The sequence below is a fragment of the Cervus elaphus genome, chromosome 5, assembly GCF_910594005.1.
Source record: "Cervus elaphus chromosome 5, mCerEla1.1, whole genome shotgun sequence".
In the NCBI taxonomy this organism is placed as follows: domain Eukaryota; kingdom Metazoa; phylum Chordata; class Mammalia; order Artiodactyla; family Cervidae; genus Cervus; species Cervus elaphus.
The window spans coordinates 108,649,590-108,718,278 of NC_057819.1; the positions used below are offsets into that span (position 1 = coordinate 108,649,590).

The window sequence follows — 68,689 nt, forward strand, 5'->3', positions numbered from 1 at the left end:
AGAGAATAGAGTGAAAATCAAAACGAAACACTTCCTAACTTTTTGGATGAGGGCAGCATAATCCTGATATTAAGACCAAACTAGGATAGGATACAGAAAGGATAATTACAGAACAATTTCTGTAAATATATATATATATATATAAGTCCTAAACAATATAATAGTGATCAAATAGTAATAATGCATCATGACAAGTTTGAATTTATTCCAGGAATGCAAGGTTGGCTTCACATTTGAAAACCAATTATGTAATTTATCACATTAAAAGTATAAAAGAATAAAGTCATATTTCAATAGATGTAGAAAAAGCATTCAATAAAAATTTAACATTTATCTGTGATAAAAAATTTTACCAACTAGTAATAAAGGAGAATTTTCTTAATATAATGATATCAAACAGAATAATCTACAGCAGATTTCACACTGAATAGTCAAGTATTGAAAACGATCTCCTTGGAACTGAAGCAAATTGAGGATATCTACCATCATCATTTCTATTTAATGTTGTATTTAATGTTGTCCTAGCCAGGACAGTAAGGCAAGAAAAAATAAAAGATATAAGGCAGTATATAACAAAGATATAACAAAACCTGTAACTATTTACTGATAGCCTGATTATGCATGGTTTAAATTAGGAAACTAAAAAGTAATCTACAGATATGGTATTAAGAATAAATTTAGCAAGGTCACTGGAAACAAAGTCAATATACAAAAATCAATTGTATTTTAATAAGCTGACAATAAGCAATTAAAAATGAAAAAAATCAACAATACAATTTTAAATAAAGAATAGAAATAAATCTGACAAAGTGTAGTCATTATTCTACACATTAAACTGTAGAATATTACTGAGAGGAAAAGAAGACTTAAAAATTGACATATATTGTATTGATAGATCAGTAGTAACAGTATTGTAAGTGAAGTCACTCAGTCACTCCGACTCTTTGCGACCCCATGGACCGTAGCCTACCAGGCTCCTCCGTCCATGAGATTTTCCAGGCAAGAGAGCTGGAGTGGGTTGCCATTTCCTTCTCCAAACAGTATTGTAAAGTGATCAGTTTTCCCCCAATTGATCTATAGGTTCAATTCAACTGCAATAAAATTTCATACACTGTTGGTAGGAATGTAAAATGGTACAGTCTCTTTGGAAAATAGTTTGGTAGCTCCTCCAAAGTATAACAATAGTGTTACCATGTGACCCACCAATTCTAATACTAGGTATATACACAAGGGAAATGAAACCACGTCCACACAAAAATTTGCACATGAATGTTCACAATGGCACTAATCATGATAGCCTAAATATTGAAATAACAACCTAACAACCATTAGCTCATAAATGGATAAATAAAATGTATTTTCATCCATACAAAGAAATAGCATTCATCTGTAAAACAAAATGAAGTACCGATACATGCTATGATATGGATGAACTTTGCAAACATTATGCTAAATGGAAGAAGCAAGTCACAAAAGACAATCTATTTCACATTTATGTGAACTAGCAGAATAGGCAAGTCCATATATAAAAACAGAAAATGGAATTAATGGTTTCCTAAGGTTGGGAGTGGGGAGTTGGGAGAAGAATTACTGCTAATGGACATAGGGTTTTACTTAGAGGGTGATGAAATGTTCTAAAATTGACGGTGGTGAGTGTTACACAACTCTCTGAATATACTAAGGTCCATTGAATTATCCACTTATTTGTGAGTGATTTGTATGGTATGTGACTCAGTTAAAAATTCCTGAACTTTTCTGTTTTTGGTGGAAATTGACACGACTCTAAAAATTATATGGAAATGCAAAAGGCCAAAAATAATAGTGTTAATCACTCAGTTGTGTCCAACTCTTTGCGACCCCCATGGACTGTAGCCTGCCAGGCTCCTCTGTCCATGGCATTCTCCAGGCAAGAATACTGGAGTGGGTTGCCATTTCCTTCTCCAGGGAATCTTCCTGACCCAGAGATCAAACCAAGGTCTCCGGCATTGCAGGTAGATTCCAGAGCCACCAGGAAATCTAGGAATAACAAAGTTGATCTTAAAGAAGTACAAAAGTTGAAAGACTTAAACTAATATTAGTAAGACATTAAAGTTACAATAATTAAATCAGTTAGTATTGGCAAACTTGTAGACAAATAGACCAGTGGAACACAATGAAGAGTTTAGAAACAGATCCACATCTATATAGTCCAATGGTATAATGTGGTAACCAATAAATTTAATACCCCTGTGGGGAAAAAATGAACTTTGACTCCTACCTCACTAATATAAAAATTAGTCCTAGATAGATCATTAATTCAAATGTAAAGGACAATAGAAATATGCCTTCAAATTTCTAAAGGAAAATCATTCGTCACCTAGCATTCTATACCCTGCAAAATTATCAGTCAAGCATGAGGATAAATTAAACATATTTTCAATATTCAAAGTTTCAGAAATTATATCCATTTTGCACATCTTTTCAAGAACTTATTGGAGGATATGCTCCAAGAAACAAGAGAATAAAACAAGAAAGAGAAAGACAAGGGCTTTAGGAAATGAGGGAATTAGATGTAGGAAAGAAGCAAAGTGTTCTGACAAAATGTGGTCCCTGGAGAAGGGAATGGCAAATCACTTCAGCATGCTTGCCTTGAGAACCCCATGAACAGGAAGAAAAAGCAAAAAGACATGACACTGAAAGATGAACCCCCCAGGTCAGTAGGTGGCCAATACACAACTGAAGAAGAGTGGAGAAATAGCTCCAGAAGGATTGAAGAGGCTGAGCCAAAGCAGAAACAATGCCCAGTTGTGGATGTATCTGGTGGTGAAAGTAAAGTGTGATACCGTAAAAAACAATATTGCATAGGAACCTGTGTTAGGTCCCTGAAATTGTAAAAGTAATTGTACAAAGTACAATTGAAAAATTGTACAAAGTGCAAAAAATTGTACAAAGTAAATTGAAAGTAGTCAAACAGGAGATGACAAGAGTAAGCATCAACATTTTAGGAGTCAGTGAACTAAAATGGACAGGAATGGGCAAATTTAATTCAGATGACCATTATATCTACTACTTTGGGCAAAAATCCCTTAGAAGAAATGGAGTAGCTCTCATAGTCAACAAAGTCTGAAATGCAGTACTTGGGTGCAATCTCAAAAATTACAGAATGATCTCTGTTCGTTTTCAAGGCAAACCATTCAGTATCACAGTAATCCAAGTTCATGCCCCAACCACTAAGGCCAAAGAAGCTGAAGTTGAATAGCTCTATGAAGACCTACAAGAAACTTCTAGAACTAACACCCAAAAAAGATGTCCTTTTCATCACAGACAACTGGAACGCAAAAGTAAGAAGTCAAGAGCTTCCTGGAGTAACAGGCAAGTTTGGCCTTGGAGTACAAAATGAAGCAGAACAACAGCTAACAGAGTTTTGCAAGAGAATGTGCTGGTCATAGCAAACACCCTCTTCCAACAACACAAGAGGTGACTCTACACATGGACATCACCAGGTAATCAATACCAGAACCAGATTGATTGTATTCTTTGCAGCCGAAGATGGAGAAGCTCTATATAGAAAAAAAAAAAAAAGACTGGCAGCTGACTGTGGCTCAGATTATGAACTCCTTATTGCAAAATTCAGACTTAAATTGAAGTACTTAGGAAAAACAACTAGGTGATTCAGATATGACCTAAATAAAATCCCTTATGATTGTACAGTAGAAGTAACAAATAGATTCAAGGGATTAGACCTGATATAGTGCCTGAAGAACTATGGATGGAAGTTCTTAACATTGTACAGGAGGCAGTGATCAAAAGCATCCCCGAGAAAAAGAAATGCAAAAAGTAAAATGGTTGTTTGAGGAGGACTTACAAAGACCTGGGAAAAGAAGAGAAGCAAAAGGCAAAGGAGAAAAAGAAACATATATTCATCTGAACACAGAGTTCCAGAGAATAGCAAGGAGAGATAAGAAAACCTTCTTAAGTGAACAATGCAAAGAAATAGAGGAAAACAATAAAATGGGAAAGACTAGAGATCTCTTCAAGAAAACTGGAGATATCAAGGGAATATTTCATTCAATAGGGCACAATTAAAGGACAGAAATGGTAAGGATCTAATAGAAGCAGAAGAGATTAAGAAGAGGTGGCAAGAATACACTGAAGAATACACATAAGAAAGTTCTTAATGACTGGATAACCACGATGATGTGGTCACTCACACAGAGCCAGACATCCTGGAGTGCAAAGTCAAGTAGGTCTTAGGAAGCATCACTACAAACAAAGTTAGTGGAAGTGAGGGAATTCCAGCTGAGCTATTTCAAATCCTAAAAGATGATGTTGTTAAAGTGCTGCACTCAATATGCCAGCAATTTTGGAAAATTCATCAGTGGCCACAGGACTGGAAAAGGTCAGTTTTCACTCCAATCACAAAAAAGAGCAATGCTAAAGAATGTTCAGACTACCACACAACTGCACTTATTTCACATGCCAGCAAATTAATACTCAAAATGCTTCAAGCTATACTTCAACAGTATATGAACCGAGAACTTCTGGATGTACAAACTGGGTTTAGAAAAGGCAGAGGAATCAGCGATCAAATTGCCAACATCTGTTGGATCATAGAAAAAGCAAGAGAATTCCAGAAAAACACCTATTTGTGCTTCACTGACTATGCTAAAACCTTTCACTGTGTAGATCCCAACAAACTGTGAAAAATTCTGAAAGAGATAGGAATACCAGACCACCTTACCTGCCTCCTGAGAAATCTGTATGCAAGTCGAGAAGCAACAGTTAGAACCAGACATGGAACAATGGACTGATTAAAAATTGGGAAAGGGGTTCATCAAGGCTATATATCGTCACCCTGCTTATTTAACTTATATGCAGAGTACATCATGTGAAATGCCAGGATGGATGAAGCACAAGCTGGAATCTAGCTTGCTGGAAGAAATATCAATAACCTCAGATATACAGATGACACCACCCTTATGGCAGAAAGCGAAGAGGAACTAAAGAACCTCTTGATGAAGGTGAAAGAGGAGAGTGAAAAAGCTGGCTTAAAACTCAACATTTTTTGGTTGTGCTGGATCTTTATTGCTGTGCAGGCTTTCTCTACTTGTGGCAAGCAGGGGCTACTCTTCCTTCTGGTGCACAGGCTTCTCTTTAGAGTGGCTTCTCCTGTTGCAGAGCGCAGGCTCCAGGTGCATGGGCTCAGTAGTTGCAGCTCATGGGCTCCAGAGCATGGGCTCAGCGATTGTCACAGGCTTAGTTGCTCCACTGCACGTCAAATCTTCCTGTCCAGGGATCAAACCCGTGTCCTCTGCATTGGCAGGCGATTCCTATCCACAGTACCACCGGGGAAGTCCCTGGGCAAAGAATTCTTCAACAACACACTCACATAACTAGCCATAGGAAAAGATTAATAAATTGTACTTCAGTGAAATTAAAGACTTTACTTATCAAAAAATAGCACTGAGTGAGAAGGCAAGCCACAAAGGGGAAGAATATCTTCAATTCATGTACCTGACTGAGGTCTTATATCCAGAATATATTAAAATTATCCTACAAAATAAGAGAAAAAGACAATCCAATTTTTTAAATATGTATAAACACTTCACATGCTTTTCATAAAAGAAAATATGCAAATATAAAATAAATGCATGAAAAGGTATTCAACATAGAGAAATTTAAAAGAATACCACAATGTTATAACACTAGACATTCACCAGAATGACTAAAATTAAGAAGACTGACAATAGTATGTGTTGACAATGATGTGGCCACTGGAACTCTCATACTGTAAATTTGTATGATCACTATTAAAGCTAAACATATGCACTCCCTATAATCTATCTAACTTGAGTTCCACTCTTGAGTACACATTCAACAGAAGTATACATATATATGGATCGAAAGTGCATTGTAAGAGCTCCCATTGGCAGAATCTGGACTATTTGAGCACAAAAATAGATAATAATCTTAATATTGATTATAAATAAAGAAAGACAAAGTTTTTCCATTGAGAAGAATGACAAAAGGAATGATAGAATTAGTTCATCAACAGAGGGGCGGGCTTCCCTGGTGGCTCAGAGGTTAAAGCATCTGCCTGTAATGTGGGAGACCCTGGTTCGATCCCTGGGTTGGGAAGGTCCCCTGGAGAAGGAAATGGCAACCCACTCCAGTATTCTTGCCTGGAGAATCCCATGGACGGAGGAACCTGGTAGGCTACAGTCCACGGGATCGCAAAGAGTCAGACACGACTGAGCGACTTCACTTCACTTCACTTCATAATATGAGATATCTAAGCAATATCGATGGATGCTAAAATTAATAGGCTCAAGTTGGATGAGGGATGGGACTTTACACAGTACTTTACAAAGTACCTTCCATCAAGAACATTAATTACAATGGGAAAAGAAGTAACTTTACAGTAGATAAATGTGGTAGACACGATCTTAATTAAAAGATCAAAATTAACAAAATTGGTAATGGGACAAATTGAAATTGTTCATCACCTGGTAAGATACAGTGCGAACACAGCATCTCTTCTGTAATTTTCCTGCCCAAAATGTATTCCTTGAATTTTATTTTATTTTTGCATACCTTGAATTTAATCATGAGACAATATCAGACAAACCCAAATTGAGAGATGCTCTACAAAATCACTGGCCCATACGCTTCAAAATTTACAAAGTCAAGATCGCCAAGGAAGGACTATTTTTAACACGGTCTCCTTCCAAATTGAAAGGGATTAAAGAGGCATGGCATCCCTTGACACTAAACCGGGTCTTTTTTGCTACAACTAACTTTATTAGAACAAATGGTGAAAAAGGAATAAATTACAGTAATACATCTGCAATTCTTATGGTTCCTTTGTGATTATTTAGGAGAATGTCATTGCAGGATTTAAACTAAAGTTTTCATGAATGGTGGGGACATTGTGTCAGCAATTTAGTCTCAAATGCTTCAGGAAAAGAAAAGTTCTTTGCACTATTCTTGGAACTTTTCTGTAAATTTGAAATGATTTCCAAATAAGAAGAAAAAATGGTGGCAAAAAGCTTATCAATATTATGTGTATGGAAAGAGTACGTGTGTGTCTATATGTTACCAGCCAAGGGGTGGAATTTTTGGACATCCATTGTTTCTGCCTTCCCTAGCATTCATTCCTCCTCCCTCCAGAAACAGCATCCAGATTTTATTTTCGGGAACTGCCCCTTCCCAACTCTTGGTTTATGTGTCACTGGTGTGGGCATGTGCCCAGGTCAACAAGCACATTTCATCTTCTTGGCCACAGTCATTGCTTTAGGGAAAGACTCAAGTTAGCTTAATATGGGTCAACACTGTGATTTTTTTTTCCTGAAACTATTGTGAAAGAGGTTCTGTTTTTCTCTTGGGGTTGCTTAGCTTTTAGAAAATAAACCTGGAACTGCCCAAGACTCCACTACATGGAGCCAGACTGTCCAGAGGGGGGATAATCCATTTCAAAGAAAAGCAAAAGTAGGAGACAGAGAAACTGAGTCTTTTTAATAACATTTTAGCCCACAGATCCAGCTGTACTTTGGCTTTTTGGTTAAATAACCCACGTATATTTAATTTTCTGCATAAGCCACTTTGAGTTAGGTTGTTGGCACTTGCAACCGAAAGATTCATGACTAATGTTAGGAAATTCCTAATTCAGCTGGATGGAAGTTTGTGGGTGGGGGAGGGGAAGAGAGTTGTAGCTGACAGTTAGACATGGCAGGGCCTCTGGGTGTCAGGCTTCAGAAGGGATCTTGGGGCCCTCAGGGGAACTTGAAGGTACTTTTGGAAACGCGGTGAGAGCAGGCGGCATGGACAGAATGACCAAGCAGTAGCCACTAGGCTTATCCCTAGCCAACCCCACCTCATAAAAGCTTGCTCCCCACTCAGAGCCCAGTAGTCACACCCTTGGCACAGCCCTAACCAGAAACGCCTGCAGGCCCAGAAACGCCAATATCCCCACTTCCGACGCCATGGTCGGAAATGTGCTTGCATTTCTTCACACTACCTCTGTTTATAAAGCACCCTGCCTCCAGTTTGTGCAACTGAGCATCAGGACAACTCTATGAGGCAGGCAGGACTGAGATTATTCCCATTTCACAGATATGGAAAGTAAGGCTCAGAAAGGGAAAGCAACCCTCCCAAAGTCACACTGTTCAGTGGCAGAGCCACTAGGGGACAGGGTTCCTCTCTCCAAGTCCAGATCTCTCCGAGCTCTGAAATTTCTGAGAAGGGCCTGAGGGATTGGAGTGTGTGGTGGAAGACAGAATCTCTCCCTTTGGATTTTGGGACTGCCCTTGAGTGAATGAGGAGGTGGTCAGGCTTTCAGGGGCACATGAGCGCTCAGGAGAGAACAGTGGGATGGGAAGTCTGTCAGGGGTCAGGATGCTGTTTGGGACAGGGTAGCGGAGCTTCACAGAGGATATTCAATCCCCAGGGAAGATCCAAGGACAGCCTGATGTCATGCTTTGGATGGGGCTCTGGGGACTCAGGAATAGAGGGCTCCTCCCACACATAAGGAGTTTGCTGTTGAGTGGAAGAGCCTCACAAAGGAAACAGTAAACTAAACATGAATACAGTTAATAGTAATCACATGAATACCTAATACTCCTTATTCCAGGTACAGCTTTAAAGTCTCACGAAAAAATCTATCATTAGCCCCATTTTAGAACTGAGGAAACTGAAGCACATAGAAGGAAAGTAAGTTGCCCAGAGTCACACAGCTGGGAACAGGAGTGGTTAGGATTTGAACTCAAAGTCTGAGCCCAGAGCCCAAACTCGCAAGAGCTCCTCTTACTTTCAGCGTATTCACTGAGCACTCACTCTGGGCCAGGCCCTGTGCTGGGAGCCAAAACGAAGATGACAGGCCAGGGCGCCCTTGAAGGGTGGGATGGGAGAGGGCGGCCAGCCAAGCTGGGCTTGGGCTCTGGTAGAGGAAGTGTGGGTCCTCTGGGGGGACCCTGATGGGGGTACTCAAGGTTCCCAAGTTGAGTCTTGTCAGGATGAGGAATCCTGACACAAAAGGGAGAGCAGAGGTGAAACGGTGGAGAGGAGGCTGCTCCAGACAGAAGAGGGGCACTGGCGCCAAGGCCTCCAAGTGCCTCAGCGCCCCCAGAGCCCTGTAATGGCCGCAGGGTGAGGGAGGCTCCAGCAGGAGTCGGGGAGCGGGGCGACTTGGAGGGCGGTGGGCGGCGGTTTCAGAAAGGTACTCCAGAGAAAGGGGGCCTGGGGTCCGGCAGGGAAAGTCCTGGATTGTAGAGGTTCCGAGGAAAATGTCTGTGGAAGTGACAGAGGACAGTGACCGGCGGGGAAGGGCGCGAGTGGCAGAGGTGTGTGTGTGTGAGCAACCGGAGACGTCTACGCAGGACGGTCACACTCCGGAAGAGTTGGGGGGCAGGGTGGGAGCTGGGCGGGGCTGGCTGGGCCGGATTCGAGCGGAGCCCGACCCACCGGCCTGGGTCCCAGGAAGGCGGCTGGGGGCTCGGGTCCTGCCCAGGAGAGGGGGCGCTGCGGCGGGCGGGGGCAGAGCCGGGTGGAAGGAGCCGGCGCGGCGTGGAAGGCCACTCCGGCCTCTAGGGGAAGCAGTTGGACGTGGCAGGGAGAAGAGGAGAGAGGGAGGCTCTGCAGAGCTGGCGAGGCAGGCGAAGACAGAGCAGCTCCGAGGAGGGCTGTGGACAGAGATTTTAGAGCGGGGAGAACTCCGAGCCCAATGCGTTGGCCGTTTGCAATGGGGGGTTAAAAGCCCCGGGGCTGTCGGATTTTAGTTTGAAGCCGGTGTTGCCACTTCCTAGCAATGGATCAGAGGGCAAGTTACTGCAGTTCTCCCAAGCTCAGTTTTCTCATCTGTACAGTGGAGTTAATACATGGCATATGGTGTGTTTCACCTGCCCCCTGTGAAGGCTGAGGTGATGTGAGAGTAGGGGCCTGGTATTCACTAAGTTTCAAGTAAACTGTAGCCCTTATTATTATTCTGTAGTTGAGGTTATTTGGCAGACATTTAACTATTCAGGAAAGAGCCTTTCTGGCGACATAAAATGACTTGGGGGTTCTGGCCCCAGCCCTTCCCTCACAAGCTGGAGGCTTTGGAGAGAAATTCCCTGGGCTTCTAGGTCCTGTCCCTACACTGGGAACAGGAATACCTCCCACACCGGACTTAGGGTGGAGCAGAGGGAACAGAGGGTGAGCAGGAGCTTGTGACCCACTGGGAGAGGCTGCGCTGGAGGGTCAGTCCAGCTGGCACATGGGCCTGCACTGGACAGGCAGGGCTGCCAGATCTTAGCCTCCCGCCCCCCACCATGGATTCCCTCTAGGGATTTCTTTATCTGCTGTGGAATGCAGCCATGTTAGGCAGTAGGGGAAAATGTTTCTCACACTCTTAGTATCAGCAATCCCTTAATGGGTGTCGAACTCATACACCCACCATCAAGTTTAAGCAAATTTTAAAAGTACACTGTATTTCTAAAATAATAAAAAATGTAACTTTGCAAAAGTAATGTGAAGGATAGATGTTTCATATCAGTGAGACATGATACTGTCCAAAAACTTCCACCAGTGTATCTATGCTGTGTGACAATAAGGAGCCATGAGTTTTCACATCCTGTCAGTTTCTTTTCTTACTCCTTATTTGTACTAAATTAGAAAATCCTAAACCACAATTATAGGTCATTAGAAATGGCAGCAAATGTTTGGTGGATGTCAGATGGTTGTGGATTCAGACCAAACAAAAATCCAGAAATCACAGAGCTGTTCTTACTGAAGAAGAAAGCAGGTCAAGCTTCCAAACATTAGAAGACTGACTGTTTCACCTTGAAAAAGAAAGAGATTGACAAATGGAGCCATGATCCTCTCTTTGGTTGAATTTGACTCTGGAAAGAATTCTTTAAGTTCTGATGTAATATTTAGATATGGTTTTTAAATAATCTTAATAATATGTCACCAATTCTTTTCTCCTGCTCAGAAACAAGAATCACCGTGTTCAGAAAGAATTAAACTCTCATAATGAAGCAGTTACACTGCAGTTTGGCTTTTAAAAATTGTTAACTTGATAGTCATCAGTAAATATAATAATTTGGTGATGTCTGGGCAGTACAGAGGTTGAACATAGTGCTGTCTGAGCAGAATACTTAAGATTGTAGAAGTGGTCTTGAGTGGCATTATTAGTGATATAAAAAATGGTTTTATCTCATCATTCTTTTCAAAACTCCTCCTGGGAACTTTTTCCTTCCACAGCTAAACTATATCAGGGTGGTAGAAAAGTGGGCTCTTGAACTTGCCATCCTTCTGTTTGCATAGGATGCTGAGAAGTATTCTCAGTGAATGAGACTTGATCATAGCCACAATTTTCAGTATTTCCCTCAACTCTATATTGGGTAGAACATAGACCCAGAATAATAGTAATAATAGTAACTTCAACAAGACGGCAATTTATTTCTTTTCCATCTAAAAGTCCAGAGACAAGTGGTACAGTGCTAGGAAGGTGGTTCTTCTGTATTTGCTCGTCCAGAAACCCAGGCTCTTTCTGTCTTGCCATTCTGCCAAACTTAAGTCTTGCTCTCATTCATATGCTCGAAACTGGCTCACCATGACAGTAGTTGGAGGAAAGTGGGTGGAAAGGCAAGTCCCTGTAAGGACCTGAAAGTCATACTTCAGCTCATACCCTTTTGGCTAAAACATCGTGAAATGACCACATCTAGCTGAAAGGTAGGATGGGAAATATAGTTTTTATTCTGCATGGTCATGGATCCAGCTAAAATTTGGGAATACAATTACTATGAGAGAGAAGGGGAAAGAGATACTGGGGGGCACGAGCTGGTGTTGCCAAAATGCTGGCGAAAGTTCAGAAAATAGATGGGACTTGGCTTTCAGGCACAACTCCTATCAGCCTTGGAGGAGTGCCCTTCCCGGTGCTCCCTCAGCAGTAATTGCCAAGCAGTGCTGCCAGTGTTTCTTGTGATTCACAGGACAATCACTTAAGCAAGGAATCTTTTTTCCTGAAGTATGGGTTTTAAGTGATAAAATTAAAAGTTATCAAATGTTTTTCTCTGATACATCAATATGAACTACACATATGCTAAATGTGCTTGGACGCTGCACATCATTGATTTTTACTAACTTCACACACTAGTCACAGCTCTTTTGAAAAGAGAGATGAGATATAACAGTTTCTTCAAGTCATTGATTATGCCACTTGAGACCAGTTCTGAAATCTCAAACAGCTTGCTCAGATGCCAAAATGTTCACTACCTACGGTAGTCCAAACCTAAACTTAAAAGAGCAGAAATTCACAATTTTCATGAAAAGTATAACATAGCAGGATTTATTAAAACCAAACTATTTTCTCATAATGCATGCCATTGATACTGTGTGATGCCCAACACTGCTATTTGTTGGAGGAAGTTTGTCAAAAGCTGGTTCTGCAGTGCTGTCTGAGAAAAATGTGTCATTAATAGCACAGCTATTTTACAAGCTTCTTGATAGTGTTACTTGTATCTGTGTTTTACTAAGAGGAATGCAATTTTAAATGCTCCCTACATAGTTTTGTTTTTCTTCCTACCTTTAGTGGAGGGAAAAAAAGCTATCAATTTTGTCCTGGAAAGCTTATTTTACACTTGTTCTGGAAAAAAAATAAGAAGAAAATGGCTCTAATGGTTTACCAGAAAGGTCACTGTGCTTTGTTTGAAAATGATGTGAAAGCCTTGATGGCTTTATGCCACTATTTGACAAAGTTTCATAACACACAACACGCTGGGGATTAGGATGGGACAGATAGCCAATCCAGTGAAGTCCAGTGTCAGTATTCAATATCATACTCACTATTCACACTTTTCTTTCTTAGCTGCTTGTGTGAAATCATCATATATGTCCAAGTTCTTACAGATTTACATTTTTTTGGAACCAGAATCTGGTCCACTATTTACTTTTACAACACTGTTCTCAGCTGTAGTATTCGGGTTACTATTTCCATCACTGTTCTTCAGCTTGAATAAACCACTTTTGAACCATTGACTTCTCTTTTTTCCCCTTTCCTTTTTATTTTTTAAATTATGAAAGTATGATAACACATTTTTAGGTGACTTGGAAAATAGAAAACAAAGTTACCTGTAGTTCCACTGAATCATTGACTTCTTATTTGAGTTGAGGACACTATACATAACAAATTTATAACAAAAAACCCATAAAGGATCCTAAAAATATATCACCTGAGACAAACTGCCAAGATTGATCAACCAAATTCAAACCTTGTATCATGCACAATGCTAAAGCATGTGACAGTTAAGAACATAATGGGATTGCAGTAAAAAATCTTAATCAATTTTGCATTTCAAATTTATGAGTAAAATAATTCCATCCTTTCTTCCTTGGGAACCTCCAACACCTATGAACGACTGATAAAGAAAACTCAGGTTATATCCTCAAGGAACCCCGATCTTGAGGGAGAAACATAGTCCCTGTCCTCAGGGAGCCATAAGTCTGAACAAGGAGATATACATCAGATATACTCTGATGGGAAGGACAGCTTTCTCTACCAGGGTGAAGGGGGAGGCAGGTCGCCTCTCTGACACTCAGATATGATATCAAGACTGGTCTTTGGACAATGGACAGGAAGAGCCTGGGAGGAAGGCTTGAGGAGAAGACTACTGGGGTCTTTTTCAGAGAGAAGGCCAGTAGGAAGAATCCTGGGACAGAGCTGATGTGTCCCCCAGAAGTGGGCCCAGCTCAGACATGGATGTCCACTCTGATGGTGGGTGCCCAAGTCCCCCATCCATTGTCTCGACAGTGCCTGATAGCATCTGACAAGCAGTGAAGGGACAGGGAAAGACAGGAGACAGAGGGATACAGAGAGACAGATATGGAGAAAATCAGCCAGAGATGCCAGGAGAAGATCTGAGCTAGAGAGTCCAGAATAGATGGAAGCAGAAGACCAAAATGGAACAGAAACAGAGCAATGTCCCTACCCTCAGCCCTGTCCCCCCACTCACCCCAGCCTCTCCCCCCACACCCCTTCTGGCCTACTCCACTGACATCTCCCTACCTCTGAGCTGCCATCCAGGCTTTGGCACCACCTCAGTATTTTCCCTCACAAGATGTCAGATGCAAACCAGAACCAAGATCCACATGTCCTAGCTCGCTGGGGAGGATGCTCTCTGGGAAGAAAGGAGAGTGAGAGTGGACATAGCCCCCCATCTACCACAAAATACTGGGCAGGGGCAGGCAGGGGGTGATTTAAAAAAAAAAGCCTGATTTGGCTGTTGGAGCACGTGGGTTCCCTCTCAGCTCTAGGAGGGGGTTTGGGGCGATGCCTTGATCCTTCTGGGTCTCAGCTCTCCCATCTGTAAAGCAGAGACATTAAGACTGACCTCCCAGAGCTGCTGTGAGGATTAAATTGGATGACCCCTGCAGTGCGGTCCCCTCTCAACAGTTCCCCGGCAGAAGGAGGGAGATGGCACCGCTAGGCCAGCTGTGATGGTGCCGGCAGTCCACTTCCAGCCATGGGATGCTATGATCTTTAGCCTACATGTACACAGATGGAGTGTGTGTATTTGTGCAAAAAAACACTCTTCACACTGGGGAGAGCACCCCTTGGAATCCACTCTGGGTCTCTTGGACCTGTGGAGAATAGTGGTTAAGTCTATGAGCTTTGGAGCCAGGCTGCTTGAGTCTGAATCCCAGCTCAGCCACTTTCAAGCTTTGTGACTTCAGGCAACTGACTCAGCCTCTCTGTGCTTCTCTTTCTTCTTCTGAAATTGGAGGCAATAACGGCACCCACCTGGGAGGGCCTTGCGAGGAGAATGCTAGTTCAAACGTGTGCTGATGGCATGGCCTGGTACAGAGTAGGGCTGGGTCTGAGGGCTGTGCTCTGCGCACAATTCCCACGGCTTTTCTGGCCAAGAGATAGCTCATCCCCTGGAACAGTTCTTTCTGAGCTCTGACCAGTCTCCCTCAGGCCGGAGTTCCTAGAAGGGTGCAGCCTGGGGCAACCCGGCCAGTGCAAGCTGCAAAAATAATCACACTTCCAGGGAGGCTCCAGGATGGACAGACGCTTTTGAAAGTGAATGTTAATAAAGCTCAGCTGGGGCTGGGGTTGGGGGGGGAGGGGAAGGAGCCACTCTCTGCTTCGCTCCTCCTCTCCCCCACCATCCTCCTTCCCACAGAACCTCAGAACGCTCAGGACAACCGAGGGACCTGAGAGGTGGTGGGAGTGCTCTTTGGCGGGGTCAGAGGTCTGAGGTTCAACTCTCATCCCACTGCCCCTTCTTGCCCTCGCCCTGCCAGTGACCTCAGGAGCAAAGAATGAAAAGGGGTGGGAAGGCGGGGGCCATGTGATGGGGGTGAGGGAAGAAAGCGGCTGTCTGAGAAGATGCAGGGGTCTGCAGCACCTAAGTGAACAGGGGGTCAGGCGCATGCAAAAGGGAGAATGCCCGAGTTGTGAGTGGGTATGTGTGAGAGCAAGAACGTGAGTCAGGGGTACAGGTGAGTGCGTGTATCAGTGCCTGAGTGTCTGACGGGGAAGAGACAGAATCAGAGACCAACTTCACCAGCAGGGACTTGTTTGGTCCAGACTCCTATTTTACAAATTAGGAAACTGAGGCTCAGCAGTGGAAAGCCGGGACGGTGGGGGTGTCACTAGGCAAGTCAGGCCCTAGACCCTGGTCTCCTGACAAGGAATCCAGGGCTGAGAGCGGGATTAGGGAAGGTGGGGGTAACAGAGTGGTTGGAAAGGAGGGGACTGGAACTTATCTAACGCCAGCCCTTCCCCGCCACCCACCCCCACCAGCTCCTGTCCGTTCCCAGGCTGGAGAGGAAGAGGTGGCAGGACCGGGCTGCGCAGGAGGAGGAGGAGAAGAGGAGGGGCCAGGGGCAGCCTCTCAGGGTCCAGGCATCAGCCTCCTCCTCTCCTGCAGACGTGGACTCCCCAGCTCATTTGAGACGTGTCATCCTTGGAGCAGAGGCGGCGGCAGCGGTCTCTCTCTCCAGCTCTCTGGCCAGACCCAGCCTCGAATGTGGGCAGGGCCCTTCAGAAAGAGGCGTGGGCGGGCTCCCAGCTTGGCATAGCTGAGCCCAGAAACGGAGGAGGGGAGCAGCCAAAGCCCAACGCAGTGCAGGCCTTCCCCTACCTGCCCCTCCTCAGTTTCCCCACCTGGGAAATGAGAGAAAGGACAAAGACATTCTATCTGTCATGTGCGAGGTGGAGTCCGGGGGAGTCACTGAGGCCCCTCCTCACAGCTCTGGGGGTGCAGGGCCTCACTCACAGTCTTGCACGGGGCCTCCCTCCCCCTCCTCCAGAGCCCCTTGCCTGGGAGGGGCTCCCTCTGCCCTTCATTTGGGGGAGGAGGGGAAAGAGGGTCCCCAGCCGGGAGGAAACTGCAGCCAGAGCAGACATTCCCGATGGTGACTCACAGGCCCGGAACGCCTTGAGGAGAGGCGGCAGTCGTGGGACAGGCCCCCGTTCAGCTGGGGCAGCCAGAGAGGACCCCGGACCCGGGAGGGCAGGGAGGCCAGGGGAAGGCAAAAGGTCAAGAGGCAGAGCCCAGGGACTTTCCTGGTGGTCCAAGTGGTTAAGCCTCCGCACTTCCAATGCAAGGGTATGGGTTCGATCTCTGGTCAGGGAACTAAGATCCCACATGCTATGTGGCAAGGCCAAAGTATTAAAAAAAAAAAATCTTATTTAAAAAGGAGAAAGTTAAAAAAAAAAAAAAAAGGCAAGCCCAAGGGAGGCTGCAGCCTGGACCCAGGATCCAAGGAAAGGTCACTGAGAAGGGCCTGAGGGAGGGGAGACAGTGTGCCGTCCCACTGCCCACAAGCAGGAGCGAGGAAGGCTGCATAGAACAGAAGACACTGCCCATCACCCCCGGCCTTCAGGAAACTCCCCTTTCTTGAAAAGAGGGAGACGTCCTGCTCTGTGCCATCCTGGGATCTGAGGATGACACCTCCTGTCCTAAGGAAGCCTGGGGATGGCTTCAGTGACCTCCCTCGGTTCTTGCCCACTCCAACTTGCTTCCCTGTCATGCTCCCCTCCATTTCCCGGCCGCGTGTTTGGGGAGGGGAAACTGAGGCCCAGAGTGGTCTGGGGCACAGGGAACACATCAGCTCCCCCAACTCTGCCTGACCTGGCAGAGTTCCAGGCTTTTCCTCTCCCTTCGGCTGTGTCCTGTTTTTTCTCTCCCCAGAAGAAGATACAGCTAAAGCCTTCAGTCTACGTGGCAGGCAGAGGGGGGCCTGCAAGGGGGGAGAGCTGGGAATGAGGTCAGCGGGTTGGATGGGCCAGGCCGTAGCTGTGAAGGCATCTGGGCTGCAGCAGTCTGGAAGGTAGGGGCCTCTGGGTCGGGCCACTCCCAGCCCAACCCGCCATCTACCCGCCCACCATGGCTTCTTTCCAGTCTCCTGCTCCTCCCCTCTCTGCAGCCCACACTCCGCCCAGGCCAGATGGTTCACATCAACCGTCTTCCATGTGGCAGTTCCACCCTGCCCACCAGGCTCCCTTCCCCCTCTGGCCACACGACTCAGCGGAGAGTTGGCGAGCAACTCTCATACCCTGTACCCCCAGATCTGGGCAGGTATTATGCAGGATCCCTGTAACATGTTGAGCCTCCCTCAATCCCAATTGCTTCTCTGGCCCCTCCAGCTCCTTAATACCCCTCCACCCCCTCCAAGAATCTTGAAGTACAACAGAGATCCTTCCTCTAATCCCTGAATCTCAGCTGTGTGACTTTAAGCAGGTCACTTCCCTTCTCTAGACCTTGGTTTTCTCCTCTGTGCAAAAAAGGAGGACAGGGCAGAAGTTTTCTTCCAGCTGAACGTCTATTGTTCTGTGGTATTTCCACACTGAAACTGTAAGATTCTGAATCTAGTGGAAGTTGAACACCAACTTTGGAGGGGTCATCTGGTCTACCTCTTTGCCTGCCCCCAAGCCATACTTTCCTGTTGACACGAGATCCACAAATCCCATCAACTTACCTTGCACCTCTTTCTCCTTTCAAGGGCCTCAGTCTTCTAACCTGAGTTCTCCTACTGTCAAGGTATAGGTTCTCTGGACAAGTCTTTGGCAAAAGGCTCATGAACATACCTTACTCAAGAGCAGTCACTGGCTCTCTGTGGCCACCAAATTGACTGTGAATCTCTCTCCTTGAATTCCAAGGCTCTAGAAGTTGGCCCCAGCCTATCTTTCCAGCCTTTTCTTTCACGTTTCCTCTGCCCAAGGCACTCTCTCTCTCTCTCTCTGTATGTGTGTGTGTGTTTCAGCTTTCCCAGATTTAGCGATGCCTTTCCTCCCATTCCAACCCTGCATTTCCAACCCTCCCAGGCCCAGTTCTAAAACACACATTTCTCCATGAAACCTCCCTTGTCTCCCACTGGCATCCTTATAATCCCTTGCATCTCTCTGGAGGCTTCCATTTACCTTGCTGGATAAAGTGGTCTTCTTACAACCCCATTTCACACATTGGAGAAATGAGGTTTAGAGAGATGAGGCAACTTACTAAAAATCACACAGCCAATGCTGCCTTGGGTAAGAGACATTTTGGAGGTTTATTTTCTTCCCCTTCCTGATCCTGCACTCTCTGAAGGTAGAAGTCATTGCCCCCAGAACTCTCTCCAATGCAAGGCTGGCCCCAGGAGGTCTGCAGTAACCATCCACTGAATGGAATTGACTAGAGTGTCTGCACTAAGCACTGATCTCAGGGTCTTCATCCCTAAACTTGGCCCCTGCCCAGCTTCCTCTCTTCCAGGGTACCATACCATTTGGTCCCTCTGGTCATCCCTATTCTTCACCACCACACTCCCTCATCCAATCCAATCCCAATTTCTCTAAATTCTGCCTCCCAAATTCCTCTTGAATCCATTCCCTTCTCTGTCTCCATCTGCTTCCACCCGATCCAGACCCTCATCAGTTCTCACTTGGGTGCCTCCAGCAGCCACTTTCTACCACAATCATCTTTCAGTACCTGTTCCCTTGAGTGACCATGGTGATCTTTGACAAGTGTAGACCTAGTTGTGACCCTTCTTGTTTCAGACCCTCTACTGGGTCCAAAGCTGTAAGGACAAGACTGAAACTGCTGATGTGGCTTCTTTGGCCCGTCTTTGTTTCCTGTGCTCCAGACACACTGCCCTTCGCTGGATTCTGTTAGCATCTAGAACTTGCCACGCTCCCTCCTGCCTGGGATTGCTGCCGCTCAGAGCTGTGTTCATTTCCTTCCTAAGGTTTACAGTTGTAACTACAATCTGACTTATGTGACTTCATTCCTGTCTGTCTCTACCAGATGTAAGCTCCATGAGGACAGGCACTGAGTGCCCAGTGCCCGGCAAAGTGCCCAGCATATAAGGATGCTGAATGAATGATTCTGGATCCTTCCTGTGTCCAAGCCAGACTCTGACAAAGGGGTCCTCTGCCCAGTGATGACCCAATTGAGCAGACTACCCCTACTCCAGCAGTTCCCCTGCTGGAACTCCAGAATTCACCCCCTGCTCACTTTCCCACCCAGGGAACTCCAGAATTACAAGTGTACCAGGAAGAAGAACTGGTGGTTGATGTCACAAAAAAGGACACCAGCTATCTGTGCTGAGGATTTCTTGTGGGAAGATGAGAGTGGGGGTGACAGAAAGAAATCAGGATCTGGACAGGTGCCCTTGGCTCACACAGGCTGCCCCTTCACTCTTCCACTCCTCCCACAAATCCCGGCTTCAAAGAAAGCTTTGCATCCAGCCTCTGAACACTTCAACCAGATATCCGGTTGTGATGCAAGCCTTAACCTCCCTTGATCCCCTCTCTCCTAGACTGCTGAAGCTCTCTCCTTTGGTGGAGTCCATGCATGTGGGAGACAGGCACCACCCCTCAAGAAGGGGTGGAGCACCAGAGATGCTGGAAGAGAATATGAGAGAGAAAGAGAGAGAGAAGGAATGTGTGGATGGAGTGGTGGGCCAGTGGGATGGAGGCAGAGGAGAGAAAGAAAAGAACAAAGAAAAGGAAAAAAAAATACGTGAAAAGGGAAAAGGTTAAGGGTAGGGGAAGATAAAAGAATAGAAAATGGAAAAGAAGTGGGGGATGGATAAAACAAGGGCAGAATTGAACCAAGCCAGGAAGGGGGAACTAGCAATTCATTTGATTGACTCGCTCAATCTTCAACAGAATTTGCTCTGCCTTCAGATGCTGCGAATGGGGCCAGTGATCTGATGATGACCTTGACTGGCCCCTGCCTGGGGAACTTACGCTTCAGGAGGAAAGGTGGGCTTTGGCCCCTCACTTGTAGTCACCAGAGTGGACACTAGGACTGTGGCCCCTAATTCTGACAATATCCCCATCTAGGACATTATTCTCAGTTGGGACCTGGCTACAACCTGGTGGCGCTGGAGTGGGCCTGGGGAGTCCTAAAGTCATCTAAAGGACCATGCCCCAGCCCTTCTTTCCCAGCTTGTCCCAGCTCCTTCTCTGGTTCCTACCCCAAAGTCCCCCTCTTGGACTGGGGTGCGGGGTTCCCGGAGAATGTGACAGGATCTGCAGGACTAGAAATCAAGCCTTCTCTTTCAGAGTGTGGACCAAGGACTCGCTCTCGAAGAAAGTGAAATGAAGGCAAGAACTGGATGTGGATATCTGAGAAGATGAAGATTGAAAAAGTCACCCTGAAAAAGAGTTCCAGAGAAGGAAGGATAGAGAAAGATGCAGAGTTCCACAAGGAAGAAGGGGAAGGCTGGGGACGAAAAGATAGACAGGAGTTGTGTGGGGATATAAGAAAGAGAAAAAGAGAAGGAAGGAGGGTAGGTGGGAGGATGAAGCATCTACATGCTCTCCTCCCCTTAAGAGCTAAACTCCTCCTCTGAGTTGTCTGCACTCTGACCCCATTTCCTGGCCTCCCACTCCCTCCTCAGCCCACTCCAGTCTGGCTTCCTCACCCATCACTCCACCCAAACAGCTCACACTTTGGGCACCAGGCACTGCTATGCTGCTTAATCCAGTGACCCTTTTACTCCCTATCATACTAATTCTCTCTGCAACATAGAACTCTCCTAGAACAATCTTCCCTCTGCATACATGACACCCTTGATCTTCCTTCTTGCCTGCTTACTTCTCCCACTCCTGTTGTGTCTCCTGTGCAGGCCCCTCCTCCCCTTCCTGACCCTTCACCCTGAGGATCTTCAAGGTTCCATCTGAGCCCTTCATCTCTCCTCCTTCCATACTTTCTCTGGAAACAACTCCTTCCGTCATCACCCAGTGGAGGCAGGAGTCCCACATTTGTCTCTCCTCTGGATTCCAGACTCAGATACTGAAGGCTTCCCTCCATGCAGCTGACTGAATGTCTCATAGGTACCTAACACTCAACATGGACACAATCAATCATCTTCCCTCTAAACCTGGACAAGATGAAGAGATGAAAGGAAATCTCAGACCAAGGGACTTGGGTTGAGGCTGAGGCATGGAAAAAGCGGAGCTGTGCCGGGGTTGCTAAGGACCAAAGGACCCAGACAGTATGATGCTGAAGAAAGGGAAGAAGAGAGACTCCTCCACTCCTGGGATCTGTTCCCAGACTCTGACTGCAGGGATCCTCAACAGGAACCCTGATGGGAACATGATGGGAACCCATGACGGGAACACACGGAGACCAAGGTCTTCACTGCAGCCTCACTCTTAGACCTCTTCCCTTCCTCTGTCCTCAACCCCTTTGCCAGGGACCCTCTCTTCATCACCATTCTGGGGCAGAAGAGCATTCTGGAAGGTCAGATCAGGGAAGCAGGGCAACAAAACCTCAGCAGGGGACCAGGTAGTTGGAAAGGGCTGACGAACCAGCACCAGCACCTGGGCTGCCTTTTCGCTTTTACTCCACACCAGCAGACCAGACCAGGCCTTGAGGGGCTCCTCGGGAGGAGGGGGAGCTAGGGAGCACAAGCGCACTGAGGAAGGGCACTTGAGGAAATTTGGAAAGGGAGCGAACTCAGAGCTCAGCACTTTCTTCCTTCTGTTTTTCTTCTTGAGGAATTTTTTTTCCCTGACTGCTGATGACTTTACCATTTCTAAGAGGTCGGGGTGGGGGGGGGGAGATTTTGGCTTTTGCTCCCCCCACTCCAAATGCCAGACAAAGTCTTACATTCCACAAGAAGCCAGGGCTTCAGAGTTTCCTAAAGATGAGGTGGCGTCTCCTCCCCTCTCTGGCTTCAGCTCCCTCCCTCCTTCTCCCCCCCCCACCCCACACCAAGTCTCAAGCCCTCAGTTCTGGCCAAGGAGGCCCAGGCAGGCTGGGAGGAGACCCCAAGCACATTCTTCCTCTCATTGTCATGCTGCAGAAATTAGAGACACATCTTCGGGCTGGGCGCCCGCCAAGCGTTTCAAGTTGAAAAGTGGCAAAGGAGGCCCTGGGCCTCAGCTCTCTCTGCCACGTGTAAAGGGTGCTTGGGAAACGTCTGCCTGCAGCCCCTGGGATGGAGGTCTGAAACTGGACATTGGAGCAGGGGCTGTCACAGACCACACTCACAAAACCCACCCCCCAATCCCAAGGTTCCCTAAATATTCTTCAGAACCCCAGGCTCCTGATATAGCAACTCCCAACCTGCATCTCTGAGTCTTAATCTCTCCTGTAAGGTGGTCGAGGCCCAGCCTGAACAGGGACCAAGTCGGGAGGGAACTGTAGGTAGGAGTCTTCTGGCTGCAAAAACTCAGCGAGCAGGGAGGTGGAAGGTCACAGCAACCCTCACTTCTAGCCTGTAACTCTCCGCCCCAAACAACCACTCTGGGGGGTGACTACTCTGAGGGGCAGGACTCCTCGTTTCTCCTGTTAGGGAGGGGGTGCTCCTTGTCCCAGAGCCACGCTGGAGGGGGCAGGAACTGCCATCTCAGCACCTCAGCCCCCAGCCCTGCCCTGCAGTAGCTGGCATGATGGGGGCAGATCCTGGGCCACAAGTTGCTGCCACATGGTGGGGATAATTGATGAAGGCCCATCCCTCCATTGCTGTCTCCAGCCCTGCCTCTCTGGAAACTCTATATTTTCCCTTTAATTATAGCCCCTGCAGTCTCCCCGTGCTGCCCCACCCGCACCGCTCATCCTGGCTGCCCACGGCCAGCCGGCCAGCCGACGTGGCTCCCTCCCCTTCTGTTCCCTTGGTCTTTTTTTTTTCCTTTGCCTTCGTTGCACAAAACCAGCTGGGGGAGGGCGTGGAGAGGGGCGGGGAGGGGGGGAGGCAATGGAATCTTGGATGGTTTGGGGGAGGCGGGACTCCCCGCTTCCACGTTTGCAGCTCTGGAGTGATGGGGGTGGGGAGCAGCACAGGCGGGATCGGAGTTGACGGGGCACTGCAAAGGGACCCTCTTTGACTCTTTGAATTCTCTTGGGCCCACAGATTTTGGCAGGATCGGGAACCTGGATAGATTGGGCTTGAGGTAGAGTACTGGTGGGAGGTTGGGACATAGAGAAGGCAGGACGCTGGCTTCTAGAGTCATCTCCTATTATAGCCTGTTGTTCTTGGGGTCTCCATCGCTTTTCAGAGTGTAGATGATTCTCTCCTGGTTCCAGGGACAAAGAGTGATGCCCTGGGTTTCCAGGAAAGAGGTGAGGCAGAGAGAAACAGCCTCTAAAATACTGTCACTCACCTGTAATTCCACCTCAGACCTCCAAGGCAAGCCTTCCCCCAGACACCCCAGTTCTCCCATATGTCCCCAACCCTGAATCCAGGTACAGACAGAGACAGAGCTTTACACCGCCTCCAGAAGGAGCACCCTCTCTCTTGTCAAGTGCTCTCCAATACAGTTCTCTCCAGTTTGACGGTGCTGGGTAGAAGGGTGTCTAAACAGGCCATGGCCATGGCCGCAACAGACTCTAACACAAGACCCTTTTCTAAGTCACGAGTCACCACGGCCCTTCCATGCAAACTTACTGCTCCTGGGGTGAAAAAATCCTAGCAATTTCCCACCACCACCCTGCTGCCCCATCACTCAACACTAAAGCGTCCTTCTGGAGAGACCGCATACTCAAATTTTTCACTCAGTGCCTCAGCAGCCCCCCTCACCCCATCTCTTTCAATCCTGCTAGGGTTTAGGGGAGAGTATTTGAATCTATCCTGGAGCCTCAGGCATGGCAGAATTGACATCCTCAAAACAAAAACCCACCCTAAGGATCTGATTCTTAACGTCTATAAATGAATCTATGTTGTTCCCCAAATATTCCTACATTCCATACCCCAGCCACACCAGAAGACACCCCTAAACAGGCGCATCTTTTTAAATTCTCTGGTCCTCCCGCTTTAAAGTGGTCCCCAGCTGCCTCTCCATCCCCATCCCTGAGCTCTTGCTCTGGATATCAGGAGGGTGAACAAGGCATGGCGGGCAGGACCCTCTCCCAATCACCCAGAGTCCTTCCGTCTTTGAAAGCCTCCCTAACCAGCTCCACAATTCCAGTCCCCTCCCTGAGACTGGGGGGTCCTAGAAAGAAAGCCGAAGAGGCGCCCCTACCCACTATTTAGCCGACAGTATGTTGAGGACCTAGCCGCACCCCAGCGGCAGCATCTCTGGCCCAGACTGAACTGGGGGGCTGGGGAGGCAGAGCTGCGAAGGGGGGAGATGTGCGGTGGACTCCCTTTCCTTCCCTCTTCCTCCCCCTCTCGGTTCCGACTCCCAAATTGGGGGCCGGGCCAGGCAACTCTGATTGGCTGGGGGACGGGCAGCCGGCTCCCCCTCTCCCGGGGGCAGGGTTCCTCCCCGCTCTCCGTCAGGATGGTATAAAAGGGGCCCGGGCCGGTGGTCGGAGCAGACGGGAGTTTCTCCTCGGGGTCGGAGCAGGAGGCACGCGGAGTGAGGCCACGCATGAGCGGACGCTAACCCCCACCCCAGCCGCAAAGAGTCTACATGTCTAGGGTCTAGACATGTTCAGCTTTGTGGACCTCCGGCTCCTGCTCCTCTTAGCGGCCACCGCCCTCCTGACGCACGGCCAAGAGGAGGGCCAAGAAGAAGGCCAAGAAGAAGACAGTAAGTCCCAAACTTTTGGGAGTCTAGGGCTGCTTGCTATCCTGCCCTGCGCTCGGTCCCGGGGGTCTGCGACTTAAACTGAGACTCGGGATGCTCCGGAGGCTCAGGGATGGAAGGAAGATGGTGAGGGCTCTTACTCGGTGCCCTCTCTGCGACGGGGTGTTGATGAAGGCCCCCCAGGAGTGAGCGGGGAGGATGCTGCACGGCGCGAATTGGCGCAGGAGTTCTGAGCGCTCACTGTGAAGTACAGCGGGAGAAATAGGGTCTGGGCACCGGTTTGGGGGAAAGTACGTCGAAGATGGGATGGAGGCGCCGAGTCGGGAATTTGGAGCCCAAGATGTAACAGTGATCAGGAAGGCTATGGGATGATTCATCAGGAAAGACTGTTTGCCCTCTCTGCGGGCTAGCAGTGTTCCTGGGGCCGCGGAGGTCTTGGACTGAGGGGGGAGGGGGCGCAGAGAGTGGGCGGGTTGAATGATGAGAAACTTTGGCGCGGACTTGGCCACGCAGGGTCTTTGCGCCCTCTGCTGATCTACACTGGGCAGTGCGCGTCCTTATCCAGCGCTTCCCCGCGCAGGAGCTGGAGCGGGAAGACTGGGATTGTTGCTGGGTGTGGACCCCACCTCTAGATCTGGAAAATAAAGCTGGAGATGGGATAGCCCCTGTCTCTAGAAGAAATAGCTAGTTTGGGGAAATTGCTTAGTGTTGCCCGCCACCTAGTGGCCGTCTGGGTAGAAGATCTGCGGTGGGCGTGGCTAACTAACCACTTACTGTTGCGGACTTTCTGGTTCTTTGACTAAGTGACCCAGAGCACTGGCTGGCTTTGGGAAACGGGGGTTGTCCCTGCGCGAGGCCTTCTGAGATGTCTGGGCGCCGGAGGTTAGGGCGTACCCTATTTTTACCGTATATTTCAAGTCTCTGGGCGGGATCCCACGCCAATCAGTCCCACCCCATCCTCTTAGCCCCGCCCACTCCATCCCACCTGCCCCGGGAATGGGGCGGAATCTGGGTTGAACCTCCCATCTCTCCTCCCATTTTCCTCTGAGGTCTCCAACCAGGGTCACGCCCCAGAAGCCTGCCCTCGGGATGGGGCGCCTCTCTTCCTACTCCTCCATCCTCCACCCCCACCCCCACCCCTACCCAGTGGCCTTTTATTTCACTTGGCTTCAGCGCCAATGGGCTGAGGTTACAGTTGGAAGCGACCCCGGCCTAAAGCTTTGTTTAAATTCCTGAGAACTGGAAAGAGTTATAGCTGCCCTGGCCAGGCGCCTCGGCGCTGTCACTGGCTCTGATGAGGAGCAGATGAGCTTTTAAGGATTTGGGGAAAGGAAAAACAAAAGGACAAAAAATGGAAAGGCGGGAAATGGAAAATCTAAATGTGCCTCTTAGACCGAAGGGAAGGGACGGTGGGGTTGGTGTACCTGGAGCTCCGAGGTGGGGGACTCGCGAGCCGCTGACAGCCCCCGTCTCCCCGTCTTGCCCCAGTCCCACCAGTCACCTGCGTACAGAACGGCCTCAGGTACCATGACCGAGACGTGTGGAAACCCGTGCCCTGCCAGATCTGTGTCTGCGACAACGGCAACGTGCTGTGCGATGACGTGATCTGCGACGAACTTAAGGACTGTCCTAACGCCAAAGTCCCCACGGACGAATGCTGCCCCGTCTGCCCCGAAGGCCAGGGTATATAGCTCGGGGCCTGGGCCGGGACGGGCAGGGACCGGGCGGGGGCTGGGGGGTATAAGGGGGGACGCTCCTTAGCCCCTATCAGGGGAGGCCTCTTGTCTCTGGGAGCACCTGGAACAAACCTTGCCTCTAAGTCACGTCTCTCCCCACCCCCCCAGAATCACCCACGGACCAAGAAACCACTGGAGTCGAGGTAATCCTCTGCCCCTTTGCCGTCGACTCTCGCTACACCCCGCCCCCCAGGACTCTTCACGATTCTTCTCTAACCCCGTTCCTTTTGTTTCTTCTCCTGCAACCCCATAGGGACCCAAAGGAGACACTGGCCCCCGAGGCCCAAGGGTAAGTGGCGCCCTCTCGCGGCTGTCGGGGGAGGGAAGTGGGCGTGGCTCCCGGCCAGCGCTCACCAGGCCTGCCCTCTCCCTCTGCAGGGACCCGCCGGCCCCCCTGGCCGAGATGGCATCCCTGGACAACCTGGACTTCCCGGACCCCCTGGACCCCCCGGACCTCCCGGACCCCCTGGCCTCGGAGGAGTAAGTGGAGAGTCGAGGCTTCTGTGGGAGGCCTTAGGAGCCAGCCCTGCCCCCCTGCCCCCCAACCCCCGACGGTGTTTTCGTTTGCTGGGTTTTGTTTTGGCAGATGGCATACTTTATATTGTGAAATAATTTCAAACTTATAGGGGAAAAAGGGAAGAAGAGTTGAAAGAATAATGCAAAGATCTTTCATATATCGTTCACAATTTGTCTGTCACATTTGCTTTATCAGTCTCTATGTGTACATAAAATTATCGGGGATTTTTCTCTGAACTCTCTGAGAGTAATTTGCTGGTATTGTGTCCCTTTGCTCTCAAATACTTTAGTGTGTATTTTCTGAGAGCTAGAACATTCTCTTACATGAGCATTACATAATGATTACATTGCAGAAATTTGGTGTTGATGTGATAATATTATATAATATGCAATCCATATTCAAACTTCAATGTCCTCCGTAATATGCTTTACACCATCCCCCCCCCCCCATTCAAGATCCAATCCAGGGTTATGAATTGCATTTAATTATCATGTCTCTCTAGTTTCCTTTCACCTGGAACGTTCCTCAGACTTTCCTTGTCTTTCATGACACTGAACTGTTTTGCAAAAGCCAGTTGTTTTGTAGACTGTCTCTTAAATTGGGTTTGTTGGATGTGTCTTCCTGATTAGATTCCAGTGATGCGTTTTGGGCAAGACTATGCCACAGGTCGTGTTGTTGTCCTGCATACAGAATGTGATATCATTGAGTCCCATTACTGGTGATATCTTCTGCCTTTCAACTCACTGCCCTGACCCTGTTTTCTCATGCACTCTCTCTTCTAGAACTTTGCTCCCCAGTTGTCTTATGGCTATGATGAGAAATCAACAGGAATTTCCGTGCCTGGTCCCATGGTGAGTCATCAGCAGACGATGTAGAGGACAGAAAAAGAGCAGACGGGCCAGTGAAGGCACATAGGGTGGCATAGATAACTTGGGAGGTCAAGATGACCTTTGGGACCTCAGAATCCAGAGAGAACATGAGGCAGCTGGGTGGTCTGAACAGGAACCATGGGAGATAAGCTTTACGACCAAGGCTTCACTATGGCCTTTCTTTCTTTTCCTTCCATAGGGTCCTTCTGGTCCTCGTGGTCTCCCTGGCCCCCCTGGCGCACCTGTGAGTATCCAGGATGTCTACACCCCTTTGGGCTTTGGGCTTTAGAGGGAGGATTGGCATGAGGGCAAGAAAAGTACTCAGAGATCTCTTAGTGAGATGGGGGACATGTTGCCAAGGACCTGCCCTTCTAACCCTACCCCTCTCTCCTTGGCCTCTAGGGTCCCCAAGGTTTCCAAGGCCCCCCTGGTGAGCCTGGCGAGCCCGGAGCCTCAGTAAGTGGCCCCTGATTTGTATTCTTTATGCAAATATACACCCCCTCTACAAATATATGGATTCTCCTATTGAAGGACCACCATCTGGGGTCTTTCTTACCTCCTTCTTCCAATCCTAGCCTTCCCCTTCTTTTCTGGTCATTCCCCTTCCTTATCCTGGTCATTCTAATATCTTCTCTTCCTGTCACCTCTAGGGTCCCATGGGTCCCCGTGGTCCCCCTGGCCCCCCTGGCAAGAACGGAGATGATGTAAGTAGCCCTGGTGAGGAGATACCATCTGACCCCCACCACCTCTCCATGGGTAGGCTCCTGTAATCTCTACCCTAGTGCCTCCACCACCTTTGGGAGTGACACCCAGAGAAAGAAGGACTTGTTCTCCGTGACATATGGGACTGCCCTTGAATAGGGAGCTTCCTGGGATGTTTCCCCATCTTCCTACCAGATATGGCTGTCCCTCCCCTCCCCTCAGTCACCTTAAGCAGTCCCCAACTCTATCCTTGACGTGAATTGCTTCCCTAGGTGTAACCTCAGGTTTTCACTCCATGTGGTGAGATTAAGATGCTGGTGACAGAAATAAACAGAAGTTCTTTGGAAGGAGGCACAGTTCACCAAGCGAGTGTTTCACAGTACATTTAAACTGAGATAAGATTTTGGGTCCCGAAGCCTGACCCTCAGCAATACCAAGAAGACCCAAGCCTTCCATACTTTTCCAACTCTGGGGGCCTGGGCATGATGGCCTTTTCTTTTTCTCTCAGGGTGAAGCTGGAAAGCCTGGTCGCCCCGGTGAGCGCGGGCCTCCTGGACCTCAGGTGAGCAGGATGGTGTGGCTGCCTCCAGGCTTTGCTGCACTGGGGCTTCATTTGGGAGCTGTGTCCACAGCGGAGTCTTCTAACGGCCGTGCCTTTGTCTCTCTCTTTTCTCTCTAGGGTGCTCGGGGATTGCCTGGAACAGCTGGCCTCCCTGGAATGAAGGGACACAGAGTGAGTCTCCTTTGTATCATCTAAGTTCCCAAAGTCCCAGTGTCATATTCTAGTCCTTTCCCCAAAGGATCCTGACATGTGTCATGGTGGGTGGTAGCTCCATAAGAAGTTCCAAGGGACAGAGAGTAAATGTCCAAGAGAACTTCCCTTCGTTGGGAAAGAAATCCCAATAAAGGGAAGGAGGGAGATCTTGGGTCAGTTGGGGTTTCATCTAGCTCAAACACAGGGGGATAGATGTGATGACCTTCTGAGGCTCCTTCTCTGGGCTGGGCGGGTGTCAAGGTGGTCCACGGTCTCCACAGGGTCTCACTTGGCCCTCCCTCCTATCTTAGGGTTTCAGTGGTTTGGATGGTGCCAAGGGAGATGCTGGTCCTGCTGGCCCCAAGGTAAGATGCTGTGTGGTGGTCATGGTCCTTCACCTCCTCCACAGTCCCACCAAGAACAGATTCCTCACACCATTCTCTGCTCTGTAGGGTGAGCCTGGTAGCCCTGGTGAAAATGGAGCTCCTGGTCAGATGGTGAGTGTGTCCAGTTCTAGAAATAAGGGAGGGAGCAGGGTGTAGGAGCAAGATGGGGGCTTGGGGAGAAGGGGGTGTCTCCCATCTCACTTGGCTTCTCTTGGTTTTGTTATCAGGGCCCCCGTGGTCTGCCTGGTGAGAGAGGTCGCCCTGGAGCCCCTGGCCCTGCTGTAAGTGCTCCTGGCCCTCTGGGGAACCCAGAGCTCTGGAAAGCGTTCCTTAGGAGCTAAAGGGACTGGCCAGTGCTCAGAGAATGTAACCGGGATTTCTCCCGCTCTTCTGCAGGGTGCTCGAGGAAATGATGGTGCTACTGGTGCTGCTGGTCCCCCTGTGAGTACAGCCTCTAGACCTCAGTGCCTGGGACTGGGGAGGCGTCTCAGCGTCAGCTCTTGTGGCTGACTTCAGGGCCAGGTCTCGACCCCAGGACCTCTTCTGTCCCAGGGTGTGACTTGCAGCTGCCATCTTGCTTCTTGCTAACATTGCCCTTTTATTCACAGGGTCCCACTGGCCCCGCTGGTCCTCCTGGTTTCCCTGGTGCTGTGGGTGCTAAGGTGAGACCCCTGCCCTCCAACGAGCAGAGCTCCCATGGGCCAAGGGGTGGGCATCTCTTTGCTCCCGAAACCTGAAGGACTCAGAATCAAGAGCGAAGCCTAGTCCCCAGCATCTTTGTCTTGGGGGGGTCTCTTCTCTGATCTTAGAGTCATGACTCTTGGTCTCCTGCCCTGGCCCTTCACCCCTTGCCATCTGGAGGTGAGGTTGGGGTCCCAGGGTGACTTCTGGCATATCGTTTCTTCCAATCCAGGGTGAAGCTGGTCCCCAAGGACCCCGAGGTTCTGAAGGTCCCCAGGGTGTACGTGGTGAGCCTGGCCCCCCTGGCCCTGCTGGTGCTGCTGGCCCTGCTGTAAGTATCACTTTCTCAGTGCTCCCAGGCTCCTCCCTAACTTAGAGTCCTTGCCTTTCACTCACCCACCTCCCTCTGTGTCACAGGGCAATCCTGGTGCTGATGGACAGCCTGGTGCTAAAGGTGCCAATGTAAGTATCCTGCAGGGTTCAGAGCCACCCCTGGTACCCACCTTCCACCCGCCCTGTGCCCTACACTCCTGGGCTCAACTTGTTCTGCCTCCCTCAGGGCGCTCCTGGTATTGCTGGTGCTCCTGGCTTCCCTGGTGCCCGAGGCCCCTCTGGACCCCAGGGCCCCAGCGGCCCCCCTGGTCCCAAGGGTAACAGCGTAAGTACCACTGTCTCTCTTCTGTCCCACCTCCTACGTTGGATCTGAGGCCCTTGTCTGGGAAGCATGATGGGCCAGGCCAGCTGAGCACTGTACCCATTCTCCACTCATCTGCTTCTCCCGCTTACTCAGGGTGAACCTGGTGCTCCTGGAAGCAAAGGAGACACTGGCGCCAAGGGAGAACCTGTAAGTCCTTTTGCAGCTCAGTCCATCTACCCCGGAAGCCCCTGGGGGGTGGTCCAGGGAGGAGAGGGAACCCCAGGTGCTGGAGACCCAGCCTCAAGCCAACTCTGGAACTGGCACCAGGACAACCCCTCACTGCAGGCTGCCCCCTTCTCTCTGCCCTCGCCAGGGTCCCACTGGTATTCAAGGCCCCCCTGGCCCCGCTGGGGAAGAAGGAAAGCGAGGAGCCCGAGGTGAACCCGGACCTGCCGGCCTGCCTGGACCCCCTGGCGAGCGTGTAAGTACCCCCTTCTTTACCCCCATGCTGACCCGGTGCCCACGTATCTGAGCTCACTGACCTCCTCTCCTCCCACAGGGTGGACCTGGTAGCCGTGGTTTCCCTGGTGCCGATGGTGTTGCTGGTCCCAAGGTAACCTCTCATCATGACTGGAAGGCTGACCCTGCCACTCCCTGGACATCACCTTCCTCTCCCGGATGTAGTCAGCCCCCTCCCACCCCCACCGTGCAGTTCATTAGTGCCCACACTGGGGCTGCCGACCTCGTCACACTCAGCTCAGCTTGACCTTCCCACCACCACCAGTGCCCCTCACGGCACCCACCCCCATGGCCCAGGAGGAGGAAGATGCCAGCCCAGACTTGAGGCCCTAATTGTTGCTGTGGCTTCCCCAACCAGGGTCCTGCTGGTGAACGCGGTTCTCCTGGCCCTGCTGGCCCCAAAGGTTCTCCTGGTGAAGCTGGTCGCCCCGGTGAAGCTGGTCTGCCTGGTGCCAAGGTGAGACTCCAGCGCTCTGCCCAGCTTGGCCCAGGACCCTGCCCATCCTATGTGGGCTCTGGAGCAGGACCACAGATCTGCCTTCTGGAATGTCCTCCACCCAGCCTACACCTTCCTCCTCCCCCTCTCCCACCACCTGTATCCTCCACTCCGCTCACACCTCTCTGCCTCCCCCGTAGGGTCTGACTGGAAGCCCTGGCAGCCCTGGTCCTGATGGCAAAACTGGCCCCCCTGTAAGTACCGCTCCTCCAGGCCCCTGCCAGCCTCCTGGCCTCTCACCCTCTGTCTTCACCTATGCTCACGTACCTTCCATCCCCAGGGTCCTGCTGGTCAAGATGGCCGCCCTGGACCCCCAGGCCCTCCCGGTGCCCGTGGTCAGGCTGGCGTGATGGGTTTCCCTGGACCTAAAGGTGCTGCTGTAAGTATTCAGGGAGGTGGGCTACAAGGACATACACACTTGGGGCGAGCGTGGGCGTGGGGGGAAGAGTCCAGGGTCTGGGTCCAGCCCTGTCACTGACTTGCTATGTGGCCTCGGGTCACTTACTGCCCCCCTCTGGGCCTCAGTTTCCCTATTCCATGAAATGGGAGACCTCTCCTTGGCTTCACTACCATTGCTCTATCCCTGGAAATACGTATTGTTGCCTACCCCACCTCCCACTATCCCACATACACTTGGGGATAGGATGGGCCTTTTACATGATAGTCATCCCCAAATCTTGGTGAGTTCTTTGAGGCTCAAAAGGAGATTTCAGAGGAATGAAAGCCCTTTGCAGCTCAGGTCTCCAAAGGTATACAATGGAGAGAATAAAGGGAAGAGGGTGAGAGAGGAGCCTAAGGGGCAGGTCGTCTGGGAGGAGAGGGCTCAGGGAGAGGCCAAAAGATGGAGCAGTCAAAGCCAGCAGAGGCCTTCCTCAGGGGCCAGAGCTGATAGAGGAAAAAGCTCCTTAAAAATTCCACTCAAAGTAAACAGGAGGGACCCAGGAGGCCTGGTTGCCCATTCAACTCCCTCAACCCTACCTGTCTTTCCCCAGGGAGAGCCTGGCAAAGCTGGAGAACGAGGTGTTCCCGGACCCCCTGGCGCTGTTGTAAGTATCTCCTTTGGGTCCCTGTCCCTTTCCTGCGCGTGTCCCATCCCTATATCCTGCAGAAGGGATACAGAGCCTCCAGCCCATCCCTCGGGCATCAGGACCCCCAGCTCCAGGCCCCTTACCCGTGCTGCCTTCCTCAGCTGCCCACCCACCTCACCGCCCTAACCCCTTTTCTACTCTCTCCCCAGGGTCCCGCTGGCAAAGATGGAGAAGCTGGAGCCCAGGGACCCCCAGGACCTGCTGTGAGTGTCCCTGACAGGGAGGCCTAGGGAGGGGGTTCTGTGGGGCAGGAAAGGGGAGACAGCCCCCTGCACCCTACTCCTGGGCCTTCCCATGACCACAGCATCCCCTCCATGCAGGGCCCCGCTGGTGAGAGAGGTGAACAAGGCCCTGCTGGCTCCCCCGGATTCCAGGTGAGGTCTCACGCGGTCCGGGTATTGGGAGAGGGGTGTGAGGAGCACTTCTTCCAGATTCTAAGCCCATTCTTCCCTCCCCTATTTCCCACCTACAGGGTCTCCCTGGCCCTGCTGGTCCTCCTGGTGAAGCAGGCAAACCTGGTGAACAGGTAAGGTATACCAGCTGGCTGAAGAGATGGGGAGTGCAGGAAATACAGACAGTCCAGTCCTCCTAGCTAAGCACACAGCCATTGGCTAGAGGGATCAAGGTTAGACTTGAGGAAGGGCTTCCCATCATGAAGGGCGCCGCTCAGAGGGGAGCACAGAGCTACACCCCTGAATGCTAGGATCTGCAAGGAGCTGCCTGGCTGTGGGTCTGGATGACTTCTTTCTAGAGCTGCTGGAATACTCTGGCTTTCCCTCAACCTCAAGGTCAGGGAAGGTGACACATCCTGAGGACGGATAACCCCAGTTCAGTGCTCAGAAGGGGTTGGTCTCTAATCACAGACCCTAAGGGCTAGCTCCCAGGCGGGCGAGAATGTTTTCTAGTGGGGAGGGCCAAGGTGGGTTTTGCTCACTGTCTCTCCCTCCGTCCCCCTCAGGGTGTTCCTGGAGACCTTGGTGCCCCCGGCCCCTCTGGAGCAAGAGTAAGTAGAGCCTCTTCCCACATCACGGAGATGCCCTGCACTTGGGCCTGTTTCTGGAGCCACCACCACACACCCTTGTCCTTCCCTTCCAGGGCGAGAGAGGTTTCCCCGGTGAGCGTGGTGTGCAAGGACCTCCCGGTCCTGCAGGTCCCCGTGGGGCCAATGGTGCTCCTGGCAACGATGGTGCTAAGGTAAGGGCAGCACGGGGACCAGGTCTCACCCTTCCCATGGTGGGGGCCGCCTGGCTGGGACCAGAGCCGGCTCGATGCTGGGGAGGGTTGGAGGGATAAGACCAGGGTAGGGTCCGTGTGCAGCCTGAAGTTCTGGGCTGTGAGCCCTTTCTCTTAGCTAGTGCCTGTCTTTGGCCTCAGGACCAAGCCTGGGAAGAATTAAGAGGCTCAGAGTTGTGACCTAGACCTAGTTCTGAGATCCCAAGTCTCACTCCAGTCTTCCCCGTTGTCACATAGGGTGATGCTGGTGCTCCTGGAGCCCCCGGTAGCCAGGGTGCCCCTGGCCTTCAAGGAATGCCTGGTGAACGAGGTGCAGCTGGTCTTCCAGGCCCTAAGGGTGACAGAGTAAGTTGAACTCCCCCTCCCTTGAGCCGTGTGTAGTTCCCATCTCTCTCTGCTTTGAATCCCTCAGCATCTTTCTTTCTGCTCCCTGGGGTGTTTTCCTCTTCTTAATCCTCCTCCTTCTCTGGCCTCTTAACTATCATCTACCTGTAGTTCAGGCCCTTCCCGTCCCATGTGTTACCATGGCGACAAGCAGTAGTGGGTGCCTCCTAGAAAAGGGATCCCTTATTTGGGAGCTTCTTAACCTGAAGTGTTAGTTGCTCAGCTGTGTCTGACTCTTTCCAACCCCTAGACTGTAGCTCACCAGGTTCCTCTATCCATGGGATTTCCCAGGCAAGAATATTGGAGTGGGTTACTGTTTCCTTCTCCAGGGGATCTTTCTGACCCAGGGATGGAACCCAGGTCTTTCCCTGGAATCCCCATACAGGCATCTTACCCCTGAAAGATCTTGTGTTCTTCGCTCTTGTGGGGCAGGGCAAACATAAGCTGGGGAGGGGTCCCAGACACAAGCAGGGTGCTGAAGGTCACCTCCTTGCCCCATGCCAGAAGTCTCATGCTTTCCTGTGTCTTTAGGGGGATGCTGGTCCCAAAGGTGCTGATGGTGCTCCTGGCAAAGATGGCGTCCGTGGTCTGACTGGTCCCATTGGTCCTCCTGGCCCCGCTGGTGCCCCTGGTGACAAGGTGAGATGGCTCCCTTCTCACCTTCTTCCCTAACACACAGCTTCCCTTGTGAGCCTGGGCACGGCTCTGCAGGGGAGTCAGCTCCTGCCACTCCAACCTGGCAACCAGTGGTGGTGGGACCAGGAGGGAGGAGGACTCTGCTGGGGTCATCTGGCAGGAGTATTCAGCGTGGCATCCTGATCCCGAGCTTCTTGTCCCTTCCTTTCAGGGTGAAACTGGTCCTAGCGGCCCAGCTGGTCCCACTGGAGCTCGTGGCGCCCCCGTAAGTACAGAAGACCTGATTAAGGCCCCGTACTTGGCCCTTCTCTCCATACTGCCCCCAGCCCTCTTTCTGTCTCTTCTCCACCTTAGCTCCCACTTGCTCTGGTCCCTGGGCAGTGCTCCTCAGGCCCTCCTCCCCACCCTCCTGTCCATCCCCACCTGCCTTCCCCCAAATCAGGGCCTTTCTCCATTTGCCTCCTTTTCTTCTAGGGTGACCGTGGTGAGCCTGGTCCCCCCGGCCCTGCTGGCTTCGCTGGCCCCCCTGTGAGTACCAAGATCCCGTTTATCTTCCATCCCCGACTAGGACCTGGGGCCTTGGGTGATTGAATGAGGACAGAGGCGTTGGCCGGGTTTAGAGGTGGTTTGTCTCCCATTGAAAGCGTCTTCCTGCCTGGAGTTCCGGGGCCCCCTAGGCTGACTTCCTGGGTGAGCACAGACCTCTCTTCCACTCACCACGCTCCCTCCTCCCCCAGGGTGCTGATGGCCAACCTGGTGCTAAAGGCGAACCTGGTGATGCTGGTGCTAAAGGTGATGCTGGTCCTCCCGGCCCTGCTGGACCTGCTGGACCCCCTGGCCCCATTGTGAGTATCTCACTGTTTAGGCGCAAGCTGCCAGCAGGCTGGACCCAGGATCGGCCCAGTCTTGATGCCTCTGTGTTCTCCTCCAGGGTAACGTTGGTGCTCCTGGACCCAAAGGTGCTCGTGGCAGCGCTGGTCCCCCTGTGAGTACCCACTCTGCCTCTCCGCTGAAGCTCCCCCCAGGCAGCGTTTGGAGGTGGGGCAGCTGGGCCAGGCGAGGGGCTGTTCTCCCTCTGATCACTTCTTTGTCCTCTTCTCCAGGGTGCTACTGGTTTCCCAGGTGCTGCTGGCCGAGTCGGTCCCCCTGGCCCCTCTGTAAGTGTGCATGGTGAAGACTCCACTGGTCTGGGAGGGTGTGGGACACCGGCTGTCAAGAGTGTGGTGGGCCTGACTGAGGCCTCAGGAATGCTCCAGAATCTGCTGGACTCTGACAGCCCCAATTCTCCCCGTCCAGGGAAATGCTGGACCCCCTGGCCCTCCTGGCCCTGCTGGCAAAGAAGGCAGCAAAGGCCCCCGTGGTGAGACTGGCCCCGCTGGGCGTCCCGGTGAAGTCGGTCCCCCTGGTCCCCCTGGCCCCGCTGGTGAGAAAGGAGCCCCTGGCGCTGACGGACCTGCTGTAAGTACCCCCTCCAGAGGGGTCCAGAGTGGGGGGCGTCGTCCCTGGCCACTGGGAGTCATCTCACTTCTGTCTGCCCCCCTCCCCGCAGGGCGCTCCTGGCACTCCTGGACCTCAGGGTATTGCTGGACAACGTGGTGTGGTCGGCCTGCCCGGTCAGAGAGGAGAAAGAGGCTTCCCCGGTCTTCCTGGCCCCTCTGTGAGTGCCCTCTCACCTTGGGGCAGGACCACTGCAGGACTTGGAGGATGCAGGATGGGGGTGGTAGGGTCAGCAAGGACAAATGTGGGGGACCATAGGACCCTCTCCCACCCCATCTCTGGCCTGACTCTCTCTTCTCCCTCAGGGTGAACCCGGCAAACAAGGTCCTTCTGGAGCAAGTGGTGAACGTGGCCCCCCTGGTCCCATGGGCCCCCCTGGATTGGCTGGACCCCCTGGCGAGTCTGGACGTGAGGTGCGTGGTTGCCAGCCCCACGCCAGTGCCCTCACTGTGGCCATTTGGGCCTCGGCCTGAGGCTCCCTTTCCTTGGCTGATGTTCACCTCCCCGCCCCCCGCAGGGAGCACCTGGTGCCGAAGGATCCCCCGGACGAGATGGTTCTCCTGGCCCCAAGGTAAGACGGCTGCACTCAGGACCACAGCCCCACAGCCGCTCCCACTGGGCCTCTTCGGCTGGGGCTCACCGGATTTCCCTCCTTCTCCTCTCAGGGTGACCGTGGTGAGACCGGCCCTGCTGGACCTCCTGGTGCTCCTGGCGCTCCCGGTGCCCCCGGCCCTGTCGGACCTGCTGGCAAGAGCGGTGATCGTGGTGAGACTGTAAGTAGCTGGGCTTGGCTTGCTGCTTCTGCTCAGGCCAGGGGCTCTCCAGACCTGCCGGGGGATCTGCAGGTGGACACTTGACTTCACCTCGGCAGGGGAAGAGGGGAGGACTTGCAAGATGTCTGGCCCTTGGCCTCCCTGGAAAAATGGAGCCATAGGAGTTTGGGTTTTTTGAACCTGAACCCCCCACCATTCTCTTTGCTTGGCTCTGCCGTAAACTTTTCTCTGCTCCAAACTTAGTTTGGAATGTTTATTTAGAAAAAAAAAAAAAATGTGAGCCACAGCTCAGCCTCAAGGCCCCTCCCCATCCCGTAGCCTGTTTCCCCCAAGGAAGGGGGTTTGTTCCCAGGTGCTCGCCCCAGCTTACACAAAGCCTAAATCTGCTTGAAGATTCACCTGGGGTCAGGAGGGATAGATATGGTAGGAACAGATGTGAAGGGATTTGACCAAGGGGAGGTCTCACCTGCAGCTCAGACTGTTCCAGCCCTGAGCCGGGCTCCTCCGACCGAGATCTAATGTTCTCTCTGCTCTCCCTAGGGTCCTGCTGGTCCTGCTGGTCCCATTGGCCCCGTTGGTGCCCGTGGCCCCGCTGTAAGTGCCCTGCTCTGGCCCTCACATCATCCTCAGAACCCTTGTCCAGGTGGGGACTGCACCCTGCTCAGTGCTAACAAAACTTTCACCTGACGGCCTGTCCTCATCTCTCTTCTAGGGACCCCAAGGCCCCCGTGGTGACAAGGGTGAAACAGGCGAACAGGGCGACAGAGGCATTAAGGGTCACCGTGGCTTCTCTGGTCTCCAGGGTCCCCCTGGCCCTCCCGTGAGTATGCCCAGCACCACCCCCCACCCCCCAGCCCCTAGCTGACATTGCGTCTTCTTTCATCATCTCCCCAAGCCTTGCTGTGTGATGGAAAGGACACTTTACCTTAGTTTCCCTTTTTGGACAGTCCTTCTCCTCGCTAGTGGGGACTGGGGTCTGAAGATCAGTGGGCATTTCCAGGTAGCTTCTAGGAGGGTGAAGAGTGCACAAAGAGGGATCGTGGGAGGGGTCTCAGCCTATGGACGCCCTGGGGCTAGACTTCCAGAATGACTCAGTTGGTGGCAGTGGGATGTTGCTGGCCGCATCTGACCTACACTTGGCCTGAGCTGCCTTCCCGTCTCTCCTGCAGGGCTCTCCTGGTGAGCAAGGTCCTTCCGGAGCCTCTGGTCCTGCTGGTCCCCGCGTGAGTCATCTTCTGTTTGTCTGCTCTTCCTGGGTCCTTTATCTCTCTGGAGAAGGGTTTGGAGCAGGGGATGAAAGAGAGGAATGGGGTCTGTGGACAACCTTATGCGGCCTTTGGCCTCTCCCTCCCCACTCCTTCCTCCCACAAACGTTCCGTGGGAATAAGCCATAATAAGGCTGGGGAGTCTGAACTAAACAAAGTGGGAGATGGGCTTCTCTACCAGAGCTGGGGTGGGCCCCTGCTTTCCGGAAGGCTTTCTCCAACCAGCTTCCTCCCTGCAGGGTCCCCCTGGCTCTGCTGGTACTCCTGGCAAAGATGGACTCAATGGTCTCCCAGGCCCCATCGGTCCCCCTGGGCCTCGAGGTCGCACTGGTGATGCTGGTCCTGCTGTAAGTTCCCCAACCCTGTCTGCCCATGGCCCCCCAGCCCTGAAAGCACCAAGCCCCAGTAATCACCGCTCTCCTCCCCCTCTGCCCATGGCCCCCCAGCCCTGAAAGCACCAAGCCCCAGTAATCACCACTCTCCTCCCTCTCTGCCCATGGCCCCCAGCCCTGAAAGCACCGAGCCCCCAGTAATCACCACTCTCTTCCCTTCCTGCCCATGGCCCCCAGCCCTGAAAGCACTGAGCCCCAGTAATCACTGCTCTCCTCCCTCTCTGCACAGGGTCCTCCCGGCCCTCCTGGACCCCCTGGTCCCCCCGGTCCTCCCAGCGGCGGCTACGACTTAAGCTTCCTGCCCCAGCCACCTCAAGAGAAGGCTCACGATGGTGGCCGCTACTACCGGGCTGATGATGCCAATGTGGTCCGTGACCGTGACCTCGAGGTGGACACCACCCTCAAGAGCCTGAGCCAGCAGATCGAGAACATCCGGAGCCCTGAAGGCAGCCGCAAGAACCCCGCCCGCACCTGCCGTGACCTCAAGATGTGCCACTCTGACTGGAAGAGCGGTGAGGGCCGGCCCAGCTGTGCCTCCCGCTCCTGCCGTGATGGGGCTGAGCCCTGAGGGGCCGTCATCCCATACATCCCCTGATGCCATCTTACCTTGCCCCACCCAGGAGAATACTGGATTGACCCCAACCAAGGCTGCAACCTGGATGCCATTAAGGTCTTCTGCAACATGGAAACTGGTGAGACCTGTGTGTACCCCACTCAGCCCAGCGTGGCCCAGAAGAACTGGTACATCAGCAAGAACCCCAAGGACAAGAGGCACGTCTGGTACGGCGAGAGCATGACCGGCGGATTCCAGGTGCGTGAGCAGGACCTTGTAGCCAGTCTTAAGAGAGATGGGTTAGCCCAGGACTCAGAAGGGCCTGAGGGTAGGTCCTGGGTGGACCAGACCTCTGCTGAGTGTGATGGGCTGGGAGACAGAAGACTGGAGACCTTGATGCTGGCTCAGACATAGGGTGCCTGGGGGGCAGGGGATGCCACCTCTGGAAGTGGGGTTCTCTGGGATGCCCTCAGAGGAGTCCAGGGAGGGAGGCCAGGACTGGGGGCTCAAACACAGCCATTCACTCCTCGCTCTGCCACCCCCACAGTTCGAGTACGGCGGCCAGGGCTCCGATCCTGCCGATGTGGCCATCCAGCTGACTTTCCTGCGCCTGATGTCCACCGAGGCCTCCCAGAACATCACCTACCACTGCAAGAACAGCGTGGCCTACATGGACCAGCAGACTGGCAACCTCAAGAAGGCCCTGCTCCTCCAGGGCTCCAACGAGATCGAGATCCGGGCCGAGGGCAACAGCCGCTTCACCTACAGCGTCACCTACGACGGCTGCACGGTGAGTCCAGCGGGGCCCCTGTGCTGGTCTTTGGCTTTCTCGGCAGGCCCAGTCCCCCAGCCCCTCACTGCCACGTGGTGACACCCCTCTCCCATTGTCTCCCCTTCACCCCAGAGTCACACCGGAGCCTGGGGCAAGACAGTGATCGAATACAAAACCACCAAGACCTCCCGCTTGCCCATCATCGATGTGGCCCCCTTGGACGTTGGCGCCCCAGACCAGGAATTCGGCTTCGACGTTGGCCCTGTCTGCTTCCTGTAAACTCCTTCCACCCCAACCTGGCTCCCTCCCACCCAACCCACTTGCCCCTGACTCTGGAAACAGACAAACAACCCAAACCGAAACCCCCAAAAAGCCAAAAAATGGGAGACAATTTCACATGGACTTTGGAAAATATTTTTTTCCTTTGCATTCATCTCTCAAACTTAGTTTTTATCTTTGACCAACTGGACATGACCAAAAACCAAAAGTGCATTCAACCTTACCAAAAAAAAAAAAGAATAAATAAATAACTTTTTAAAAAAAGGAAGCTTGGTCCACTTGCTTGAAGACCCACGTGGGGGTAAGTCCTTTTCTGCCCGTTGGGCTTATGACACCCCAGCACTGCCCTTTCTGCTCCTTTCTCCATGCCTTCTTAGGGCCTCCCCACCACTGCTCCCCAAATCTAAGTCTCCCCAAAAGACACAGGAAACAAAGCATTGTCTGCCCAGCAACCAAAGGCAATGCTGAAACACCCAAGTGGCCCCCACACTCCCAGCCCACTCCCTTCACCCAGAACCCCCAAACCCTGGGGGACCTGGAGTCCTCAGACTGCCAAAGAAGCTTTACCATCTGACAACCCTGTGGCCCCGGCAACATTCCCTCTTTGTTTTTTGAGGGGAGCACGCCAGGGGGACCACTGGCCTTTCAACACCGGGTTTGGAGGAAAGTCAGGAGGGGCCAAGACAGAGCAGAAACATCGGATTTGGGAAACGTGACATTCCCCCCGCCCGTGCAACCTGGCTGGGTGGGAGAGACTGCTCTGTTCCTTGTGTAATTGTATTGCTGAAAGACTACCTCGTTCTTGTCTTTGTCACCGAGGCAACTGCGTGGGGGCGGGATGGGCGCAGGGTGGAAGGGGGTCCTCATTTTATATCAAAGGTGCTACATCTCTGTGATGGGGTGGGGTGGGGAGGGAATCACTGGTGCTATGGAAGTGGAAACACACCCCCCCCTCAGGCCAGCAAATGTTCCTTTTTGTTCAAAGTCTTTTATTATTCTTTGTTTTTTTTTTTTTTCCTTGTGGATGGGGACTCATGTGAATTTTCTAAAGGTGCTATTTAATGTGGGAGAGAGTGCGGCCTCAGCGTCACTCACTCTCCGCCCTCTTCATCCCTCTGGGCGCCTCTCACCTCCTCAGGCCGCTTGCCTCTCTCTCCCCACCTTTCCCTCCTCTGAAACCCTCTCCCCCTCTTGAGCTGCATCCCATTCTCATGGCCTCTGTCTCAGTCTGTCCTGCATCCTCTCTCACTGGGTTTCAGAGCACAATTTCCCAAAGCACAAAGCAGTTTTTCCCCCTAGGGGTGGGAGGAAGCAAGAGACTCTGTACCTATTTTGTATGTGTATAATAATTTGAGATGTTTTTAATTATTTTGATTGCTGGAATAAAGCATGTGGAAATGACCCAAACCTATCTGCAGTGGCCTCCTGATTTCCTTCCTAGGAGTTGGTGGAGGGGAGACCCAGGGGCGGGCGGGGAGGGAGGTGGGCCTCCTTCGTGTCTGCCCCTTCCCTGCCCCTCCTCCTCTAGCACCCTAGAAAGCCCCTCTCCCTCCCTCTTGACTTTCCTAGGCCTATACCCTTTCTGTTTTATCCTGCCGTCTTCCTTGTGTGTCTCCCATACCCTCTTGTCCCTTCCAATGCCAGACAGGCAACCCTTTTGTGCAGACACACACACACACACACTTCCATGCAGCCCTGCTCTGACCAAACCTCAGGCCCATGCCCACGCTCATCAGTGTCATTAACTCTTTCTGCCCCCTTCCATTGGTGGGGGCATCCTGCAGGGTTGGGGTCTTTGGTAGCACTTTCTCAGCAGGGGTTGGGCACTGGGAGGCCCATGGTTGAGGGAGGGAGGTGGGGCAGAGAGGAGAAACTGGGAGTCTCCCTGGGCAAACGCAGAGAGTCATCTGGCCTCTTCTCCCTTCTTGCTCTCTCTGAGCTCCTCCAAGGGAGCATCCCGCAGTACTGAATGTGAAGGGGTTGTTGAGGCTGCCCTGAGGGCCAGAGGACACCTAAAGGAAGGAGTGCCTCCTGCTCCTTCTTCTGGGTTCCCCGGGAGGAAAGGGGAGAACCCTGGGCCTTGGAGAGCTGCAGCCCAGATCCTTTCCCAGAGCTACCAGAAGGCAATAGGCCTTCCTGACCAGCTGGGCATGTCCTAGATCTCTCTTAGTCTTCTAAGTCCCCAGAACTTGGCCCCTGGCCTGGGAAGTTCAGTTTGACCAGCTCCTGCCTCCTGCTCGTTCTTTCTCACTTTTAAAAATTCTTGCTTCCTCTTCCACCTTCTTCTCCCCACCTTCCCCTTTCCTCACCCTCTGCCTGCCCCTCCTGCTGGCCTGAGAGCCCGAGGCCCCCACCGGGAAGGTGACTGGCCAGATTCCCCAATCTCAGGGAAGAGGGACAGCAGTGTGCAGTCTGTGGGGACACAGCAGATCCAGGGAGTCAGAGCTCTGACGCAGACCAGGCCCCCAGAGACCTAGAGATGGGGAGATGTTGACAGCGACCCTGTCCCGCAAACCCCCCTACCCCTGCCCCCTGCAAGGTCTTAGGGCATAAACCTTTGGGCAGGAAAGGCCCGCATCCCTCCTTCAGGTCCACAGAGAGGTGGACAAGTCCTTAGAGTCCATTGTCTGCCTTGGCTGTCATTAAATAGTCATGGCGGTTAACTATGGCCTTTAATAATTCATCATTAGCACTTCTCTCACCTTCAGGGTAGTGGAGTACTAGAATTAGCTTAAAGAGGACAAAAGATTGTGGCTTTGAACAAAGGTTTATTCAATATGCAAATTATCTCAAGTTACCCGATGATCCTCTGATCAATCCAGTGAATGATTAGTGATGCAGACCCGACACCAGCCTCAGCAACCCATCCACCTGGACCTCCTGCTCCTTGGCGCCCTTGGCCATCTTGGTCCCATCTCCATCTGCCCCCACAGGGGATCCAGAATCTACCCAAGCCTGGCATCCAAGGCTTTACCTGATCATTACCCACCTGTTCCTTCTCACTGTCTCCTCCCCTGCTTGTGTGACACTTGTCACACCAGCAATTGCACCACGCTTCTTAACTTCTAGATCTTTCTTATATTTCAAATGTCTCATTGTCCCCTCATTCTCCTGCCCAACTCAAGCTGAGTTTGACTGGAGCTTCCAAAGCTCTCCATGTCTGCGGAATTCAGCTCAGCCTCAAACCAGACTTGCTGCCGCTGTCATGCTGTCATGTTCTAACCCTGTTATTCTCTCCAGGTCAAGGGGAGCTGGCCAAGGCAGGCTGGAGGCCAGGTACTGCAATGCTGGGTGCAGGTCAGGGCCTAGATGCCGGGGAGACTAAAGAAAGAGAAGGTGAGTTCGAGAGGCGGCCTTTTTAGGAGAGTGTGTGGCGTGTGAGCATCACTGCCAATAAGAGTGAGCAAGTGTGAGAGGAAGAGCACATACAGATCCACATGCAAGCAACTAGCAATGAGAGGTTCTGGGCCTGGGCTTGCTGCAATGAGAAACACGTTCTCTGTCTACCAATGTGGTAGCCGCTAGCCGCTGTGGCTGTGGAGCGCTTGACCTGAGGACATGCTGCCAAAGGACTCCTTTTTCATTTTATTGTGATTAACTTTAATAGCTACCTATGGCTGGTGGCTACTGAGCTGAGCAACACAGTTCTACACAAAGCGGGGGGACTATGCCTCTCACTACACGTGCGCGGATCTACACGTGGGCACGTGTGTGTGCTTGCAATGTGCACATGCATGCATGAGGGCATGAGTGAGGGCATGCGAGGTGACACCCGCGCTGGTCAGGGCTGTGATGGTGACAGAGCCCCGCTGTGCAGTCCTGCCGGTGTCACGTGCGTTGGAGCCAGACTGTGGTTCCAGTGTGCACGCGGACAGGCGGGGAGGGGGACAAAGGGGCCATTGTACTACATTCCAAATTCAAGCCCTCCTCGCTGCTGACATCACAGCTGCCTAAATACAGCTGTCCAGAGCTGCTCCCCGAGACCTGCTGCCCGCACGCGTGGAGGCACCGCGGCCCTTTCCGCCTGCTGCTCCATGGACTCACTTTTGCTTTTCGGTGAGGGAATGGGTCATGTTCCTGCAACTGATTTTTCAATCAAATCTAGACTGAAGATTCTAGAAAGAGAGGAGGCTACCTTTGGATTTTTCACTTTTTGCTTTCTCTCAGAATCCTTGGACCTTTTCGTGGCTCGAACCCATCTCCTGGCAGGACTTTCTATAACTGAAACATGGCGGATTTTCCCTCTTTTTTCCCTGGCTCTTTAACTCTCAGCTCCCCAGGTGCCTCTAAGACAGAGCTGGGTGATGTTGAGAAGGGCTTCCAGGCTGAGCATGGGAGCCTCAGGCCAGGCACCCACAGGGCCACGTGGAGCTGATCTCGGGGCTGCTGGAGCAAGCATGGGGCTCTGAAAGCAAGACCACCCACTGGAAGAGAGGGAGTGAGGTGGGTTCCCACAGTCATCCCTGGGTGAATGAGAAAGTACCCACTGACCTAGGACCAAATGCTTCGATGTTCTAAGGGATCCTGCACCAGTGTGGGTGTGTGAGGGACAGTGGGGGGGGTCTGCACACATGGGACATGGGTGCACAGACATGACAGAGGGCATAGGAGAGCTTGTCTGTGTGATGAGGATGGAAGGGAGATGATAGAGCAGGGAGGAGTGTGGGGGGAATGAGGAGAAGCTGGGGGCAGGGAGGCCACCATCCTGAAGTCCAGGGCTGCTGAGGCTTTAGTGCGGGTGAGCAGCTGTCTCTGCATCCCCTTCCAGGTGTGAGGGCTGAGAGATGTCCGTGGACCAGGAGGCAAAACCCTGGAAGAAGGAAGGCTTTTGTCTCAGAGGATGATCAGGCCCTTACACTCACGGAGAATCCAGTGCTTTGCAGGGGACGTGCGTGGCAAAGCCTGGAAGGAGGTGAGTCCGGTGCACATGGGTGATGGAGAGACTGGGGTTTTCTCTGCATAAGACAGCAGTGGAGAAAAGGAAGATGGGGTAGGGTGGAGACCAGAGCACGTTTTAGAACAAGAACGCCACCACATATTCAATGCTAGGTGACTTCACTGCTGTGAGGCAAACCGCTCCCTCTCCTCAAGGCTCCCGAAAACTGAAAACTGATGCACGTAGAGGCCTGGAAGGAGCAGGTGTTCTGGAAAGCAGCTGAGTTCTGGTTTGGGTTTGGGTCAATCTGGACTTGAGATACAGGTAGGACCGTGAAACCAGCACTGCCCAATGCAAATAAAAAGTGAGCCACACGTGTAATTTTTCATTTTCTAGCAGCCGTGTTAAACATACAAAAAGAAACAGGGAATGTTAATTTTAATAAGATATTTTATTTAACCCAGTATATCCCCAAATATTATCATTTCATGAGTCCATCTGCAGCACATCTCCGTTTGGAAGCCACATTTCAAGTGTTCAGTGGCCACAGGTGGCCAGCAGCTGCCTGAGCAGACAGCTCCGGATTGGACCAGACAGCAAGCCAGAGCCTAGGAGCAGGCGAGTTTCAGGCTCCTCCCCAATTCACAGCTTGAACTCTTCGTAGAATGGAAATTGAGCCATTTCGGATTTTAGGGGACAAGGAGACCTCACAGACCTCTGGTTCTGGGGTGATCATGGGAGTACTTGTATGTAATAAACTTTTCATTCTTGGGAGCTGCCAGATGCCAGGCACTTGCCTAGTTCTCCCAAACTCTCACAAAAGCCCCCAGGACAGTTATAATTGATGTCTGTGAGTAAACTGAGCCATGATGGGAACCCTGCTCACTCTGGCTCCAGATCCCAGCAGATACACCAAGGGAGTCGCTATAAAATGGGCGTAGGTGTGAGCGTGCATGTGTAGATATGAACATGTCTCCAGAATAAGGAAGAAGTGTGTGTGCAGGGGCTGAGGCCAGCTTAGGGGTTCCTGGGTCCTTACAGCTGGCAGAGGGTCCTCACCAGTTTGACAGGTGGTGAGGAACCGTCTAGAGTCAGGTCATATGTGAGAGCTGTGTTTGGGGTGAAGGTGGAGACGTGGAGTCCTGTGGGCAGTGTGGGTATGGAGCTAGAGGAAATGAGGGAGGGAGTGAGATAGAATCTCAGGGAGGAGCAGCTATTTGTCCTTGGTGGTGAGGGGCTGAGGTGTGACTGCCAGGTGGAATCTTGCCCCTCCGAGCATCTGTAAAAGGGTGCTGAGTGCCAGGGCAGTGGGGCTCGCGTGCGTCTGCGTCCAGACACAGCTCGCTGTCCTCCGCAGTCACGCTATCCCCCTAGTCGTGTCTGGGCCACTTCCTCCTCGGCCAGCAGCCAGGATCCCGTGTGCTCCTGGTAGCTGAGCTGGGAGGGAGGCACTGCCAAGATCCCAAGGCAGAGGGAAGTATGGGGCTGGTCTCAGACTCTCCCATCCGGGTGGAACAGGAAAAGCGCACGGGTCCAGGGTGAGAGGGCAGCCTCCTCCTCACAGGGGTTGGGGGCGGACAGGGAGCAGGGAGGAACCATCCCAGACCGCAGGCTGACTGCGCAGAGCCTCCAATCGGAGCAGATTCTGTGCAGCTCCGGGTTTCAGCCAGATGAGGGGCCCCCGGGGAAAGGAGGAAATTGCGAATGAAAAAGTCAGAGTCCATGTGATTGGGGGTTGTTACCTAAAGAGCCCTTGAGTTTATTGAGCACATATATTCAAGAGGCTTGGTGCCTCTTCCTGCCTCCATGGATGCTTCTGGGATTAACTAACCAATGGGTGTGGGGTGGCCAGCAGGGAAGTGGGGCAACCACAAGATAATGGTAAAAGCTCTAGCAGTGGCCTTGCTCAACTCACCCTCTTTGCCCAGAGAGGAGCAACCTACTCAAGAACTCTGAGCAGCCGGGACCTGATGGCTTCCCTTCACACATTCTTTCACACGACTTTCCTGGGCGCCCGCTGTGTGCAGGCACTGTCCCTGGGGGAGCACAGAATCTTGCCCTCCTGGAGCTTAGCCCAGGGCCAAAGTCCACCCCAACAAGGTGCTCATACAGGGCACATCCTATGGTGAAGAGCACTCTCTGAGCAGGGGGAAGGCTTCTCTAGAGACCTGCCATTTGCCCAGAGGGCAGAATGACTGCACTAAGGGGAAGTTTTGTGGACACAGGAGACTGGGGGTCCCAACAGAGGGAAGAGCAGGGGCTAGGGCACTGAAACGGGTGTGTTAGGAGGCAGTGTGGCTGGAGCAGGCAAGCATGGGGAGCTAGGATGATGAGGTCAGAAGCATACACGGGGTCTCTAAGCCTGGCCAAGACTTTGGGTTTTCCCCTTGCTGTCACGGGAAGGCAATGGAGAGTGGACAGCAGAGGGGCGAGACTCCTTGATGTTTCCTTTTAAAGAACTGGCCTGACTAGTACTGGAGGTAAGACAGAAGGGGCAGGGAGGAGGCAGGGAGGCTACAGGGAGGCTGCTGTGGGGGTCCAGGAGCCAGATCCTGGAGCTGGCCTGGGAAAGTCATTGTGGAAGCTGTGAGAAGTGAATGAATTCAGGATATGTTTTCAAGGTGGGGATTCTGGGAAGTGAGAGAAAGGGGAGGGGAGTCCAGGAGCAACTTGGGGCCCCCATGACCCCTTTGCCTATACATTCCTGAAAAGTGGGATGCAGTGTTCAGAAACTCAGCCCTCCTCAGTGGCCCTGGGGGCACCACTGTTAGACTGGGGCTGCCTCAGCTGGTTCCGCTTCCCCTCAGCCCCAGGCTGGGCTCTCGCGTCCAGGTGAGAGAACAGTCCCATGCGTCCCCCCCACCTGCCCCCTACACGCACACACACACACACACACACACACTACATACATAACACACACACATAACACATGCACACATGCATACATATACACACAAACATATTTACATACAATACACACATAACACACACACAAACATACACACACACATACAATACACATAACACATATATTACACACATAACACACACATACATATACACACATACATGCATACATACAACACACATATAACACACATGCATATACACACACAAATATACATACAATACACATAACACACATATATTACACACATAACACACATACATATACACACAAACATACATACATACAATACAAACATAACACACACATATATAAATATACACACACATACACACCCACAGAGAAGGGGTGATTGAACATCAGCTACAGGATAGTGGATGGGGCCCAGGCCTAGTGTGAGAAGCTCAGAAAGGGGTGTAGAAGCCTCAGAGTGGCAGAGCTTCCCTTTATCTGGATTGTCTCAGAGTTGCCCCCTTGGCCAGGGCCCTGAGCCAAAAGACTCTGCTCCTCCCTCCCCCTCTTTAACCGGGTCCCCTCTGAGGCCATCTCCGGCCTGCTCTCCCAAGGGGGCATCAGATGTGAGACTGGGTGTGGCTCTGGTGGCAGGGCGGGAGCGGACCTGGTCTGCTTTGCTTCCAGCCACCTGGGAAGAACAAGCTGCGGCTGCTTCCTGGTCAGCCATGCTCTCCGGGGCTCACACAGGGACCAAGCTAGGCTGGTGACATCAAGCTCCAGGGATCCAGGCTGTGCAGTGTCCTGAGGAGCCCACCGAGAGGGGTCACTGATCCAGGGCATTAAGAGTCCTGCACCCTAACCCCCTCTCCATATCTAGGTTATGGCTTATAAAGGGGCCTCCCTCCAGGGGATCTGAATGGGTAAGAGCCCAGATCTCCTGCTTCCAGAACCTCTCAGCCCTCCAAAAGGCAGGGTAGAGGTGGACACAACAGATCTGAATCCAAGCTCCGCCACTTGCCTGCTCTGTGACCGTGGGTAAGTCACTCTCTCTCTCTCTGTCTGTTAAATGGGGATAATGATCCAATTGTCCCTAACTATTGGGTTCAGGTGAGGATCAATATCAAGGCTGCATATGCAGGTCCTTCCCTCTTACTTACAGAGAATTTGAGAAATGTAAAAATGCCAAGAGTTCCGAGGTCAGGCGGCAGCCCCAGGCTACCTCTGAGGGTGTCCACAAGGCAGAAAGGGAAGCAGAAGCAGTGAGGGCTGGCAAGGAGGCTTCTGAGACGAAAGCACAGCAATCGATGAGCAGAGCGGCAGGTATTTATTCTGGGGGTCCTGATCCCAGACACCCTCACCCCACACCATCCTCCATGCCTGGGGTCCAGAGGGCCAAGAACTGGAGTCAGGAAGAAGGATGTGGTCACGGTCATGGCTGCTCTGTGAGTGGGGAGAGAAGGGAGGACAAGGCCAGGGCTGGAATGGGAGCAGCAAAGAGAAGAGAGAGTGGGAGTTCGTGAGAACCAGGCCCCAGTTCTCCCGCTTTCCCCACCCTGACCCTCAGACTGTGAGTGCTTGGCACTGGGGCCACACCCCTGGCACTGCTGAACACCTTCCCACCGCTACCCTGGGGGGCAGACAGGTCTGTGTGCCCCTTCCCATTCCCCAAACCCCCGTGACAGCCTTGAGATGGAAGCCACATTATTCCCAGAAAGAGGCTGGCCCTGCCCAGCTGGACCCACCTGGGCCGGCCCTCAGTGCTGGTCCAATATAAGGGGCACCTGAGCGCTGTCCACTCGCGGGGGCAGCCGCTCGCCTGTGCGCACATTGAACATAGGCAGGGTAGAGAGCGGCCTGGGCACCTCTCGGCTAGATGCCATCTGTCGCAGCTCCTCTGTGTTCCCACGGATGGTGCAATGGTGGACCATCTGGATGCTAGGGGCACAGGAGGGGGACACATACACGATAGGTGGAGGAGGACAAACAGGAAGTTCTTCAGTGCCAGCTCAGTATCCAGGGAATGAGGCATAGGCTCTGGGTGCAGACATCCTGGGTTCAAACCTGCGTATCCTTTGCAAGCTGCTTAACCACTCTATGCTTCAGTTTCCTCAACTGTAAAATGAGGATAATGAAAGAACCTACTTCCTAGGATTGCTATGGAGTTTAAATGAGAAAATACAGGTTGGGTGTTTAGAAAAGTGCTTGGCACATGGTGAGTGCCTGAGATATTAAGTCATGAATAGATACCCACAGTGGCATGTATATTCAGAGGCCATTGTTTGCTAGGCTCTGTATGGTTTTTATATTCTGATGATCCCCTGGATCCCTTCCAGCAATCAGTTTCCATTTCTGATACTCTCTCCCTTCCCCATCATCTTCATTTTAGTCTGGCAAACCTACCTCCTCCACCTTTTCCTAGCTTTTGCCCAAGCTCTTTTCCTGGCGGACTTTGACTGCTTCTGTTTCGGATCCTCAAACCTTGACCCTCTCCCACCCTGCCCCACACTGCCCCCAGCATTGCTTAGCTCAGACGCTAAGTCTTACTTCCTGTCTGCGTTTCAGACCTATCTCCTTGAGGCTGGAACCAGGCTCCATCCTCACCGGGCCAGAAATCCTAGGAGGGGCTGAATGAACTGACCGCCACACCCATTAGCAAGTCCCTCCTGAGCTCTAGATCCAGTTTCCTCTAGGAAGGCTGAGCCTCCTCATCTGACATTCTCATGGGCTTGTTTTCTGCTGTCCAGAAGCAACTTTAATTCATTTTGAGAAACAGGGTAGCACAGTGGTTAAGCTTGAGGACTTGCTTTGGGCCTGAATGTGAGTTCCTCTGCTTACTGGTTGTGCTATCCTGTGTGAGTTATTTGACCTCTCTGCCACCATTTCCTCAACTGTAATAAAGCTGTTGTATGAATTAAATGAATTAATGCAAGAAAAACATTTACATCTACTGGTCAGCATGCAGCCAAAGATAGCTATTATTATAGGGAGTCTTCTGTTGCTATTATTATCACTGGTATTATTATAGTAGGTCCACTGATGAACTTGGCCTTCAGTAGAAGGACATTTCCAAGCCCTTTGGCATGAACCCACCCACACTCGTGGGCTTTTCACAGACTCCCTGGTTGCCGGGTCAGACAGACAATAAGAACTGGTTTTCTTAAAGGGGCGGCGGCCCCAGGCAGGGTGGAAGCCATCCTTCTTACCATTAGATTACTGATCAAATCCAGGAGGGGAAAATGATTCCCATCTATATCCTCATCTCAAGTAGTGGACACAGACTCCAACTGGAGTCTGAGAGATAAGACTAAAGGAAAGATATTCTAGCTTCCTGCTGAATGGGCCACCCTCCTCCCCAGAAAGAATAGAACCAAGCACTTTCTGGCCAGCGGAAGGAGGTGGAGCCACCCTCTTAAGGCGAGAGGAGGGTCAAAATGAGCTATTGAGTCTGGAATTTGGCAAGCAAAGTTGTCCAAAACACAATTTTCCATTCCCAGGCAAAGGGAGGCTGAGACGGGAAGGGAGCAAGAAGAGTATGGAAGTGGAGGCAGCCAGGCAGGTAATGATCTCGGGTGGGGGAGGCCTTGGTCGATGGGCCCCCTCCCCACCCCTAACCCCACATCTGGGTCTCATTACTCTGGCAACACACACAGGTGGAAAAATGGTCCAGGGACATGTTTTCCAGAGCAGGAGCAGAAGTCAGAGCCACAGTGCCCTCCCCCACAATCTTTCCACACCAGCACTTGGGCAGAAAAAATGAACAGGCAGGCATTCACACACACACACACACACACACACAGCCCCTTGAGCCCTGCCTCTGGCACACAGCTCACAGGAGAGGGTCGTTGGGCTGGAGGATGTTCTGAACAATAAAATCTGATGCAGGTGAAAAACAGACAGCAGATTCACTATTTTGGATAATTTCAATTTCCTTGAACAAGCAAAAAGAAAAATGAATAAAGAAAAGAAAATTGGACTTTGTAGAAATAAATCAACACAAAATCCACACCAGCAAGGGCTAATATCACACACACATGGTAAAATTGGTTATTGACTCAAAATTGATGGAGGAAGCCTATTTTCCTGACACCAGCAGAGCTAGAAAACTGACACAGGAAAGCTGGACATGGTGGAAAGTAACTGGTCAGAAGAGAATATTCTCAATGGCAGATGATAGAATTGGTCAAATTTGGCACAGGCCAAAAAAAAAAAAAATAAGGAAAATCCAAAACTTACATAGAAAATCACTGATCCCAATAAGGAAAAAATTCTGCCAAATAAACATGAAAACAGAAAAGAAGGAAATCCATTTTATTACTTTGTTAAAAAAAAGTTGATCAAGGAATTAAATTGAGTTAGATAGATCAAAGAATTACATTTCTGTTCACGCTGGGAAATTTATTCCCCATAAAAACTCAGAAATGTAGGTATAATACTGATTCTAAAGTTTGGTGTTCTTCAACCTAATGAATTGAGATGGTGGGGTCAAAATGGTGGGTTTAAAACTGGGGTCTTGGGCACCCTAAAATCAGCTGGTGAGCATATACACACCACATAGGTCCATCCGCCTGACTCACTCAGCCACAGCCCTTCTTTCCAGGCTACCTGGCATGTCAGATGCCCACACTCTGGTATCTCCCATCTGCCCCACCTAGGGGGAACAATGGGTCCACTGTGACCCTCACAGGATTCTGGTGGCCTCACAATGTCCCCCTGAGGTCACTACAGAGATAACCTCACCACCCCCTGCACCTCAGGCACCAGTCTGCCAAGGCCAGCGTAGGTGATCATCCTTGGTCCTCCTTCTGGCCACCCAGGGCAAGGCTCAGGCCAGAGCCCTACAGGAAGCTTCTGAGGGAACCAGGAACTGGGGCGCACCTCCCCCACCAAGGAGTAACCCAGGAGAGACTTCCAGCCGCCATCCTGGAGGTCCTTGCACCCAGCTCCCTTCACCCACCCCAGGAAGAGATGCAGAAAGACACTTCGCTGCCACCCCCATCTGGGCCTTTGGCCTCCAACACTGCCCTGGGTGCAGGCCTGCAGGCCAGCTCATCTGGACTCCCGAGCAAGAGCGAGACTCGGCGCCGCACCAGCCCCAACCCCCACCGGAAGCCCAGCATATCCAAGGTGATCCTGGGGTTCGTGGCAGACAAGGGGGCAGGCAAGCGCGTGTCCCTGGCCGCCCTGAAGAAGGCTGTTGCCACCAGAGGCTACAACATGACCCGCAACGCCTGGCGCTTCAAGCGAGTGCTCAAGGGGCTGGTGGACAAGGGCATGCTCAAGCAGGTGACAGGCAAGGGGGCCGCAGGCTCCTTCCTCATGGGCAAGAATCATGCCTCCAAGTTTAAGCTCAAGGCCAAGAGACGGCGGCAGCGGCGGCAGCAGTCTGGGCAGCGCCGATCTGGGCAGCGCCGGTTGCTCATGGGCTCCAAACAGGGGCACAAGCAACCCATCAGGGGCGTTCGCAGGGCGGCCAGATGCCGCCGCAGTTAACCAGGAAGGTTGGGCAAGCAGGCAGGGGTGCCAGGCCCGCCACAGGCTCAGTGCAGTGAGAATAAAAGGAGCCTAACTTATTTCACACCTGCCTCCTGGAATCTTTGGGGTTCAAGGGAGTGGGAGAGGAAGAGGTCTGGGGGTACACAGGAAAGGTAAGGCCAGGGGTGGGGGAAACCCTGGGGTGTGGGAAGGGCTGGAGAAGAAAGCATCCAGGTATTAGCTAGTCCAATCGCATTATCTTGGAGGTGAAGAAACTGAACACAGAAAGGGTCACAGGAATTATGCAGCAGAACAGAGCCCGCAACCTAAGTGTCTGACTCACAGTGAAGTGTGCGTGCGTGTGTGTGTGTGTGTGTGTGTGTGTGTGTGTGTGTGTGCTGATGCACACACTGGAAGCCTTGTAAGTTGCTTCTCAAACCCTTTGCCCGAAGGTGGCAGCAGATCCCTAAAGCCTGGCTAGATCCCCTCTCCTGTCCCACATTAGACTCTTCCATGGAGACCAGAAAACGAGAAAGCCAAGCCAGAATAGGTGGGACCCAGCCCCCAGCCAGCCCAGGATTGGAGCGCATAGACCAAGTGTGGCCCCATTATCTGGGATTTGTCTGCTGCCCATGGAGGTTGGAGGGTCCAGCTTAATAGTCCAGAGGGGGGCTCCCACCCAGCCCCCAGACTTCCCCTACTCACTCAGAGGTGGCCAGGTCTCTCTTCAGCCTGTGGAAAAACAAGGGTGAGGATTAGCTATTATCCACAATCCTCCAGGTGCAGCCACGCAAGGGGCCCCCGCTGTTTTCCTGGCTGAGGATTCCACTCTCGGAGGGATCTGGGTCCCCAGGCAGCACATGTACCACAAGCAGCCTACAATGTGAGCACCAGCCTCGGTGCCCTCCCTGCCCTCTGCCCCCATACTCACCGTCCCTCCCGCCGGCAGCACATGACGTAGGCCAGCAGCAGGGTCAGCAGCAGGGCCACCAGAAGGGGCACCAGGAGGGTGACGAGGGCGTCGGTCAGGAAGTCTCGGGCTGTGGCCTCGGTGGGTGGGCAGAAGAACGGGTCGTGCTCCAGGATCCCATCACCTGGGGCCGGTACCTCGTCTGCAGGCTCTGGCACTGACTTGTCCACCTGCTCAGGAAGCCGAGGGTTGATCCAGGAGTGGATGGCTAGACAGAGACCCCCAGGGCACAGAGCAGGAGTTCTCCTCGAGGAAGCGGTGGGGATTCCTCCTGCCTCGCCTCTCCCAGCTCATGTAACTGAACAGGACAAGCACCGGTCTAGAAACCAGGAAAAAATTCTAGGAGAGGCAGGACCATACAACGGGCAGAGTACAGTCCTCAGGTTTGAATCCTGTTTCAGAAAACTTCTGTGCTGCGATGGTTTGCCTCTAGGTGCCTCGATTTCCTCATCTGTAAAAGTGGGATGCTAATGGTGGTACCTGTCTCCTGGGTGGTTGCGAGGATAAAACACACGGATACATAATGCCTTACCCATAGCAAGTGATCAAGAATATTGATTACCAGTTTCTGGCTGTGCTATTGGCCAAGTCACAGAAAGGGTTGCTAGCCCTGGGAACAGGATCTCTAGGGACCCTAGACACCTCAGCTCCGTATCCCAAAGAGCAGAAAGTGAGCATCTTTGGTTTATAAAATAGGGGTGAGCTATCTAGTCCATGTTTCAAGATAATTTGCTAAGTGACACCTTAGAGGAAAGTAAAGTAAACAGCTGTCACACAGAAACCCTAGGTGGAGAAAGAAGCTTGGCACCACTCTATGGGAGTGACTATTGGAGCTGTTGAGTTGGGCACAGCTGGGGCTCCAGGAGCTGGCGATCCTTTTGTCTGGATTATGGACTCTATTGCCCTCTTGTGGGAGAAAGTGGAACATCAGGCTGTGTGTGTGTGTGTGTGTGTGTGTGTGTGTGTGTGTGTGTGTGTGTGTGTGTGTGTGTGTGTGTGTGTGTGTGTGTGTGTGTGTGTGTGTGTGTGTGTGTGTGTGGTGTGTGTGTGTGTGTGAGAGAGACAGACAGACAGACAGACAGACAGACAGAGACTGGGAAACAGTAGAGATAATTGGAGTAACAGAGATGGGATGGGAAGGTGAGGCTGGAGGAGACCGTGATGGGGGCCATGTCCCACCCCCCAATCCCAGAGCCCTCCTCACCAAGGACACATTGCACCAGTCGACCCGGAAGTGAGGTGCCAAGGTGTCATAGCAGGACAGTAGTGGAGGCTGGCCCTGGGCACAGCGCGCGTGGCTGTCGGGGGATGCCACCATCTTCAGGCAGGTGGAGAAGGGTGAAGCAGAGCCCACCTTGATGTATACCCTGGGCCCAGATAGAAACCACTATTAGGTAATTGAGGGTGTCACTGAGCACTGGAGATTTGGGGGTTATGGCCATCCTGAGATCTGGGATTATGGAGAGAGTATACAGAGCACCCCAGTCTTCTGGGGACCTTGTCCTCCCAGCAATGTCCTTTAATGGATAAATCTTTTGTGTCCTATGGGTACCAGGAAGTGCAAAGTTCAGGGTAACTAGGGTTTGGGCCCTGGAAAGGCAAGAGGAAGATGGAATGACCAGAAGAATTGGACAGTGACATGACGCTGGGAGGTAAAGACGGGCATGGTGAGCATGCAAGACAATGGATAAAGCCCCACTTGGAAGTTAGGGAGACCTATGTTCTATGCCCACCACCTAGACAAAGGGCAAGCTGCTCCCTCCTCCAGGAAGCCCTCCTGGGCTGCATACCTACCCTTCCTTGCGGCCCTCAATAGGAAGGGGGACTCGGCCCCCACGGTCCAAGGCAGAGGTGATGTTGAGCAGCTGGAGTTCCCCTGGCTCCCAGAGGCCCCCCAAGGCTGTGAGGAAACGGCTGGCAGGTGTCGAGGGCAGCACTTCCTCCACATCATGGCTGCGCACCAGGAACTCAGCCTGGTAGGGCAGCAGGGGGCCTGGGAGGGCCAGGTGGGCATGTCAGATTGTACCCAACCCCCAGCCCGGCATGGATCCTTCCCAAGCCTCCCCCCATCTAAGCTCCTCCCCATAACCCCTCAAATCCCTTCCTTCTGCCTAATACCTCATATATCACAGGCCTCAAACACCCTTCCCCGGCACCCACAGCCTCAACTACTCGCCTGTCAGCAGAGCAGCCGAGAACACAATTCCAGTGTTTTCAGGGTGCCCTGCCCCCCACTAGTTGCTTCTACAACCCCTTCCAGGGGAGATTCCCCCAAGACTGGCATGGTGGGGGAGGGATGGGACAGGGCTGGTGGTACCTTCTGGGTCCCCAATCAACAGCACCAGCATCTGCTGGGTGGTGTCGAAGCTGTCCCGATTGTAGGCTGTGACCTGGAGGATGGGGAAGCAGGGCTGAGAGGTTGGTTAGGAGACAAACGTGATGCCGCTGGGCCTGGTGAGAGAACTCTGAGCGAGCACACCAAATCAGAGGTGCGTGATTCACGTAAATGAGTGAACCCTGGGCCCCTGCTGCATGCGACACAGCCAACTGGGGCCCCTGCTGGTACCTCAATGACCTGGCGTCCACGATCTTCTGGGGTGGCGGTGCCATAGAGGAAGCCAGGCTGGTAGGGGCTGCGCTGGGTATAGCGGAGCCACCGAGGCAGGTCTGGGTGTCCCTGGAGGTGGGCGTGGTAGGTGATAGGGACGGGGGCTGGGACAGCTGGCGGAGGGGAGGAGAGGGGATTGGAGACATGACAGCAGCCTTCCCCAGCCCTGGGCCAGGCACCCCCCAGCCCACCCCAGTGCCCCTCAGACCCCTCTCACGGAAGACGTGCTCAGGAAGGTGCGGGAAGCTTTCGTGGTCCAGGGTGTGTACAAAGACGCGGCCCACAAGTGGATGCAGGGTGGTCTGCTGGGCCTCAGTGCCCCCCAACCCTTCCAGGAGACCTGTGGGGAGCCCCGACCCCAAACACAACGGCCCAGACTCAGTCCCAGCCGGGGAATCAGGTCCCCTTTCCACCCAGTCCTTGGTGGCCCTGAGAGACCAGAGAAATGTGTGAGAGGAAAGGGACAGCTTTGCTGGCTCCCAGGAAGGCTGGGTGGGGCCCTGACTGTGCCATACACTGTCATCAGTGATGAGACCCAGACCTTAGTTTGGTTTGGATTCATGGAAGCTCCTCACTCCTCATTTTAGGCCCCCAGTGAGAGTCACAATGGGCAAGGATTAATGTCTGAATGAGAGGGTTGTGGGGTGTGTGTGTGTGTAAGGGAAGTTAGAAAAGAATTCCAAGCTGACTATCTGGGAGACTAGAGAGGAAGGGAAGGAGGGAGGGAGCGGGAAGGACCCCTTGGAGGAGGCTGTTAGCCACTCTAGGGCCTCTCCTAAAATGCAGGGGGAATAGGGTCCACACCAGAGTCCACTAGGAGCTGAGCAAAGGGAAGCCTGAACCCGGAGGCCCAGGGAAAGGATCTGCCCCAGCAGCCCTTACACCTTCCCAGGGCCAAATTTAGCCTGGACCCAGAAAGAAGCCAGCCCAGCCAGCTCATTAAAGGGCCCCAGCGCTCTGGGCCTGTGTGGTTAAGGCCCAGCCTGACACCCCACCCCTCAGAGTTCCCAGCACCCCTACACACCTCAGCTCCCAGCCCCAGTTTCCGAGAACCCCACAGACTGTAGAATTTATACCCCAGAGTCCTTCTGGCCCCTGCCTCACCCCAATGACCAACTCCTACCCTGAGGAACTTCTCACCCCCTCAACCTGGGCCTCTCCACTGAGGAAGACCCCCAACTTACCCACAAGGAGAGAAATCCAGATTAGTGCTGCTGCCATGGCTGCCCCAGCCTGGCCCTCCCTGTGAGTGACAGAGACAGGAGCGGGGATGGGGGGGAGGCGGGGAGAGGTCTGGGCAGGTGTCCCAGAGCAGCTGGGCCCGGATTCAGCCAACAGGGTCCTCCCCATCCCCACCCAGAGCGGGCGCTAAATCTGGGGTAGACCCGGTCTTCACATGACAAGATCCCTCCAATCATCCCCTTCCAGGGCCCAGAGTGTATTTTCTAGATCACCAACCTTAACTGCCTTGATTCCCCTCTTAAAACCCTAATGACTCCCATTGCCCTGAGCTCCCCAGCAGCTGATGGCCTGCAGGCGCTGCCCGTACCTGGCCATGCTATCTAGAATGCCCGCCTCTCTTCACTACCCCCACCACACACACGCACTACCGCAGGCTTCTGCCCCACCTCACTCTGTCTATACCCCTCTGCGTAAGCTGTTCCCTCTGCCTGAGTTCCCTTTCTGCCCTCATCCTACCAGCAAACTTCCACTCACTTTTCAAGCTGCAGCACAGGCCCCCTGTCCACTCTGAAGCCTTTTTGCCCTCCATCCTGCCCCAGGCTGAGCACAACCCAACCACACAGCGTTGTGGGTGGAATGGGATCTTATGATCTTTGCATCCCTGGGCCTGTGCCACCGAACCCCCAAGCAGATGCCCCAGACAAGGACATCTGGGATCTTCCCTGGGTTAGCCTGAGGGGGAGGGTGCTGGCCCACAGACGGAGGTAACCGATGGGCAGGTCACCCAGTGCTTGTCCCTTCCATCTCTCCCACGTGACCGTCCCACCTGTCCCGGGATAGCCACAGATTCCACAGTGAGTGTCCACTCAGGCTGTCAGACCGGGCAGGGAATGTTTCAGAGTCACTTTGGTACCTCTCTGCCTTCTCAAAGATGAAGGGCAAGAGGAAGGAAAGAGGCAGAAGAAAGAGAGCTCTGGGGGAGCAGGCAGAGGTGCCAGAACCTGGCTAGTTGCCCAGGCCTCAACCCCTCAGTGGCAACATGTGACTCCCTCCCTTCCTGGCTGCAGCTTCTCCTACTATTTTTAGAGCCACCCAATAACACCCTCAGTTGTCTTAAGGTGGCATTGCCCGAAGCCAGTGCCACCAGGCTCACTGAGGCCAGCCCTTCTTATTGATCCTTCTCTCTTTTCCCAAAACCAGGGAACGAGGGACTGGGCCAGGAGCCAGCTGAAAGTGCCCTGAAAGTCTCCACTGGCCCACAGAGGACCTCCCCATCTCAGGGCTGTCCAGATTGCAATCTGCTGCTATAATACTCAGCACCTCTATCCTTTGAGGCCTAGGGGTAGTGAGAGCAATCACAAGATCTTTAAACCTATTTTGGAAAATTTTAAATAAAACTAAAATATACAGAATAATATAACGAACCTCCTTATATCTATCACCGAGCTTCAACCATGATCAACCCACGGCCGATCTCATTTTATGTATACGCTTCCCAATTAATTTCCTCTGTCAATTTTTCAAGAGGAATTTTTGAAAAATAATGACTTTTTAAAAACATAGCCATGCATCCAGTTCAAGATGGCAGAGTAGAAGGACGTACGCTCATCTCCTCCTGCAAGAGCACCAAAATTGCAACTAGCAGTTGAACAACCATTGACAGGAGGACACTGGAACCCAAAAGAAGATAACTCACATGCAAAGACAAAGAAGAAGCCACAGCAAGATGGTAGGAAGGGCACAATCATGATCAAATCAAATCCCATACCCGCCAGGTGGGTGACTCACAGATTGGAGAACAGTAATACCAAAGAAGTTCTTGCACTACTGTGAAGGTTCTGAACCCCATGTCAGGTTTCCCAGCCTGGGGATCCGACAAAGGGACTGGGGATCCCCAGGGATCTGGCCTTGAGGGCCAGTGGCATTTGATTATAGGCCTTTCAGAGGACTGAGGGAAACAGAGACTCCAGTCTTGGAGGGCACAAACAAAATTTTTCGTGCACCAAGACCCAGAGAAGAGGAGCAGTGATCCCATAGGAGACTGAACCAAAACTACCTGCTGGTGTTGGAGGGCCTCCTGTGGAGGCATGGGTTGGCAGGGGCTCACCACAGGGAAGGGGGCACTGGACGGTCCCTCTTGGCATAAACCCTCTTGGGTTTGCCATTAACCCTACCATAGAGCCCACAGACTGGAGAACTAGGTCACCTCAGGCCAAACAACTACGAGGGAGGGAGTGCAACCCCACCCATCAGCAGATAATTGGATTAAAGCTTTACTGGGCAAGGCCCTGCCCACCAGAGCAGTTTTTCCACTGCTAGTCCCTCCCATCAGGAAGCTCACACAAGCCTCAGTCTCATCCATCAGAGGGCAGACAGAAGAAACAAGAAGCAGCACAGTCTCACAGCAGCTAAAACAAACCATGTTACAGAAAGTTATTCACAATGAAAAAGCAGAAAGTTATGACCTAGAGGAAGGGACAAGATAAATTCCCAGAAAAACAACTAAATGAAGTGGGGATAGGCAACCTTTCAGAAAAACAATTCAGACTAAAGATAGAGAAGATGATCCAAGATCTCGGGAAAAGAATGAAAGCAAAGATTGACAAGATGCAAGAAATGTTTGCCAAAGACTTAGAAGGAGAAAAGAACAAGCAAACAGATGAATAATACACTAGAAGGAATCAATAGCAGAATAACTGAAGCAGAAGAACAAATAAATGACCTGGAGGGCAGAATGGTGGAAATCTCTGCCACAGGACAGAATATAGAAAAAAGAATGAAAAGAAATGAAGACCGCCTAAGAGACCTCTGGGACAACATTAAATGCATTCACATTATAGGATCATAGAAAGAGAAGAGAGAAAGAAAGGACCTGGGCAAATATTTGAAGAGATAATAGCTGGAAAAAAAAGAGAGAGAGAGATAATGGCTGAAAACTTCCCAAGCACGGGAAAGGAAATAGTCAACCAAGTCCAAGGCAGCACAGAGAGTCCCAGGAAGGATAAACCCAAGGAGGAACACACTGAGATACATAGTAATCAAACTGACAAAAATTAAAGACAAAATATTAAAAGCAACAAAGGAAAAATGGTAAATAACATATAAGGGAACTCCCATCAGGCTATCAGCTGATTTCTCAACAGAAACTCTGCAAACCAGAAGGGAATGGCATGACATATTTAAAGTGATGAAAGGGAAGAAACTACAACCAAGAATACTCTACCCAGCAAGACTCTCCTTCAGATTTGACGGAGAAATAAAAGCTTTCCAGACAAGCAAAAGTTAAGAGAATTCAGCACCAACAAATCAGCTTTACAACAAATGCTAAAGGAACTTCTCTAGGCGGGAAACACAAGAGTAGGAAAAGACCTACAGAAAATAACCCCAAAACAATTAAGAAAATGGTAATAGGATCATACTTATCGGTAATTGCCTTAAATGTAAATAGATTAAGCACACCAACTAAAAGGCATAGACTGGCTGGGTGAATGAAAATACCTGTATGTATGCTCTTCCAAGTCCTAAATCGCTTCAGTTGCATCCGACTCTTTGAGATCCCCTGTCCTGTAGCCCAGGATAGGCTCCTCTGTCCATGGGATTCTCCAGGCAAGAATACTGGAGTGGGTTGCCTTGCCCTTCTCCAGCGGAATCTTCCTGACCCAGGGATGGAAACTGTGTCTCCTGTAGCTCCTGCGTTGCAGGCAGAACACAGCCAAACCCTGCTTGGGACTTGAACCCACGTGGCTGGGACTCAAACCCAGCCAAAACCCATGGTACTTGGTTTCAGGACCTAATGAAGCTCGGGTTCTTGATGTTTCATCGCAGAAAGAATTCAGTGAGAGACAAAGTGACAGGTAAGAAGTGGATTTATTCAGACACAGAGAGAAGCGCACTCCAGAGACAGGGTGTGGGCCGTCACAAGTGTAGCAGAAAAGCTTTTTTATGCATATATATGTAAGATATATATATTTTAGGAAACTTACTAATTTTTGCCTAACTAAAAAAATTATGACATTTTGATTCCACTTGTTTGACTTAGTATGAACAGAATGCTAGATTTCTAATTAAAAAATAGATATGCAACAAGCAACAAAGATTTACTGTATAGCGCAGGGAACTATAGTCAATATCTTATAATAACCCATGATGGAAAATAATTTCAAAAATAATATAAATTATATAACTATAATATAAATTGTATAACTGAATCACCTTGCTGAGCTCCTGAAACACTGTAAGTCAACTATACTTCAATAAAATGTATATATTTTAAAAAATAACTGCAATGAATATACCTAATCACACATTTTATGTAAGGTTAATTCCTTAATATCAGATCTATAGAGTTCAAATTCCCAATTTTTCATACATGTCTTTTCTTTTTACGATGTATTTGTTTGGATCCAAATAAGATGTATACATTGCAACTGACTGATAAGCTTCCTTGAAATCTCTTTAAATCTATGGGTTCCCCCTTCAACTACCATTCTCTCTCTCTCTCTGGCTTTCCTTGGGAGTAACCAGGTCATTTGTTGTGTAGCCTGGATTTTGTCTGGATTTTGCTGATTGCAACTCCACTGCGTTCTTTAACATATTTCTCTGACCACTGTACTTCCTGTAAATTGTATTTCCTGTATGTTGTTATGTCTCACAAATTGTAGTTGGGTTGAGATTCCTGATCAGTTTTAAGTTCTACTTTCTCTGGCAAACCATTTCAAAGGTGATCATAGGAGCCCATCTTGAGCTTGTGATTTGTCCTATTCAGCTAGAGCATCCATCTAGGGAAACTGGAAGGTCAGTTCTGTATCTCCGTCTCTCAACCGTGTCTACAAAAGCCCAGTCCAGATTCGCCTGCCTCTGCTTACTCCTGCTGCGGGGGCACTGACTTCAACTAGCTGATTTTCTGTCCTTGCTGCTTTGCCATCCGCACCTGTTTCCCCAGCTTTCCGCCCTATACTGGCCCGTCAGTGTCTCAGTTTAATCCCTTTGGTCCTTTGTCCCTGTCTGTCCCCACCTCCATCAATGTTTGCTGAATAAATGATTAATTGAATATCATCTCCCAAATTCTCTCATTCCACTTCCGTCTCTATGAACCTGTCTCTTGATCTCTGAGCCATATTTTCTTCATCTGCATCTAAAACGGAGGTTTAGTTGTCATGAGGGACAAAGGAAAGGGATTATCGTCATTGTGATCCGACCGTCGCATCCGCCTCCTAGACTCCACCCACATCTTTTTCTCCCGCATCCTCTTCGCTGCCCCCAGCAAAACAAAGGATGCGATCTCTCATTCTGCCACGAGAGGACGCATTCGCCTGTTCCAGCCCGGACCTGCGCCTGCGCAATATTGGGCTGGAGCTGGGTGGCCAGTCGGAATCTCAGCAGAGCGCCCCGCCCCGGGCTAGGGATACACGTCAGAGGCGCTCGCTGAGCGCGGCGGCTAGAGGGGACACACAGCCTCTTGTCCTCCCCTTCCGGGTCCAGAGGATGTTCTCCCAAAACACCAAAGCAGGGAGGAGGACCCGCGAGGAGGCAGGGGACTGGACACAATGCCCTCTTTCCTACCTCCCCCATCATCTATATCATTGCTCGGACTTAAAAGGACAATTCCATTTTTACCCACCCGCAGGACATAAGTGTACCCATAATACCCCTCCCCCACTCGGCCTTTTATCGGTGAACTTGTCTTCAAAGGGGTTCCTTGAGCCTCCTGACGGCCCAAAGCTATCAATCTTGAGTCTGAGAAGGCCAGAGGCCAGCCCTGGCCAAACATTTTAGCTTACAGAAGAGATACGCAAGGACAGGGTCTGTCTGAGGTCCCACAGCGCAGTAATCTGCACAGCTCGATCTCTGGACTTGGAGCTGAGTCCTACACAAGCACTCCGTTTCTGTAAAGTGGGGGCAATAACGACTGATGAGATAATGGACGTGACAGTGCTTTATAACCTGTAAAACTCTGGAGGAAGTAAGGGGGCTTTTATTTATTTATAACTGACAGTGCAAGGCAACAGCTGCCCAGGGTCAGCCCACTAGCACAGCCTGAGAGCTGGGAGAGGTCAGATTTAGAAGCCTTCTCTTCTGGAGGATTAGGAGATAAACAAAATTTCATTGTCTTACCAAGGACTTGCCAACATGGGCCCCAGTCTCTCCAAAACCAGGAAGAAGGTAGCTGAGGTCATCACTGAGAAGTAATAGAAGTGCCTGGGCAACGACTTCCAGTGAAAGGGATCTCCATCAAGCTGCAGGAGGAGAGCTAGAGAGATAATTACATGACTGAGGTCTGGGGCCCTGGCTCAACAGATCACTGAAGTATTGTAGATTCTGACACTAAGGAAGTGCTGAAGCTCTTGAACTTTGGCAGTCTGTTTAAACTGCAGGCCACTCAGCCCACAGTTGGGATGAATTTCAAAACACCTCATGGAAACTTTTGACTCTTGCTGCTGTACTTTAGTATTTTCACCCTAAACCTTGGACAAAAAAAAAAGAAAGGAAACAAAGTCTCTGACTTTTTTTTTTTTTTTTTTTGCAGATGGTATGATTATTTATTTGGAAAATCCAAGAGATTCCATAGGTATGTTGTCAGAGTTATTCAAAGAGATCAGCCAGGTTGCTGGACAAAATTGAAACATCCAAATTCAAATAAAATACAGAATTCAACAGTTGTTTCTATAGACAAGCAATAATTTATTAAAAACTGTAATATCTTTTTAGAAAGAAATCATACACAAAATTAAAATTGTACAGAACCCAGAAAAAAAACTTAGAAAAGATATTAAAAGATATTTATGAAGAAAAACTAGGCTATAAAACTGTAAAAACTACCAGCTAGAAAAGGAATACATTGAGTGATGGAGAGATACATTAAATTTAGGGATGAGAAACCTCAATGTCACAAAGACAGTTCTCTCCATAAAAATCTGCTGATTCAATCCAAGTCCACTGAATATTGCAACAGGGTTTTTCAGAGAGTTAGGCAAACTGATTCTAAAATTCATATGGGAGAGAAGAGGACCAAGAAGAGATTAGACAATTCTGAAATGAAGACTTATTTGAAAGCAATAGTAATTAACACAATGTGGTATTGTTGCTGGGCTAGACGAAGAGATCAATAGAATAGAGTGCCCAGAAACAGATCCAAGCATATGTGGGAATGTGATTTATGATGGCAGTGGCCTTGCAACTTAGTGAGTGAGAATACACATTTCAATAAAAAATGTTGTAACAATTGACTTTTCATTCATAAATATTAATTTCAGATGGATTAAAGATCTGAAAGTGAAAGACAAAACTTTAATTAGCAGAAAATGTAGGAAATCTCAGGGAGGAAAAGTTTTCTTTGATGAGAGACATAATTTATAAAAGATCAATTTCACTACATCACCAAAAAAAAAAGCTTTCTTCTATGAAAATGACATTATAAACAAAAGACAAGCAACAGCCTAAATGATAAATATTGGTAGTACATACAGCAGATAAAAGGTTAGTATCTGGGTATTGATCTCCTACACACCAATAAAGCAAACACAGAACTTTTTGAGTGCCACACCAAATGACATTCTTTTCCTTCTTCCTAGCTAATAGACTCCTGATTCAAAAGTCAAGGGTCTAGGCTTTGGATGAGGCTGGACTTTCCCCATCCCCATCAGGTGAACAGTGATTGGTCTAAGTAGAGCATGCTGATAAAGTTCCTCTGGTCAGTGATTGGTTTAGATATGGATATGTATACAGTTCTGTCCACTGAGACCAGAAGGGAGATCTCCCGTGGGACTCTGGAAAAAAAGACACTGAGAAGAAAGGATCATTTCTTTTGCTCCTGGACATTGTTGTCTGCATGAGACACCCAGAGAAGAGGCAGCCATCTTGGACCATAAGGAGGCCAGTCTAGGAAGCAAACCAACATGATGAGAAGTATCTTATAGAAAGATGGAAAGAACCTCTTCTTTGATGTCACAGTTGAGTCTCTGAATGAACCAAACCTAGGACTCCTTGTTATGTGAGATAACATAACTCCCTTTTTTGCTTAAACCACTTCTAACTGGACTTTCTATAACTATATCAATAGTTGCACTGGGTAGCAAAGAATGTGGATGTAAGCAATTTGCCTGGAAGAAACCCAGATGGCCAATGAGCATGATAAGATGCTCTGCCTCAGAGGCAAGGAATGCAAATTCAAATGAGATACTACTTCACACCCAGCAGATTAGCCAAAATAGAAAGTCTAACAAGAGCAGATGTTGGCAAGGATGTGGTCAGATAGGACATTTTATACAAATGCTGGTGGCAAGAGCATAAACTGGCTACAGAATAGCTCAGCAGTACTAGTCTAGGTGATAGTGTACCTGCAACCTTGGCTTCCTGCTCCGAGGTGTACACTCCAGAGATGGGTTCAGATGAGCACAAAGATGTTCATCACAGCCCTGCTTACAACAGAAAGTCACAGAAACAACTCAAAAGCCCATCAGTAGAGGAACTGATAAATACGTTGTGGCTTGTTCATATGATGAAATAGTAAACAGAAGTTAAAATCAATGAACCAAAGCCACATATATCAATGTGGCTCCATTGTGAAATGCACCTCAAGTGGAAAAAAGACACAAATGATACATACAGCATGATGGTCTTACATACATTTTAATAGTACATGCTGCTTTATGAATACTTAAATCTATAGGAAAAATGTGAAATTATGGGCTAGACTTAAAAGGGAAGGAAATTCTGACATATTTTACAATGTGGGTGAATCTTGAGGACATTATGCTATTTGAAATAAACCAGTCACAAAAGGACAAATACCATATGATTCCATCTATAATGTAGATTATATATGATGTACCTAGAGTAGTCAAATTCAGAGACAGGAAGTAGAATGGTGGTTGCCAGGGACTTGGGGGTGGGGGCCTGGGGAGTTACTGTTTAGTGGATAGAGTTTCAGTTGGGAAGAGGAAAAATTTCTGGAGATGGATAATGGTGATGGTTGCATAACAATGCGAGTGTACATAATGCCAGTGAACAGTACACTTAAAATGTTTAAAATAGTGATTTTCATGTTATGTATATCTGACAATTAAAATGGTAATTAAAAAATTCTGGGCCATAAAGGATGCATTCCAAATTTTTGAGAGTGGGTAGGGTTGGCAGTGGGACTAAGGAGCCAGAGAAAGGGGTTTCAGCTCAAATTCTCATGTTCTGTTTCTTTTATTTGAAAGAACCTGCAGCAAAAATGACACAATAACAGCGGGATTTTTTGTTTTGTTTTGTTTCCTTTTGGCCACTTCCTGCGATGAGGGATCTTATTTTCCCAACCAGTACCCCCTACTTTGGGAGTGCAGTGTCTGAACCACTGGACCACCAGGGAAGTCTCTGAAAGTACTTATAAATTTTGTTTGTGGACTTCCTGGGGGCTTCCCAGGTGGCACTAGTGGTAAAGAACCCGCCTGCCATGCAAGAGACAAGACAGATGGGGGTTTGATCCCTGGGTCAGGAAGATCCCATGGAGAAGGAAATGGCCACCCATTTCAGTACTCTTGCCTGGAGAATCCCATGGACAGAGGAGCCTGGCGGGCTACAGTCCATGGCGTTGCAAAGAGTTGGACACAACTGAAGTGACTCAGCAGCAGCAGCAGTTGG

At 51.0% G+C, this 68,689-nt stretch overlaps 3 protein-coding genes across 17 annotated transcripts; 2 read left to right on the forward strand and 1 right to left on the reverse strand.

Moving 5' to 3' along the window:
- Positions 1-24,694: 24,694 nt before the first annotated feature.
- On the forward strand, positions 24,695-42,501 carry COL1A1 (collagen type I alpha 1 chain). 10 transcript variants are annotated; one of them, XM_043904203.1, is made up of 51 exons: positions 24,695-24,928; positions 26,414-26,608; positions 26,770-26,804; positions 26,915-26,950; positions 27,040-27,141; positions 27,961-28,029; positions 28,247-28,291; positions 28,450-28,503; positions 28,698-28,751; positions 29,258-29,311; positions 29,429-29,482; positions 29,815-29,868; positions 29,956-30,000; positions 30,117-30,170; positions 30,286-30,330; positions 30,498-30,551; positions 30,803-30,901; positions 30,988-31,032; positions 31,130-31,228; positions 31,361-31,414; positions 31,581-31,688; positions 31,767-31,820; positions 32,085-32,183; positions 32,363-32,416; positions 32,503-32,601; positions 33,215-33,268; positions 33,460-33,513; positions 33,631-33,684; positions 33,783-33,836; positions 34,269-34,313; positions 34,406-34,504; positions 34,781-34,888; positions 35,459-35,566; positions 35,775-35,828; positions 36,038-36,091; positions 36,301-36,408; positions 36,495-36,548; positions 36,667-36,720; positions 36,860-37,021; positions 37,113-37,220; positions 37,366-37,473; positions 37,578-37,631; positions 37,726-37,833; positions 38,374-38,427; positions 38,546-38,653; positions 39,003-39,056; positions 39,338-39,445; positions 39,720-40,002; positions 40,111-40,301; positions 40,591-40,833; positions 40,948-42,501. In XM_043904203.1, the coding sequence occupies exons 1-51, from the start codon at positions 24,826-24,828 to the stop codon at positions 41,092-41,094; spliced, it is 4,392 nt and encodes a 1,463-aa protein (XP_043760138.1). In that variant the 5' UTR covers positions 24,695-24,825; the 3' UTR covers positions 41,095-42,501. The 10 variants fall into 10 exon arrangements, with proteins under 10 accessions (XP_043760138.1, XP_043760142.1, XP_043760140.1 ...); XM_043904207.1 differs by lacking the exons at positions 36,860-37,021; positions 37,113-37,220; XM_043904205.1 differs by lacking the exons at positions 36,301-36,408; positions 36,495-36,548.
- A 3,371-nt stretch (positions 42,502-45,872) lies between these two features.
- Positions 45,873-54,408, forward strand: LOC122694871 (spermatid-specific linker histone H1-like protein). Of its 4 annotated transcripts, none has more exons than XM_043904218.1 (3): positions 45,873-46,006; positions 52,328-52,389; positions 53,648-54,408. In XM_043904218.1, exon 3 carries the CDS (start codon positions 53,799-53,801, stop codon positions 54,321-54,323), a length of 525 nt encoding a protein of 174 aa, XP_043760153.1. In that variant the 5' UTR covers positions 45,873-46,006; positions 52,328-52,389; positions 53,648-53,798; the 3' UTR covers positions 54,324-54,408. The 4 variants fall into 4 exon arrangements, with proteins under 4 accessions (XP_043760153.1, XP_043760155.1, XP_043760152.1 ...); XM_043904217.1 differs by lacking the exon at positions 52,328-52,389 and adding an exon at positions 49,711-49,868 and having other exon boundaries at positions 45,953-46,006; XM_043904219.1 differs by lacking the exon at positions 45,873-46,006 and adding an exon at positions 49,801-49,868.
- SGCA (sarcoglycan alpha) lies at positions 50,137-59,186 on the reverse strand. Of its 3 annotated transcripts, none has more exons than XM_043904215.1 (10): positions 59,068-59,186; positions 58,101-58,223; positions 57,842-57,996; positions 57,593-57,665; positions 57,070-57,268; positions 56,480-56,642; positions 55,237-55,445; positions 55,011-55,037; positions 50,576-50,768; positions 50,137-50,309 (listed from the first exon to the last, which is right to left on the reverse strand). In XM_043904215.1, exons 1-9 carry the CDS (start codon positions 59,102-59,104, stop codon positions 50,588-50,590), a joined length of 1,167 nt encoding a protein of 388 aa, XP_043760150.1. In that variant the 5' UTR covers positions 59,105-59,186; the 3' UTR covers positions 50,137-50,309; positions 50,576-50,587. The 3 variants fall into 3 exon arrangements, with proteins under 3 accessions (XP_043760150.1, XP_043760149.1, XP_043760148.1); XM_043904214.1 differs by having other exon boundaries at positions 50,137-50,273; positions 58,092-58,223; XM_043904213.1 differs by having other exon boundaries at positions 58,092-58,223.
- Between the last annotated feature and the right edge of the window lie 9,503 nt (positions 59,187-68,689).

Bases quoted from the DNA above. Each gene is read 5' to 3' on its own strand.
- COL1A1 (XM_043904203.1), top strand. From the start codon at position 24,826: ATGTTCAGCTTTGTGGACCTCCGGCTCCTGCTCCTCTTAGCGGCCACC. The intron at 37,221-37,365 runs GTGAGTGCCCTC...CTTCTCCCTCAG, and splicing joins CCGGTCTTCCTGGCCCCTCT to GGTGAACCCGGCAAACAAGG. The intron at 37,632-37,725 runs GTAAGACGGCTG...TTCTCCTCTCAG, and splicing joins ATGGTTCTCCTGGCCCCAAG to GGTGACCGTGGTGAGACCGG.
- LOC122694871 (XM_043904217.1), top strand. From the start codon at position 49,750: ATGGGTAAGAGCCCAGATCTCCTGCTTCCAGAACCTCTCAGCCCTCCA. The intron at 49,869-53,647 runs GTAAGTCACTCT...CTGGCCACCCAG, and splicing joins TGCCTGCTCTGTGACCGTGG to GGCAAGGCTCAGGCCAGAGC.
- SGCA (XM_043904214.1), bottom strand. From the start codon at position 59,104: ATGGCAGCAGCACTAATCTGGATTTCTCTCCTTGTGG. The intron at 55,446-56,479 runs GTGAGGAGGGCT...CTTCCTGAGCAG, and splicing joins ACTGGTGCAATGTGTCCTTG to GTGGACAAGTCAGTGCCAGA. The intron at 50,769-55,010 runs GTGAGTAGGGGA...CTGTGCCCCTAG, and splicing joins AGAGACCTGGCCACCTCTGA to CATCCAGATGGTCCACCATT.